Source organism: Oryx dammah, unplaced genomic scaffold (assembly GCF_014754425.2).
Source record: "Oryx dammah isolate SB20612 unplaced genomic scaffold, SCBI_Odam_1.1 HiC_scaffold_11229, whole genome shotgun sequence".
Lineage (NCBI taxonomy): Eukaryota > Metazoa > Chordata > Mammalia > Artiodactyla > Bovidae > Oryx > Oryx dammah.
This window is the reverse complement of record NW_024080622.1, coordinates 5,628,380-5,698,991: the sequence shown is the minus strand read 5'-3', so window position 1 is coordinate 5,698,991 and position 70,612 is coordinate 5,628,380. Positions and strand designations below refer to the sequence as shown.

The 70,612-nt window shown below is 51.6% G+C and overlaps 1 protein-coding gene across 2 annotated transcripts; it reads left to right on the top strand.

The window, feature by feature from the left end:
* Positions 1-17,134: 17,134 nt before the first annotated feature.
* Positions 17,135-46,697, top strand: LOC120861179 (cytohesin-4). 2 transcript variants are annotated; one of them, XM_040236834.1, is made up of 13 exons: positions 17,135-17,197; positions 26,653-26,735; positions 28,631-28,695; positions 29,954-30,020; positions 31,516-31,634; positions 33,379-33,459; positions 35,032-35,144; positions 37,176-37,324; positions 42,230-42,341; positions 43,734-43,810; positions 44,275-44,346; positions 44,873-45,027; positions 46,256-46,697. In XM_040236834.1, exons 1-13 carry the CDS (start codon positions 17,179-17,181, stop codon positions 46,326-46,328), a joined length of 1,185 nt encoding a protein of 394 aa, XP_040092768.1. In that variant the 5' UTR covers positions 17,135-17,178; the 3' UTR covers positions 46,329-46,697. The 2 variants fall into 2 exon arrangements, with proteins under 2 accessions (XP_040092768.1, XP_040092767.1); XM_040236833.1 differs by lacking the exon at positions 17,135-17,197 and adding an exon at positions 18,399-20,350.
* Positions 46,698-70,612: the final 23,915 nt, after the last annotated feature.

Genomic DNA, 70,612 nt, shown 5'->3' with positions numbered 1-70,612 from the left:
TGGGTCCTCCTCCAACTTCCTTCTCTCCCGACTCACAGACCTGGAGTCAGCTGTGTGGTCACGCCCACCCCCTTCACTTGCTAGAGAGCCGTGAGCACGTGGCCAGTGATGTGAGAGCCAAAAAACACTCCTAAATATCTGGGAGGCTGAGGCCACTGGGCCAGGTTTCCCTTTTCATCATCTGTCCCTCTCCTCTCCTCTAGGATGCTGCTCTGTTCTTTCTGCAGCATCTCCAACTGCTTTCCCACATCCACCCCTTCCCACACCGAGCCTCCCATCCTAGAGAGGAACAGTCCTGGGGCTTTGCCTGTGTTCCCCCAAGCTTCTACCCACCTATCCAAGCCATCTCTTGGCCTTACTTCTTAGGAAACCCCTCACCCACTGCAATCTGGTTTTTCTGTGGCCCAACTGTAGCAAGACCAGACCCCAGACATCAATACACAAAGATGAGGTGTCCAGGGACTAGGCCTAGAAGGGCTGGAGACAAGGGACCCCAGCGAGCCAAAGACACACTTGGGAGCTAAATCTACATACTCAGGTTCTTCCACAGCACTGTACTTCTGGAGATTGGCCTGCATCTGTGTATTAGGCCATGTTCTTCAAAGGCACCAATGGAGCTCCAAAACAGATTGCCCCTCACCACCCCTCCATTGAAACTGCTCTCTCAAAGGTCATTTGGGACTTCCAGATTCCTAGACCCAAGGGTCACTTCTTGATCCTGTATCAGTCATATTTTCGTGCAGGAACTAAAACCACCCTAGTTATCTTCAGTAGAGAGGGATTTAAGGTGGAGAATTGGGTGCTTTAAAAAAATCACAGGACGTACTCTGTGAGTGGGTGGGCCTCCAGGAACGACTCCTTGAACACCGCAGAACTGACCAAGGGGAGCTGCAGCCAAGGCCACGAGCAGGACAGAAAAGCACAGTGAGGGGAGGGTAAGAGAAGGCAAGTGAGCTCACCCAGGACTCCATCACAGGCTCTATTCTCCCAGCCTGTCTGCATCACTCAGCTGCACTCCCTGCCCTTTTAAGCATACTTGCTTCGCATTTACTTGGCTTCCTTTGCCCGAGCCCCAGGTGTCTACAGACTCCACTCTGTTGCAGGTAACAGAAACCCAGCAGCAGGGGCTTGGTCAGGTCAGTTAGTCGGTCAGTTCAGTCGCTCAGTGGTGTCTGACTCTTTGCGGCCCCATGGACCGCAGCACAGGCCTCCCTGTCAATCAACTCCCGGAGTTTACTCAAACTCATGTCCATTGAGTCGGTGATGCCATCCAACCATCTCATCCTCTGTCATCCCCTTCTCCTCCTGCCTTCAGTCTTTCCCAGCATCAGGGTCTTTTCAAATGAGTCAGTTTGATCAGGTAGGGGGCCTTATCGCCTATTCAGCAAAACGTCAGGAAGAGGCCGCCCAGGCCTGAAGCAGCAGTCCTGCGATGCCGTGGGGAGCCTCGGCTCTGCTGGTGTCTTGGTCCCATCATCCTTAGCGCTTGTCATGTATCTTCAGCTTGTTGCTGTGTATCTGCCAGATGGTGGCCACACACTCACCCCTCTACCCTAGCCTCACAGTCACATCCCAAGCAGCAAGAAGGCAGAAGGGCAAAGGACCCCAAATGCATTCTCTTAATGAGAATTTCCTTTTACTCAAAAAGGAGCACCTTTCCCCAGGGACTTCCTTATTGGTCGTAAAATGTCACAGGGCCACCCTTGGCTCGGAAATAATAATTTAGCTTTCCAGACTCTGTCGCAGAGGAAGGAAAGGAGAAGATGGATTGGGAATAGTGTTGAGTGAGACAATTTTTAATGTTTGCCATAGCCAGAAAGGGAATTATTAATGGTTGTCCAGGCTTCAGGCAAGGATGGATCCAGAAGCTCATATTGTCATTCTTGGGGCCGGCCTTAGTCGTGTCTGACTCTTTTCAACCCTTTGGTCTGTAGCCTGTCAGTTTCCTCTCTCCATGGGATTTTCCAGGCAGGAATGCTGGAGTGAGCATTTCTGCCTCCAGGGGATCCTCCCGACCCAGGGATTGAACCCACATCTTCTGTGTCTCCTGCACTGGCAGGCAGGTTCTTTACCACTGCATCCCCTGGGAGCCCTTGTAAGACCTCATCCGGACTCGATCTTTCTTGCTCTGCATCTCCCCACTCACCATCCTCTGCTGTGGCTTAATTCTCAGCCTCCTTCTGGTGGTACAGGAAGGCTCCAGATTTGCGTCATCTACCCAGCTAGAAATGACACCTGAAAGTTTTGTTTTCCTCCTTGTTCTGCCAGAAGTCCCAGGACTGAATCTCACTGGCCCTACTTCAGTCATGGGACTACTGCTGAACCAGTCACCACAGCCAGGGGATGGAATATTATTAGCTGCACCTGGGTCAGGCCTTCTCCACTTGCCTCCTGGAGCTACGGATGAGGTCAGCCTCATAAATCACCTGGACTGAACGTGGAGGGGTGCTGGTCCCAAAAGAAAGCTAAGACCCTCTCTGGTTAAGGAAGAGCAGATGCCAGGTAAACATGAACAGCTGATGTCTCTAAATCCTGCCCTCGACTTCCCTGACCTCTCTCCTGCAGGCCTTCTGCCTGTCTAACCTCATTCTCATCTCTGGGCCCTTCATCCAGCTTGGAACCTTTAGCACAGTGCTCCACAGGGATCTGATCTCAGTCCTTCACTCACTCCAAAGCCCCCATGACCTCATGCAGTTCCGTGACCCTGTGGTCATCTGCATGGTGATGATGCCCAGACGCACACAGCAAGCTAGATCTCGTTGTGGAGTTCCAGATGTGTCAACCCACGATACTATGTCATGTATAAACACATATAATATACACATACGTTTGTAATATGTAAATACCACAAACGCACATAACATAAAAATCACTGTCTTAACAGTCTTGAAGTGTACAGTTCCATGGTATTAAATGCACTCATAATGTGCATCCAGCTACCCCGCATAGCTCTTTTCACCTTGTAAAACTGAAACTCTGTCCCCATTAAACAGTGACTCCCCGCCCCCTCCCCCCAACCCCTGGCAACCGCTGTCCTACTTTCTGTCTCTGTGATCTTGACTACTCAAAGGACCTCATATAAGTGGAATCATATAGTATTTGTCCCTTTGGGACTTTTTTCACTTAGCATAATGTCCTCACATTCCATGTTGCGTGGATGGAGCTTGCAGACATTCTTCATTTTGCAGAATTACTTCAAAAAATTCTTCATTTTGCAGAATTTCCTCTTTAAGGCTGAATCATATTCCATCACGTGTATAGACCACATTTTGCTTATCCATGCAACCATCAATGGCTACTTGGGTTCTTCCACATTTCAGCTATTGTGAATAATGCTGCCACAAACGTGGTATCTTTGAGGCTCTGTTTTCAATCCTTGGGGTCTATACACAGAAGTGGAATTTCTGGATCAAATGGTAATTCCATTTTTAATTTCTTGAGGAACAACCCTGTCGTTTTCTACAGCAATTGTACCATTTTACATTCCCACCAACAGTGCACAAGGGATCCAATTTCTCCACATCTTAACCAACACTTGTTGTTTCCTGTTTGTCTGCTTTTGTAAAACAATATTCATCCTAATGGATACGAGATTGTGTCTCACTGTAGTTCTACATTTCTCTGATGATCAGTGATGTTGAGCATCTTTTTATGTGTTTATTGACCATTTGTATATCTTCTTTGGAAAAAATGTGTGTTCAAGTCATTTGCCCATTTTTTAATTGGGCTGTATGTTTATCTGTTGTTGAGTTTTAGAAGTTCTGTATATATTGTGTATACTAATCCCTTATCCTAAAGGAAATCAACCCTGAATATTCATTGGAAGGACTGATGCCGAAGCTGAAGTTCCAATACTTGGGCCACCTAATGAGAAGAGATAGCTCATTGGAAAAGACCCTGATGCTGGAAAAGATTGAAGGAAGGAGAAGGGGACAACAGAGGATAAAATGGTTGGATGGCATCACTGACTCAACGGACATGAGTTTGAGCAAACTCCAGGAGATGGTGAAGGACAGGGAAGCCTGGTGCGCTGCAGTCCATGGGGTCACAGAATCAGACTTGACTTAGCAACTGAACAACAATAATACTTTTATCAGATATGTGATTTGCAAATATTTTCTCCCATTCCCTGGGTTTCATTTTTACTCTGTTGATAGTGTATTTTTGCACTAATTTTTAAAATTTTCATGAACTCCAATTTATGTATTTTTTCTTTTGTCACCTGTGCCTTTGATGTCTTATCCAAGGAAGCATTGCCAAATCCAATGTCATGAAATTTTTGTTCTATGTTTTCTTTAAAGAAGTTTCTTGTTTTATGTCTTACATTTAGGCCTTTGATCCATTTTGAGTTAATGTTTATAGATTGTATTAGGTAAGGGACCAGCTTCATTCTCCTGCATGTGGATATCCAGTTTTCCCAGCACCTGTTGTTGAAAATAATACTTTTCTCCATTGAACAGTCTTGTCATCTTTGTTGAAAATCATTTGTGTCTGTTTACTTTTAATCTATCTTATCAAGTCCTTTAAAAAAAAAAAAACTGTCAGAGCAACCTTTCTAAACTGTAAATTAGCGGTAGGCTTGGCTCCCAGCTCTTCACATCAGGTTGTGTGATCCACAGGGTACTCAGCCTCACTCATCTATGAAACAAGATCACAATAGCTGTCTCAAAGGGATGTGGTGAGGAGCTCTGGAGACAAAAGACATGAACACCCCTCTACAGTGTCTGGCACAAGAGAGGTTTCCTACCAAGGGTGGGTCCTTCCTGATCTATTATCAGTCTGGTAAGATAAGAAATATATGCTGCGTTCTGGCATGCAAAACCTCCCACAGTCTAGCAGCCATTTTTCTTTGAAAGCTCATCTCCCTGCCCCCTACTAAAGCCACAAGCACAGATTCTTTCACCTAACAGCCTGCGCTCCGACCCACAGATGTGCCTAGAGGTCACCTGCTCAGCCTCACCTCTGTGGTCCGCATATGCTGTTCCCACCACTCGATTCCCCTCCTTCTTCTGCCTTCTCTCCTCCAAGCCAGTTCACATAACCTCCCCTCTGGTCCCTTCACTGGTTATCTGCACCCAGAATCCATTAATGACCTGCATACCTGTTCCAAGAACTCATCAAGTGCCCATAGAACCATCAGAGAATGGAGTGCCCTATCTGACTGGCTGTCCAGGGCATGGCTGGACCTCACTCTGTCTTGAGCAGAGGCAGTGACATGAAAAGACAGATGTGGTTGTTGTGGGATCTCACATCCCTACCACTCACAGACCCTGGGACCCTGGACAATACACTTCACCCTGGGGACCTCAGTTTCTCATCTGTAAAATGAGGATAATCATAACTATTTTACGGAATGTTTGTGAACATCAAGGATCAATGGATTGTTTAATGATGTATTCAAGTATTACAGGAATGATTTTTAAATGTAAAACTCTATCAAATGGGACCTGTAGATGTTGAATGGACACATAGATCACCCAGGATGGGAAGCCAGGATGCAAATGCAGGCCATCTAAATGGAGAATGCAAGTTCTCAACCACCCTGGCAGATGGACAGATGGTAAAGGGATGGATGAAAGAAAGGATGGTGGATGATGGACGGAGGCCGGGAGGGTGGGCCAGTCATTGGATGGAGTCAAGAGGCCGCCTGTGAGGCCTTTCCTGCTGAAGTCCAGCCTCCCCCCACTTACCCCCACTACCCCCTAAAAGGGGCTGGACTAGGGTGAGACACTTTGAGGCAGTCATCTCTGGTGCTAAAGGGAAGCCAAAGTCACTGATCAAGATAAATTTAGGTGATAGCTTTGGAAATCAAGTGCCAAAAAGTCGTGGTGAACAGAATATCAAAGTAATGTTAATTTTGTACCTTTGAAATAAAGATTAAATCTCATCCAGCAGTTGTATGACCTCATCTGCCTCCCTTGGTCCTGACCTTACCTACCACCCCAACACCTCCTTACCCCTCACCCATTTCCCCCAAGACATCATTTCACCACCACCCCCATCCCCACCCTGAGCCAGCATGGAGAGTCAGGGAGGGAAGTGATGGAGAATGAAAAAGAAGGCAGATTTGGGCCACCGCTGCCACGTTATTCCCAGCGCGCAACCCTGACCCCCACACAGACCCCTCAGAGGAGCTCCAGGCCATGGCGTCTCTGAGTGGTATCCCCTCAGTCACCACAGGGTGGAGCCCGTGGGCCGGTTTTGGTCTCAGAGGAACCCAAGGAAGAGGGAAGGGAAGAGGGTGGTCAGAACCTCCTGGGTTCCCCATGGCTGGGTGTTGGCTGCTTTTTGTGGATTCTTTCATGAAATTCCTCTCACCTTCCCTCGTGGGAGGTGCTGACATGATCCCAGGTTTTAGAGAGAAGGAAAAAAGAGGCCCAGGAAGGGAAAGTGGGCCACAGCTGGTGGGGACCTGGCCGTGTCTGCCAGGCTCCAACCACTTACTGGGAGCCCAGAGCCCTTGAGCCTCGAAGAGCACACTCTGGGTTGGTCTTGGGTGGGCAAACGGGCCCATTCTATAGAGTTGGAGACTGAGGCTGATGTGACAAAGGCTTTAGTTCCTGTCACACAGCCAAGGGGGACAGAGGAAGCAGGGGAAGCTTGACTGCCTGGCATCATCCCATGCCTTCCACCCCCCGCCCAGAGTGACCTCCAGCCGTGAGGCCCCTTGTCCTGGCCTGCAGACCCAGGCCCAGACAGAAAGTTCTAGCAGGTGGGGGTCAGAAGTCTTTGTCCATCCCTACTCAGTGATGACTTTAGCCAATTCACAGGCCCCATCTGTCCCAGGACCATCTCAGGGCCCTGTGGGCCTGGGGTCACTTGAAGAAACCAGATGGGGCCTCCTCTCAGCACTCCCAACAGCCTGGTGACCCGGACAGCAGAGTCTGAGGGGCAACCAAGGCAATCGGACAGGAGATAAAGAATAAAAAGCCCCGCCACCATTTTTTCCTCTATAACCATAAGGGGCCTTTGAGCAGAACATTCTGGGATTTCAGGATTGCAGGCCCATTGCCATCACAAACTGATCTATAGCACCATCCCTGGACATGAGTCCTATGGCCCAGCCTGGCCTAGGGGCCTGGCTTCCTGATGACTGAAGGTTCTGGTTACCAGAGCTGCCATGATCACATGGGGATGAGCAACCTCAGAGAGAAATAATGGCTCTCATTTCATCCCAGGGCCCCACTGGGAGCATTACCATCTCTGAAACCACGGTTAGCAGATGGAGAAGAGTTGCTGGCTGGCCACCTGCCTTTTGGTTAGAAGGGACTTTACAGTTGTAAAACAGAAGGTTGGGGATCAAAAAGTCCTGAGAACAGATTTCGTCAAACCCTGACACTCACCCCAGCCATTTATTCGTTCAACAAATACTTAACATCACCATGTTCCTCAGGCTAATGAGTTAGAACCAGCCCCTTAGAGTTTATGATCCAGCAATGAAAGCAAATATTATTGTCCTGAAGGCAAAAGGGAGCCAACTAAGTGTTCTGAAGCACAAGAGTGACGTGACCAGATTTATGTCTTAGAAAAATCAGTCTGAGTGCTATGAGGGCAAAGGGTCAGGGTAAGAGTGGGGCAAGGCTTGAGGCCAAAGGACCTACTTGGCCTGTCACAAGAGGAAGGACAATGATGGCCCGAATAGGGAGGTGGCAGTGAGGAGGCAGGACTCCTGAACAGGGAGTCCATGGCTCTGAGAGTCGTTCCAGACACCAGGCTCTAGGGAACATTGATTGTCCAGGCAGGGAGGAGGGAAGAGAAGGGGTCAAAATTGACACTTGATCCCACCTGAGTGACTGGGGGTGAGGTGGGAGCAGGGAAGCAGTGTTGCCCTTTGCTGAGCTGGAAAACATGCAAGGAGCCAGTTTTGAGACCCACTGAGCTGAGAAAGCACCCAAATGGAGCTGTCAGGTGGAAAACTGGAAATGTAGGTCAGGAGTCAGAACAGAGCACTGGACGGAATGTCGGTGTGGGGGTGCAGGCCTTGAACAATAAAGCAAAGGTTGCTAGCCTGCTACACGCCACTGCGCCCGTGTCTGCAGGGCCCAATGTGTTGACTGACGTGAGGAAGAGTGGCAGCTGGTGTTTTCCAAAGAGGGCACCACCAGTCTCCCACCCACATATCCTCTCCCAGTGTGACCCTGTGTCTGTGGTGGAAGTGACACGGAGAGACTTCCAGGGCCAGCTCATAAAAGGCGACTGTTTCCACCTGGCTCTTCCATGGGCCACACCCCTTGGCTCCCAAAGCTGCTGGCTACCCTGGAACAGAGAGCAAGAGAGAGATGCCAAGGAGTTCTAGATGTTCAAGCCCACAGACCTGTCACCAAACATGTAAGACAGAGAGTCGTCAGATATCCCAGGACCAGTCTTGGGCTGACCCAGTTGAGACCAACTGGGGTTGAGACCAGCTGTCCCCATTGAGCCCTGCCTACATTACAGATGTGTGAGCAAAATCAATGTCATTTACATCCACCAGGAAGTTTTGGAGTGATTTGTTACACAGCAGAGCAGACTGGCACTTCATAAATATGTATGAACAAACACTTCAGGACACGTGGAGAAAGAGAGCCTGCAGAGGAGACTGAGAGATGGTCAGGAGGTCAGAAGGAATCAGAGAGTGTGAGTGAGTGGCCCAAGGATACACAGCAGGCTGGTGGCCAAAACTTTAAGTTTGGTCTCCCCTGACCACTACACCTGGGTTTTGCCTGAGATTTTTATTCCATCTTCTTCCCTTTCTTTCATGTTGAGAATCTATATCTCCCAGACTCCCATGTATACAAAAATCTAGGAATATGAAAGTAGAAACTCAGGTTCAGGAGAAAAGAAGAAGGCAAATATGGCAAATGATGTTAAAACTGAGCTTCAGATTTGCCTGAGTTTCCTGGCAGCTGGAGTGAAAAGGGAAACAGGGTAAGTTACTCAGTTCTCCTTACTGGAAAGGCGGAAACAGACGAGTTCCCCGGTGAGTTGCATTTTTCTAACACCCTGCTAGAAGAAAGCTCTGTGTACTCTTGATGTAAGGACCACTGAGTGACATCATGCCTTCAACAGCAAACACAGAAGTGGTTTCCTTATTTCCTGTACTTAACCACTTTGCTAAAGACTGACCCCAGAGCTCTGAAGCCCGGAATATATCTTGACATCATTTCAGAGAGGAGGACAACGTCTCCCTTGCTGAGGTCTCAAGCATCTGAGCATATGTTGATTTTTCTAAATTTTCATTTATTTTTGGCTCTGCCGGGTCTTCATTGCTGCTCGCGGGATTTCTCTAGCTGCAGCAAGCAGCGGCTCCTCTCCAGTTGTGGTGTGCGGGCTTCTCATTGAGCTGAATTCTCTTGCTGCAGAGCTCGGGCCCAGTAGATGTGGTGCACAGGGTTATTTCCCCCATGGCATGTGGGATCTTCCCAGACCAAGGATTGCAGATAAGGGGACTGGGGGAACCCTCGAGGACATGTGTAAACTGAATATTTTATTAAAGCTCTATAATGAGACTTTTGAGCAAAAAATGAGACGGTGGTAGACCGAGGCTGACTCAAATTTACATTCTGAAGTACTGGGTTTCCATCTTTTGAAGACTGACAGAAACTTATTTTGGAGGAGCAGCCTCCAAAATAAGTAGAACTGATATCCCAGGGAGATGACCCAACCTCAACCAGAGTAACCCAAAAGTCAGAACCAAACTCTGGGCTGAATCCCTGCCTGCTGGTGGTGACCAGGGGGCGAGATGGGGGTGAGGCATCTCTGAACCGGTTTCCTAGTCTACAGAGCAGGGAGCTGAGGGGCCTGGGGGACTCTTCTGGCCGCCCTCTCAGCTGCCCTCCACTCTGGTACATCCCCTCCTCCTTCCTGGGACCCTTTTCAGTCACAAACACCCTGGGTCCCTAGCCTGGCTCAAGTAAAGTCACTCCCTTTCTTTAAAGTGCCCTCCTCCGCCCACCAGCAGACCCTACTCTCACTCTTTCCTCTCCAACAGCCCTGCACTGCCTCCACTTCCTCAGCTCCCCTGCCTGCTGCCCTTGCCTGGCCACTTCCCACTCCAGCCACCCAGCCGTAATGCAATGGACACTCAGGGACCTTCGACTCTGCCCCCTGACTCTGCTGGGGCACCCTCATCTCAGGGTCTCTGACCACACCCAGGTTTCCTTCTGTCTCTCCAGCTGCTCCTCTTCCATCCCCATGGTGACCTCTCCCTCCAAGGCCCCACAGCAACACGTTGGTTCCTACTAACAGCCCCTCCCTGGCTGGGAGAGCCCACCAACTACCTAGCTGCTGCAGACACCAGGGGCTCCATTTACCAGGATCCCTGGCATCCAGGTGTGAGCATGGGTCTGCCCTGGCCACATGGGATGAACAGAGCCCTGGTGGGCACAGTCAAGTAAATATGAGATGCCTGGAGCTGCTGCAGCCACCTGGTGATCACGAGGGAGGGAGGACATGGGGATACATGGCCTCTGGCTTGTCTCAGACCTCAGCCCCATCCCACCCCACGATGCAGCCACCCAGGCCCACTGGAGACTTTCTGCTTCTTCCCTGTCCCCAGTCCAGTGAACTTGGGAGAAAGGAGGCACCTGGGTCACCTTCTGCCTGTGGGTTATACACACAGTGCCCTTGATTTGTGCACATGTGTGTTCCTGTACACAGCAGAAACTTCTGTCTCCAAACTACTGCAGCCCAAAATGAGAAATCAGAGAAAATTATGAAGGATTGGAAAGGGGAAGTGGGTGTCAGGGAACCGCCAAGTGGAGGGCAGAGGCCTGGGAAGAGGAAGAGGGGCAGGGGAGGCGCAGAGCTCAGGCAAAACCAGATCCAGGCCTGAATTCATCCCAAGCCCCACCCTCCCTTTTACCTCAAGCTTCCAAGCCTTGGCTTGTGCTGTTTCTTCACCTTCTCTGAAGCACAGACCCTCGCTTAAACTTCCAGAGGATTCTTTCCTTCCTTGTACACATACCAAAACTCCAGACCAGCATCCCTGCTCTGGGAAGCCCTCACTGAGTGGTGTGGCAGTGATTGGTCCAGGGATGGGCACGTGACCTAGGCCTAGCCAATGAAAGTCATTCCTTGAGAATCTTTTCAGGTATGTCCTCTTTCTGAACTCAAAGGTGACTTGATATGAACCTGGAGCTTTCAGTGGGCAGATTGGCTGCCCCACGGAGAAAACCCATGAGACAGAAAGAGCTAAGACAGACAGAAAATGAGGGAAAGACAGAGAGAGAACAAGGATATTTTGAATTTCTGGCCCAAAGCCAATCCCATCCCTGACTCTCCAGGAACTGAGTCAGTATATTCCAGTTGAATCCAGACTGAGTTATTCTTACTTACAAACAAAAGATGGTTGAATTCTGCATTATCCTCACTCTTTTTAATGACTCACACTGATCCATCATCTGGGCACAAAATAATTTATTAAGCGTTTAGTCCCTGATTTGCCTTTTGGCTCATCCCTGATTCCCCGATTATCAGTGATACTGGGAGGAGCTTCTGTGAGCTCGCTCACCCGTTTGCACATATGTGCAGTTATCTCACTAGAGCCAGTTTCTAGATGTGACCTTGAATGTGAAAGTGTGCCTCACTGCCCATACACCTATCCACCCAACCCTGTCTTTGGCTGAGCCATGGACCCTCCTACAAGTCTACTTCCTCTGTCCCTCTGTCCTACAGGCGCCCAGGAAGTCTGGTGGTCAAATCCAGATGAGGAGTGACAGGTCTGGTGGAAATCAGGCTTGTTTGGTGAGCCCATGGACTTCGAGAGCCCTGCTTGCTGCTCAGGTCTCACAGGGCTGACGCCCAGCAGCCCCCAAATGCAGGACTGCCCCACCCACCAGACCAATGCTATCTCCAGCTACAAGTCATGAGAAAAATGAGAAATCAGAGAACATTGTGAAGGGGAGGGACTTTAGAGATGACTCATCCCAGATACTCACCCTACCCACCGCATCCCACCCAGTCCAGCTGACTTAACCACATGCCCCATGAGGGCCAAGATTTTTGTCTCTCATGTGCCAGTGCCCAAAACAGCACACAGCACATAGCAAGTCCTCAAGAAACACCAACTGAACGAGTGGACAAATGGATGGACGGGTTGGGTGGGTGGGGGGGTGGATGAATGGATGGATGGATAGATGGGTGGGTGGATGATTGGGTGGATCGGTGGGTAGATGAATGGATGGATGAATGGGTGGATGGGTGGATGGATGAAGGGATATATGGATGGATGGATGGAGGGTGGGTAGATGGGTGTGTAGGTGGGTGGATGGATGGGTGGGTGGTGCATCGGTGGGAGGATGGAACACTCTAACTGTGCAGCATAAAGGGTTTCAAGGGTAGGTTCTGCCCCTTCCTCAGTCTAAGTCCCCTCCCTCTTCAGGTCTCGGTTACCTTATATGTAAAATGAGACCATTGAATTAAACCACCTCTAAGCTCCTTCCAGGTCTCTTTCCCTGAGGCAACTGTGTTCAGATGAGGAATTCTGAGTGTTGTGGCAAACGAAGGTGTTATCCACATAGTTTTGCTACAATTTGATTCAAGTGCTTTTTGTCTTTTCCCTAAGGTGTGGACAGGATGCTGAATTTCTTTTTAAATGTTCAAAATGATGCTCGCATAAATTCAGAGTGGCAATGAAGTCAGCACAGGGCTTGAATCTGAGTTTTGCTTCTTCCTGGCTGCCTGACCTTGGACAATTGACTTAACCTCTCTGAGCTCAGTTTCCCCCTGTATAAAATAGGAATTGTAACATACTTCATTGAGATGTAAAAAGGATTAAATGAGGTGATATGCACTCAGCACATCACCTGACAGGTAGTGAGCCCTCCAGAAATGGTTGTGGTGGTTGTTTGGGGATTGCTGTGTGTTATCCCATAACCAACTATGAACCTTCACCTAGTGTACATGAAGGAAACAGAGGCTTCTAACATCAGGTCAGAAAGAACTTCAGGAACAGCCTTTTAAGGGGAGCCCTTCTCATCTTCACTCTTCTTCCTAATCTCAAATTCAAGCATAACAGCTAGAGATCATGCGGCCACTTTGGACCATGAGGAAACCTCAAGGACAGAAGCAGTAAGTTAGAAGGAGGCTTCATCACTGATTACCAGGCTTTCATGAGGGTAGTCCTGTATTACCTACCTTGGGCTTCTTCCTCGTAAGAGATATATACCTCTGCTGCTGCTGCTGCTGCTAAGTCGCTTCAGTCGTGTCCAACTCTGTGCAACCCCATAGACGGCAGCCCACCAGGCTCCCCCGTCCCTGGGATTCTCCAGGCAAGAACACTGGAGTGGGTTGCCACTTCCTTCTCCAATGCATGAAAGTGAAAAGTGAAAGTGAAGTCTTTCAGTCATGTCCGACTCTTAGTGACCCCATGGTCTGCAGCCCACCAGGTTCCTCCGTCCATGGGATTTTCCAGGCAAGAGTACTGGAGTGGGCTGCCATTGCTATACCTCTAGTTTCTTTAAACCACTGTTATTTGGGTTTTCTGTTTCATGTAAACAAACTTGGTCTTATCTGTCCCCATTTTGCAGATGGCTAAAAACAAGGCTCAAAGCAAGGGAGAAGTTCACACAAGTGGCAGATGTTGAGTCGGGGTTTGAATCCAGGTCTCCATAGTTCCCCTACTGTTGACTCTACCAAACCCTTTGCCACTCATAGTAAGAGTACCTGAGCTGCAAGAGACATGGGTTCAATCCCTGTGTCAGGAAGATTCCCCTGGAGTAGGGAATGGCACCCCACTCCAGTATTCTAGGCTGAGAAATCCCGTGGACTGAGGAGCCTGAGAGTCGGACGTGACGGAGCAACGTGACGGAGCAAATGAGCACACACACTCCGCCACTTCCCCTTTTGTAGCCGTATATTTGTTTTCTGTGTCTATGAGTCTTTCTTCTGTTTTGTAAATGAGTCCATTTGTAGCAATTTTTTTTTTAGATTCCACATATAAGTGATTGCACATGGCATTAGTCTTTCTCTGATTTACTCCACATAGTATGATAATCTCTAGGTCCATCCATATTGCTATAAATGGCATTATTTCATTCTTTTTATGGCTGAGTAATATTCCTCTGTGTGTGTGTGTGTGACATCTTCTTTATCCATTCATCTGTTGATGGACACTTGGGTTGTTTCGATGCCTTAACTACTGTAATAATACAAGCGAGTCTTTTAAAGGATAACATTTTCAGACCCACTGTTAACACTTTTTTGCACAGACAATGGTACCTTTCTCCCCATTTCTCTTTTTGAAGTGACCCAGGAAATTTTTTTTTGTGCCTGAGGCCCAGATTTGTTGAGAAAGTTCTAATTTATCATGAATATAAATTCAATAAGTTTCCTAAGAGACAACCTTGAGTTAGGCAAGAACCAGTGGGCAAGGGGTGGTGGCATGGGGGCAGGTTTGAAGAGTCCTGAGAGTTCTAGACCAGTAGTGAATAGGCCCAGCCACTGGTCCTGAGCTGGCCATTCACTCAAATTCCAACTTGGCCACGCATCTCCCAGAAAGGAGCCCCAGTTTTCTCTTTTCCGCATGTCTCCATCCTCAACAGGCCACCCAGGGTAGCTGGGCCACAGGGCTTCCTAAAACCTTGCCTCGAAAATCATGTAATATCACTTTTGCCTCATTCTAGTGGTTGAAGAAAGACATAGCCCAGCCTAGATTCAAGGGGAAGAGAAGCAGATACCACCTCTTAGCGGGAAGAATGGCAGTGTCACAATGCAAAGGGTGTGGAGAGAGCAAACGGGGGGGATCTCAGCCAGCTTTTGCGTCAGCCAGCCCGTCTCAACTGTGTGCCCGTCACTCACTCATACATACATCCATTCATTGTATACATGACCACCTACCAGACTCCCAGCACTTCCCAGACATGGAATACAGAGGGGACCTTGTCTTCATGGGGCTTCAAGATTGATGGGGAAACAGACAAGCAAGCCAACATGCGCCACAAAGTTACAAGGAATGAGTGTTTACAGATCTTTATTTACACCATACTTTTTTCTGATAAAGGATTGAATCAGCCTATCCAAAAAGGCACAAGCAATAAAATTATGCATTTTAACCCCCAAAGAAAACTGAAACCAAAAGGAGAAAGAAGATAGTGTTTACTGAGTAGCCAAGTACCTCACACATATTCTCTCCCTCCATCTTTTTCACAAGCTTGAGGAAAGGATTCAGTTCAGTTCAGTTCAGTCGCTCAGTTGTGTCCGACTCTTTGCGACCCCATGAATCGCAGCACGCCAGGCCTCCCTGTCCATCACCAACTCCCGGAGTTCACTCAGAGTCACGTCCATCGAGTCCATGATGCCATCCAGCCATCTCATCCTCGGTCGTCCCCTTCTTCTCCTGCCCCCCATCCCTCCCAGCATCAGAGTCTTTTCCAACGAGTCAACTCTTCACATGAGGTCGCCAAAGTACTGGAGCTTCAGCTTTAGCATCATTCCTTCCAAAGAAATCCCAGGGTTGATCTCCTTCAGAATGGACTGGTTGGATCTCCTTGCAGTCCAAGGGACTCTCAAGAGTCTTCTCCAACACCACAGTTCAAAAGCATCAATTCTTCGGTGCTCAGCCTTCTTCACAGTCCAACTCTCACATCCATACATGACCACAGGAAAAACCATAGCCTTGACTAGACGGTCCTTAGTCGGCAAAGTGATGTCTCTGCTTTTGAAAAGGATTATTATACCCCTTTTATAGTTAAGTAAACTGAGGTTCATGGCAGATAAATGACTCACTCAAGTTCACACGGGTCCTGAATGGCAGGGGTGAGTCTCACTGCTGAGTCTGGCCTCAAAGTCTGTGTGTGACAACAGAGCAGCTGTAAAAGAGCTTTGGATTTGATGGAGCTTCCTAGCAGCCTGGGGGAAAAGGGAAACTGAACATATTACCCAGTTCAGTTCAGTCGCTCAGTCCTGTCCGACTCTTTGTGATCCCATGAATAGCAGCATGCCAGGCCTCCCTGTCCATCGCCAACTCCCAGAATTCACCCAAACTCATGTCCATCGAGTCAGTGATGCCATCCAGCCATCTCATTCTCTGTCATCCCCTTCTCCTCCTGCCCCCAATCCCTCCCAGCATCAGAATCTTTACCAATGAGTCAACTCTTCGCATGAGGTGGCCAAAGTACTGGAGTTTCAGCTTTAGCATCAGTCCTTCCAAAGAACACCCAGGACTGATCTCCTTCAGAATGGACTGGTTGGATCTCCTTGCAGTCCAAGGGACTCTCAAGAGTCTTCTCCAACACCACAGTTCAAAAGCATCAATTCTTCAGTGCTCAGCTTTCTTCACAGTCCAACTCTCACATCCATACATGACCACTGGAAAAAACGATAGCCTTGACTAGATGGACATCTGTTGGCAAAGTAATGTCTCTGCTTTTGAATATGCTATCTAGGTTGGTCATAACTTTCCTTCCAAGGAGTAAGCGTCTTTTAATTTCATGGCTGCATATTGCCCAGTGGATACCTAGATGAGAAAAAACCAGGTATTTCATTGAGGGGAGGCAAAGTCCTGCTTAGCACTGACTTAATTTTTCTCTGCTCAAGGAAGAGTTGGTGAAAGAGGGTTTATGGGGTGGAATTGATGGGGCTCAGCTTGGACCATCTAAGTTGGATGATCCTTTTTAAAAGCAATTATGTATGTATTTGGCTGTGCTAGGTCTTAGTTGCTGCTCACAGGAGTTTGTTCTTCATTGCAGCATGCAGAATCTTTAGTTGCAGCACGTGGGATCTAGCTCCCTGGCCAGGGATTGAACCTGGGCCCCCTGCATTGGGACTGGGAATCTTAGCCACTGGACCATGAGGGCAACCCCCTGCATGGCCCTTAAGTTTATAGGCAGGGAGGTTCTGTCCTCCAATAATCATCTTCATCTGTGTATGTGTGTTTCTCTGTGTCACTATCTTTCTCTTTTTACCCACCCTCTCATCCCTCTTTCTGCCTCCTTTGCTTCTATTCCTCCCTTGCCTACACTCGAAATGCAAAGAATCCCCACCACTCAAACTCTGCTGGTTTTAGGAAGTGCTGCTACGGCAAGAGCCTGCGCACCAGGCCCCAGCAAGACAGGACTTCCTCCCCAGGCTGTGCTGGGCGGGGCGAACGGGAAGGGGCCTGGTGTGTCTGAGGTGACACAGCCCTGCCTAAGCAGCCCGAGTGGCAGCGGGGTCAGCGGGCTGTGGGAGCGCAGGCCACTCTCCCCCGGGGGCTCCAGAATGGACTTGTGCCACCCAGGTAAGCACCTGGGCCGACCTGGCTGGGTCTCACTTTCCTATTCTGTAGAATGGGGGTAATAGTGCCTGCCTCACAGGAAGCAGCTTGTATAAATAGATATAACACAGGTGGGACATGCAGAAGCAGGCAACAGACGTTGATGAGCTCAGGCTAGGGGCCACGTTGTGTTGCAAGTACTGGGAGTCCAGCAAACCAAGCAGGCATGGCACCTGCCCTAATGAGCTTACACTCCAGAGGAGACAGACAGTGAATATATGAATGTGCTGTCAGATGGTGACAAGCAGGATGAAGAACAGTAAAGTGAGATAAGGAAGATGGGAGAGGGTGGCCAAGAAGGCCTCAAGAGGAGGCACTGTTTGAGCAGAGACTTGTAGCAGAGAAGGGAGTGATCCATGTGAGTTTCTGGGGAAAGAACATTCCAGGCAAAGGAATCATCAGTGCAAAGACCCTGAGGTGGGACTGAGAAAGGTGGTTTGTGTTGAAGATGATGATGTTGGTGAGGATGATAACTGTCTGGGTGACATAATAACCCTGCAGCCCGTTTGGCCTCTGGTGGGTGATGATGGCCTTTGGGGAGGCTGAGGACACCAGCTTTGCCAGTGAAGGGACTGGCAGGGTTGAGCAGCAAGGGCTGTGGCTGAGAGTCTGCCTGGTAAGCAGGCAAGGAGGCTGAGCAGCTGGCATGAGAGCAGGACCAGGCTGTGTTGCATTGTGTATCTGTGATGCAGAAAGGACTGGGACTAAACCTCTGCGCCCTGCATCTCAGAATGTTCCAGCATGGCCTGGAGCTCCAGAAGACATAGGCTGCCTGGAGCTGTCCAGTTCCCCAGGTCCAGATGACATGAACCCTGTTAGCAACAGAACCCTTTCTTCAAACAAAACCTAAGACAGAGCATTCTGACCCCGCCCACTAGGCCTCCCCTTGCCCCAAGTGTTCTGGGGAACAGAGAGAACCACTGATCTGTTTCAACAGCCCTCATTTACTTGTGTGCTCAGTTGCTAAGTCATGTCTGACTTTTTTGTGACCCCATGGACTGTAGTCCGTCAGGCTCCTCTCTGTCCATGGGATTTTCCCAGGCAAGAATACTGGAGTGGGCTGCCATTTCCTCCTCCAGGGGATCTTCCCAACCCAGGGACTGAACCCATGTCTCCTGAGTCTCCTGCATTGACAGGTGGGTTCTCTACCCCTGAGCCACCTGGGAAGCCCTCATTTACAAATGGAACCAAAGGAGGGACACAGTCTTGCTGAGGCAGACTCAGTCCGCTCCTCCCAGCTGCCTGTTCAGCACTCTCACCACAGCCCCTGTGCTTCTCCTGGGGGCTTTTGGGGCCCGGTGGCTCATGGAGTGTATGTCTTCAGTGAACACATCTTAGTGGCAACTAGGGGGCAAGAGGAGCCCCAGGAGGAGCAGAGCCAGGCTCAAGGTCACTCAGCAGCTGCGAGGGTGATGGGAGACAGTGAAGTAATTCCTGCCCCCCAACTACCTGTCTTTGCACCATTATTCCTGAGGTCTTCAGACACAAAAATCTTTAGGATGGTTTGTCTCCACCATGCAAGGAGGTTGTCCTCAGGAGACTGAAGCTCACAGAGGTGAACTGGAGGACAGGATGGAATTGCTCAAAGTCAGGCAGCCAATAAGTGGCAGAATAGGGACAAGATCTGAGAGGAGCGAGAGCCCCAGTTTAGCCTGGGCTGTGGGGGAGGGATGGGAGGGGCAGGGCCTCCCAGGGAGGCCAAGAGGTGAGTCTCTGCTTCAGGCTGGTCCTGGAAGGAAAGGGATCCAGCGGAGTCATGGCAGGCAGTCTCTTGGGAGATCTGAGGATTCCATTGATCAGTTCGCCTATTCATTCATTCATACAATAAGCAGTCCTCTGGTGTGCAGGTCCTGGGCTGTGCGATGCTGGAGACAGCAATGACCAGGCCACAAACCCAGCCCCGAGGGAGCTGCTGGTCTGGCATGTGGGGCAGGGGAAGAAAAATCCTGCAGGATGGTGACCCAGGGCAGATGTGCAGAGGGGCACAGACCTGCAGCCTGGGAGGGAGACACTTTCCACCCAGGGCAAGGGTGATCTGGGAGGACTTCCTGGAGGAAATGAAGGGAAGGAAGGTCATTTCTCTGCTACCTAGACTGGGTCTTTATTGGAGATCCTTCACAGCCTGGTGACTTTCCCTCTCTGAGCTCAGGTGTGTCATCTCTAAGTGGACACCATCATCCCAGCAAGACCTAGGGAAGCGACCTGGTTCAGATCCCACCTCTGCACCAACCTGCCAGTGGTCACAATGGGCCTCTTCCTTCTGTGGGTTTCAGTTTCCCCACTCAGTGGATGGGATGGTGGTGAAGGGGCTGCCTCCCCACCTCCAGCTGTGGGTGTTTGATACCCGCAGGTCCCCTCCCCCGGGTCTGCTGAAACGCTGAGCGGTCTGGGCAACAAAGCCCCGGTGTGACCAAAGGCAGCCGTGGGGCTGGTGCAGCAAGACTGCAGGTTAAAAATAGAGGCAGCTGGGCTGGGGGAGGAAGCCACACGATGCGATGGGAGCACAGGGCCTCAGGGGCTGGGGCGAGTGTAGCTCTGCTGGCCGCCCCCCACCCCAGATCCCCTTGGATTCAAGGCCCGCGGATCGCACCCCCTCCTGCCCTAGAAAGGGGAAGCGGGTCCAGCTGTCCTGGAAGTGGGGCTATGAGCAGATTTCTAAAAATATGCTGGGAAAGAGGAAGGACAAAGGGGAAGTAGAGAGGAGCTGGGGAGCTGGCTGGGGCGGCACCAGGGCACACTGAGCCAGCCTGGGCCTGGGGCACAAGAGGCGGGGCGGGGGTGGGGGGACAGCCCAGCTTGGTGAAGGGGAGTCGTTGGCGAAGGCGGCCTTCCAGAGGTGTGGATTTACAGCCCAGTGAAGGGTAAACAGATCTCATGGCAGCGGCAGTTGTTACTAATATTTTAATATTCTTGTGGTTTTTTTTTTATCGTTATTGTCACTATTTTTATTATTATTAAAAATCCATCTCCCACAAGCCGCGCCAGTGCCTGAAACTTCTTCATCACCTGAAGTGGAGTCAGCAGTGACCCCTCTCATTCTGCGCCCTTGCCACCCTTTCTGAACCTCAGTGCCCTCTGCTCTGAAATGGGGAGAAATCTCCACTTTTAAGCAAACAGGTGAAGCGTCGGAAAGCCCCTGTCCACCACGTGAGGAAAGCAGCAGGCTCGGGGCGGTCTGCACTGTTTCGGGGTTGGAGGGGCGTTAGATGTACTTGGCCAGCCGCCAGCTGTTTGGGTCAGGACCTGACAGAAGGGGACGGTGGCCTGAGAGGGTTCAGGAACACACCTGCCAAACCATGAAAGGAGCTAGATGAATAAAAAGGCAAGACTTCCTGGCGGTCCAGTAGTTAAGACTCTGCACTTCCAAAGCAGGTAGCATGGGTTCGATCCCTGGTCAGGGAACTGAGATCCCGCATGCCATGCGGCCAAAAAATTTAAATCATTAAAATAAAATTGAGCCTTAAAAGAAACATTTTTTTTAATAAATAACCTCTCACTACCCCCTTGTCATTCCACTCTCCCAGGTGGAAAAAAATACCACTTTCCCCAGCTCTATGATGTTGGCCTCGTTTTATTTTTTTACCCAGAAAGAGAAGGGGGCTCAGACTGTGGACATCACCCTGCACCTTGTCTTCATCCTCCTTGGTGGTCAGCAGTTCTGGGTCAGAAGATCCACACTTAGCGTCTCGTGGGGGTTTTGACGATCTGTATAGAGATGCCTGGCTGCAGAAGATGGGTGTCAAAATGGGTATTAAAGCTGTGGCCTCAGAGCCCCAGATGGGCTGGGGTGTGAGCCACAACTCTGCCACCTTCCAGCTGTGTTCCCTTGGGCAGGTCACTTAACCTCTCTGAGCCCCCAGTGCCTCATCTATAGAATGAGATTTAGAAATACCCGGCTCCAGAGTCGGGGTCAGGATCAAACAAGATAATGGATGGCAAGAGCCTGGAGTGCCCAGGGCCTGCAACACAGTAGGTGCTCAACCAACATGTCTTTCCTTTGCCAGCAACTTGGCTTGTTTGTGAAGCAAGATCCCAGATTTGCTGCGGGGATAGAGGGGGTTGGTGGTGCACAGATGGAGGGCCCCAGAGGAGATGGAGAGAATGAGTAGGAGCTGCTAGGCAGGGAGGAGAATGAAGGGTATTCCTGAACCAAGGAACAGAATGTGCAAAGACCTGTGGAGGGAAAGAGCAGCCGGGAGGCCCTCAGGCCAAGGGCAGGGGTGGGTGCAGTGCGAGATGAGCGTCGGCCAGGTAAGACTTGGGGGTCTTCTTTTTAATATTGATTTATTTGGCTGTGCCAGGTATTAGTTGCTACATGAGGGATGTTTAGCTGCAGCATGCGAACTCTTAGTTGCAGCATGTGGGATCTAGTTCCCTGACCAGGGATCAAACCTGGGCCCCTTGCATTGGGAGTGCAGAGTCTTAGCCCCTGGACAATGGGATGTCATGGGAGACTGGATGGGAGGGACAGAGTGGAGGCAGGGAGGGTTCAGGAGGCTCTAAGTTATCTGGAGAGAGTAGCCCAGGGTCTGGGTGAAGGTGGAGGCTGTGTAAACGGAAAGAAGATAAACAGGGCTTGGTGATGAAGGACACATGAGGCTGAGAGTGAGGTGTGTGTCAAGGTGCTTCCTGGGGTTCTGGCCAGGGTATCTGAGAGGCCATTCCTACAGCTTCAGAACTCAGGAAGAAGGCCAGGTTGAGGGGACATTCTAGGCGTTCTGCTTTAGTTGCAGTGACAAACGAGCTGATGGTCAGGACACAAGAGGGGTGGAAGGGTCTGAAGCTCAGGGCAAGGAGTTGGAGCTGAGGGTATGGGTGTGATTCCTTGGCCCAGGAGGAGAGGGGTTAATAATGAGACCCCACAGGAAGAGAGGAGAAGTCAGCCTGGGCCCCAGGCATGGGATCTCCATGGCTCATCCTTGACCATCTACCTTGGGGAGCATCCACAGGAACATGGAATTCCTTCCTGGCTTCTATCCGGCAAGCAGCCAGTCAGGAATTTACTTGGCCTCCACCAGCAGGTGTACCCTGGGTGAGAAACAGGCCTTCAGGACAAACCCCTGCCAACAGGAAAACAATGAAAAGCAAATAAACACAAAAGTTGGATCTTTCACTCCAACTAGAGTGACTGGGTTTTTCCACTGTGGAACTCAGCCTCCCTCCACTCCTGACGGAAGAGTTCCAGGTCCCAGTCTCTAGCACTGCCTCCCCTGCTATGGCTCCGCTCCAGTCTCCATGAAGATGGCCCCTCACTCTGTCCATCCCTGCATATTTCCAAAGGCATGCAGAATCTACCTCTCCTGGGATGGAGGCTTAGGTGTGGGAAAACTAGGGTTCTGATGCCAGCACTGCCACTTCCTGGCTGTGTGACCCAGAGCAAGTCACTTCACCTCTCTGAGTCTCAGTGTCTTAAACTGAGAAAGATCCATTTAAAGGTTAATGAGACGTTTGGTTTGTCCCTTGGTATAAGTGCTACCTCCCCTCACCTCCACTCCACTCCCACTTGGAAACCAGGATCTCTAGACCTCATAGTTGCAGGGAGAGAAAGGAAATCTCCCAAGGCAGTCACTAGAAGGATGGTACCACTCCTGGTTCCTGAATCCCAGTAGATTACCTCTTGGGAACAAAGCACCATCTAATGGTCGTTGATTTAAGGTGTGTAGTACATCTTCAAGGATGGTGCCCCATCCAAGCGGTTTAACACCTCCAACTGACAGCTCAGCTGCATCTTCAACAGGCTGCTCTGTCGCTCCATCAGGCCAGCATCTTCCAGTGGTGAAATGTGTGAGAGGACCATTGAGTCCTTAGGCCGCATGCTCCTCCCACACCTTCTTCAGTGTAAAGAGGGCTCCTTGGTCCAGTGGGATGTTTTGCTATTTTCTGGGTCAGCAGATTGAGCCCTTGGATAGTGGTGCTGGCCCAGGCTCTGTGGGCAGGAAAAGCCACCATAAGCAGAATGAGGGATCCAATTTAATAGATTTGCTGCCAAGTTGCTGGCTGCTCTTGTTGAAAAATAGTGGGTCTCTGTTGCTGGCAGGTCTGATATGAAATAGCAGCAGTAGCCTGGGGACCCTGGATGAGTGAGTCCGCACAGGGCCTCCAAAGAGGCCACATGGCTGCTTCATCCATGTACCATGGTACCAGCATTGGGCTATCCAGGCAGAGACTGGCTGATGTCAACTGGCTGAGTCATTCTCTCTGCCTGGTGATTTAGTGACTCCCCTGTGGTGGCTGTTTCCTGGGGAACATCAGTGTGTTTACAAAAATCTTCACACTCTGCCCACTGCCATAGGGCCACCCGCTTGCCTCTTCCCCAGGCCTTTTTGTTCTCAGTCTTCTTTCTTTCTGACCAGTCAAGGCACCTTCTTCTACTCATGAATGCAGGTATATTCTCACTTCACACTGCTTCTCTTTCCACATGAAGTAAATGCCTTTCCCAAAGCTCTGCCTATTGGAAGGACTTCTCACCATTGTCCTTCTGGAACATCTTGAGCAGGGTTGTAGTTCAATAGCTATTCGGTTTTACTTGTAACCAAACCCTGAGCCATCCATCCCAGAACTAAGTACAGCCTTTTCCTCCGTTGTCATAAGGACACAAGGGACCCATCCGTGAAGACACAGTATGAGCTGAGGGACCTGGTGTAACAGCAGTGGATGACATGGGGGTCTGGGTCAGCTGTCCCTCGGGCTTCCTGGATCCTTCTGTCTCTAAGGATTGCTGTTGGGCTCACTTGACTTTATCACTTGGTGGGTCAGACAGACCTATCTGGCTGCTTGATGAGGGGATCATTACCATATATTCTTGATACAATGTTGCAGAAGCCTTCCTTCTCTGGGCTTGGCCTCTCCTTCAGTCAATAGGGCTTGGGTCTAAAAACTGTCTTGGGCCTTGACTTTTTATATAGTGATTGCCCAATGGGAGCAGTGTGTCCTTGGGTGAGGCAGCTCCATTTGGGCTGAGGTAAGTTCTGAGGAGGGACTCAGCTGCGAGTCCTCAGCAGGTCACACACGCCCACACCAGCCACTGGGGGAGTGGGTGCCTTGGTCCTGCAAGGGAGAACTAGGAGGCACAACGTGGCATCCATTATATGTGTGTTGTACCCTTACCATATGCCACATACTCACAGAGTGTTTGGCAAAAGTCAGCATTTTCAATCCTGACAACCTCCCTCTAGGTTGTGGTTCATGTTTCAGAGACAAGAACACTGTGTTAGCTGTTTCATGTTTGGCTGATGGAACAAAAAGGCTCAGAATAACAGAGAGTGAGACATCCTCAAAACCTCTCTCTCATTGAAAAATGACTCTTCTCCATATGGATGCCTGGAGCCCAGATTCCTTCTAGCCCGATGCCCTGCCATCTCAATACCCAGCTGACATCTCAAAATCCAAGATAGCCTCTCAGTCGACAGAAGGGGGATGCAGGGAAAGGGACCCCTTGATATTCTCTCTGCTTTTATTTGGAAGAGATCGTGTCTGTACTCACAAAACCTTTAAGAAATGTGATCAGGCGCTTCCCGAAGCGAAGCCTTGAGAGTCGAGAGGATTTGGATGAGCAGACAAGAAGAGGCATCCTAGGGTGGAGGAGCTATAGAGGCCAAGGTGGGGAAGTAAGACTGTTAGACCACTTGAGGGCAGGCTGCACTGGTGGGCTCTTGTTGAGAATGGTGGGGAACAAGGCTGGCTGGAGAGGCCTGGGAGACTGTGGAGGCCCCAGGATCAGGACGAGGACTTTCTCCTCTAAGGAATCAAGATTCCATAGAGATTTTGACCAGGAGAGTATTATGGGACAGAAAGCACAGCAGAGTGAATAGCAGTGGGTCAGCTGACCCAGGCAGGGAAACGGTCATAGCGCCTTGCCCAGGACACTGGAGCACCCTCGTCTCCTTCCATTCATTTCCGGGTGAATTGTAGTCGTCCCCAGCCAAGTCCCACCCTGGCAGCAACTTGCCCCTTTGGAACCCTGGCCAGCCCCCCTCACCTCTCTGAGCTTGAGTGAAATGTCCCCCCAAATCCAGTTTCCTCATCTTTATAGTAAGGATATCAGGACCACCCTACTAAAGGCTCATTACCAGCCTCTCCTGAAGGTAGTTGTGGCCATGTGACAACATGTGGCCAATGGGATGTCAGGGAAAATGATTGCCACTTCCTGGTCACACAAATACATGAATAGATGAGAGATACATGATCCAATGAAGGAATGAAGTTACGGTGAAGGATGAATGCCCCTGGCAAGTATGGATGCCCAGGCACTGAGTACTTGCTGTGTCAGCCTCTTTTTAGGTACGGTGTGTGTGCTCAGTCAGGTCCAGTGTTTTGTGGCCTCACTCCAGTCCTCCTGCCTGGAAAACCCCATGGACGGAGGAGCCTGGTGGGCTGCAGTCTATGGGGTCGTGAAGAGTCGGACACGACTGAGAGACTTCACTTTCACTTTCACTTTCATGCATTGGAGAAGGAAATGGCAACCCACTCCAGTGTTCCTGCCTGGAGAATCCCAGGGACGGGGGAGCCTGGTAGGCTGCCGTCTCTGGGGTCGCACAGAGTTGGACACGACTGAAGCGACTTAGCAGCAGCAGCAGCAGCAGCAGCATGGACTATGGCCCACCAGATTCCTCTGCCTGTGGAATGTTCCAGGCAGGACTGGAGTGGGGTGTCATTTCCTCCTCCAAGGGATCTTGCCGATCTGGGAATCGAAACCTCATCTTCTGGGCTTTCTGCATTGGCCGGTGGACTCTTTCCTTTTTTTTTTTTAATGTATTTATTTTTTGGCTATGCTGAGTCTTGGTTGCTGTGCAGGCTTTTCACTGGTTGTGGTGAGCGAGGGCTGCTCTCTATGGTGGTGCTCAGGCTCCTCACTGCAGTAGCATCTCTTGTTGTGGAGCACGGGCTCTAGGGTGCAGGCTCAGTAGCTGAGACACACAGACCTAGTTGTTCCGTGGCATGTGAGATCTTCCCAGATCAAGGATTGGACGCATGTCTCCTGCAATGACAAGTGGATTCTTCGCTACCAGCGCCACCTAGGAAGCCCCTTCCTAGATGCTGAGGATATAGCAATGAGCAAAATAACTGAAGCGCCTGCTCTCATGGGGTTGAGTGGAATGAGTAGAACACAAACGACACAAGCGAACAGATGGCTGAGCGAGTCTGAGCGAGTCTGTACCCAGAGGGGCAAAAGAAACAAAAAGCTGGTGGAAGGCGAGGGTGGGGCAAGAACTGCTTTAGACAGAGCAGTCAGGGAAGGCCTCGCGGAGGAGGCGGCGTCTCAGCCAAGGCCTGAGTGAAGAGGGCAAGCAAGTCATGGGTTTCTGGAGGGAGGAGAGCCCGGGGGAAATGAGAGATAGCCAAGTGGCTAAGGATGGAGCTGAGGGATGGAGGGGAGGGCTGGGAATGAGCCAGGGAACCCCTAGCTCTTCTCTCTCCAGACCCAGGGGAGCTGAGCAGCGGAGAGGCGGAGGAGCTGCAGAAGATCAAATGGCACCGGAAACAGCTTCTGGAGGATATCCAGGTGTGTTCACACTCAGCTCACAATACACACGCTTTTGTCCACACTCATGTTCATGCCCTCGAACCACACCCACACATGAGCAAACACTCTTACTCACTCCTGACCCAGCCAGGACCAAGAGCAGGCCTAGATTCCAGCCCACTCAGAGCCTGGGCCTTGGCCCTTAGGAGTGGGAAGGACAGAATTCCCAAGGGGACTCCCCACTCCTGGCTCAGCTTCCAGGGCCTAGAGAGAACCACAAGAGCAAGTCAGAGAAAGGGAGCAATTGATTAAGCACCTACTATGTGCAGAACCCCACCTTCGTGGCCTCTATCTGGTCTCATCCCCACCCTGGGCCTCAGCTTCCACCCTCCTAACATGTAGACCATTTAGTCAAGATAATGCCAATATCTGCCTAGCACTTTGCCACCTCATCAGCTCTCAGACATTAGCTCATCTGATTCCCAGAAACCTTCTGAGATAGGCGCTGCTTCTGCTCCTGGAATGAGCCATGCAGCTCAGTCCTGCCCCTGGGCCTTTGCACTCACAGTTCCCTCTGTCTGAGACTCTCCAAGCCCTCCTTAGAGCTCCTCCTTCTCCTAGTTCATTCTTGGCTCAAATGTCTTTCCTCTTAGGGGCTGCCCTGTCCACCCTGGCTGTAGTTGCTGGAACCCCACCCTCCACCCCACCACACATATACCTAGCATTCCAGAGAAAGACAGGATCATTCCCTCAGCAAGTACCTACCACCTGACAGGCTCTTTCTAGACCACTGCTCTGATCATGTTCTGTGTAGTCATTTCAATTGTCCCAAGATCCCAACCCCATTGGACCATGAGCTCCATGTAAGGGGAGCCTGGGTCTGTTTCCCACCACTGCATCCCCAGCCCAATGGTAAGAGCATAGTAGGTGTTCAATTAATAATTTTGCATGAACCCACCCCTCATTTTATTTGTGGAGAATTCACTCAGTGACTGGGCCAAGATCACATGGACAGGAGCTGACTGGGCTTAAAAGCTCTAGGTTCTACGCTGCCCCTAGGTCCCAGGACAAACCCCTAGGAACCACCCCCCCTTCCAAGGTCTTGGTGGAGGAGAGGGAGGGCTGGGGTGCCTTCAGGGGCTCTTGCCAGGTGTGCATGCTGCTGCCCTGCAGAGGGATGCTGGACAAGCTGCCACCTCTCCCCATCTACCCAGTGGTGGTTGTTGGCAGAGTTAAGGGGTCTCCTGGAGACATGTTGGACACATGATCTCACCACTCTGGGCCTCAGCGTCCTCTTCTGTAAATTCTGCTGGAATTGCAAAGTCCCCGAGAAGAGAGCCTAGGCTGTCTTGTACCATAGTGCACCCAGAGAATCTGGCTTGTAGTGGTCACAGAGTCTAGGGTAGGGTAACTGGATGGAGGGAGGGAAACCAGAGAGGAGTTGGGCCTTGATCACAGGGCAGGAATTTGTCCTTCCTGATGCAGAGGTAGTAGGGAGCCATGGACAGAGTTTGAGCAGAAGAAGGGCTGGCACCAAGCTGTGCTTCAGAAAAACGGCAGCTGGGTGGAGGAGGGCTTGTGCAGAAGGTTTGACTCAGGGCAGGACACCTTACAGCGGCAGAGACAAGAGATGGGAAGACTGGAAATAGAGTGCAGACTGGGGACTCCCTCACCCTGAGACAGGAGCCCTGGGAGAATTAGACACAAACAGAGGCAGTAGGGTTGGCTTGGGATTTTGAAGATAAGAGACATCTGGAAGAGGGGTCTTCCTGGGGAGGGACCCTTAGTGACAGCTCAAGACAGAGGTCTGGGACTCATGCCCAGGGTGGGAGTGATTGTGTTGGGGGTGGTGATGCAGAGGGCTGTGAAGCCCATTTTGTCCTGGCCTCCACCCCTTAACTCTCCCTCTTTGTAATGCCCCTGCCAATCCACAGAAGCTGAAGGATGAGATCGCAGATGTGTTTGCCCAAATCGACTGCTTCGAGACAGCAGAGGAGAGGTGAGGGGCCAGCCGGGGACCCAGGGAAGCTGCCACAGTGGTTTCTCGAGGATATCGCATGTCAGGAGTGAGAGTGAATGAGCCCAGGCCCTGGTGAAACTGGGGATCAGACCCCCAGAGGGGAGGCTTCGGGGTGAAATAGGAACACAGCAGCTCTGACAGTCCATCCTCTGGTCTGGTCTGGTCCTTGCTTCCAGACTGCCCTCTCTCTTCAGTATCAATCCCCGTTCTCCTGCCTCCTCCACCCCAAGTCTCTCCCAGCCCACCTGACCCCACCCCTGACCAATCACTGGCCAGGAGTATCCTGGGAAAGGTCAGGGAGGAGGAAAACTCAGCCCCGAGGATGAGGATTAGGAAGCCAAAGGCCTTATGGGAACAAAAGCCACGCCTGTGGTCAGGCCGAAGCTGGTCCACCCCACCCCACCCATGGGTGTCATCCACTCCGCCCCTTCTGTGGGAAGATGCCCTCTGGCTCTGAAACCTGAGGTTGGTCCTCTCCCTTCTCTAGGCTTCAGTTCCCCACTTGTGCAATGAGAAGGTTGGTCCATACATAACCCCTAGGGCCCCAGGGCACTGTCTCAGAAGATCCCCACCCTGCCCCTGCCAGCCTCAGTTCTCTGATGCCTCTGATCTCCACCTTCCAAGCAGAACACACACATGCACACACACATGTACACTGATGCACACACACGCACGTGCACGGCCCCCATATCTCTAGATCCCCTGCTCCAGCCCCAACAATGACAATAACATATTTACGCAGCTCCTACCACCCATTGTTTTCAATGCTTTAACCTCTCAGCAGTGCTTGGGGTGCCGGAGGTGGAGTCACCCCCCATTTTACAGAAGAGGAAACTGAGTCCCAGAGAGATGAAGTGACTCCCCCTGAGTGGGATTTGCACCAGAAGTCTGGCTCCAGAGCTTATGCTCTCCTCACCCTCCCCCACCCTACCCACCAGCCTCCTTGTTACGTTGCTTCCACTCCAAGCCCTTCTAAATCCTCTCCCCGGGAGCATCTCTGGCTCCCGAGGTCCCAGCTTTAGAGCTGGTTAAAATGCTGGGGCTGAGCCCCTTGGAAATTGGGTTTCCTGGCTCTGGAAGGGGTCCAGACCCTGCATTTCTCACGTTCTCCCAGGTGACTCTGACCCCACTTGGAGGTCCTTAAGGAATACTGGCTCTAGCCAAGGAAAGCGTCCTTGGGGATTGGAGGGGTGCCCTGGGTCCAGGGGCGTCCAGGCTGATGTCTTTCCATCTACAGCCGCATGGCCCAGAGGGAGAAAGAGCTGTGCATCGGCCGCAAGAAATTCAACATGGACCCCATGAAGGTGGGCAGTGCGGGGGCTCGGGTTGGGGGGCCAAGGGAACTGCACGCTGGGCATCTCCACAGTCTCGCCTTCTTCCCCTCAACTGACACAATCACCTACTTTCCAGAGGAGGAAACTGAGGCCCTGCTGGGCTCAGCATTTTGTCCAGTGCCCCACGCCATCAGGGCTGGAGGCTCCCCCAGCCCACAGCCAAGTAGCCCCGGGGCTTGAGGTGGGAGCCAGGAGGATGATGGGGGCGCTGCGATGTCTATGAACTTGGGGTCCCGTGACTCTGGGCCCCTGTCTCCCACTCTGTGAGTAGGACTTTGGTTGGTTGGGCCTTTGGACTCTGGGGCTCAGTCTCTGGAAGTGTCTTTTAGTTGCTCAGCTTAGGCAGCCTGTCCTGAGATGCTGGCATAGAGCCCTGACAGCTCAGATCTCAGCTATGGTCTAACCCCCACCCCCACTGGTCTCAGCAACCCCAGCCCCCAACCTCTCACCCAGCTAGGTGGCAGCTGGGCTCCTTTCCTGCAGGAACCGACACAGGAGGAAGCCACAGCTGACACACGGAAGTGGGGTCAGGGCAGCCACGGGGTCCCTGGAAATTTACTGCTCTGGTTTAGAAGGCTGCCTTTTGTGCATCACAGATCTCCCGTGTTCCCAGACACAGAAATGAAGCCCTGCTCCCATCCACATGAACCACACAGACCACACATATACACACACTCACATTCCTTCCTGACTGCCCCTCATGGAGAGGCCTCTGAGGGGTCCTCTGGGCCATCTGCCTGTCACACAGAGCCTTCCACAGTCTATCCCCACTCTTCCAAGCAGCCTCTTCTCCAAAAGAAACAGGGATGCAAAGGCATCATCACAGAAAACCAGAGCCCAACCCCTCCAACTCCTAAAATTAGAATGACAGACTTTGAGTGCCTGGGTTGTGAGGTGAGATGTTTTGATATTGTCAAATCTGAAAAGTGGGGCAAGGCACACTCCCATTTTCACGTAGAAAGGGGAGGAAAGGCACTGCCAGGGAAAGTGTCTACCTCCGAACCATAGCAATTTCCTCTCCTTTTGATTGAGCTGGGATTTTTTCTAATTTTTATACAATGGACATAGATTACTCGTGAGAAAAAAATGAAACACTATTTTAAAATAATACAAATATTAAGGGGACAAAAGGAATAGCTGAATCATTCAATCTTAAAATTGTAAATTCATCGAATCATCAAAGCATATGATCAGAGAGTGGCAGACTGAGGGGGACCTGGGGGAGCAGCTGGCATGAACCTGGTTCCTGGCAGGAACCCATGTCTGTTTGCACACCTCTGCTGATGGGGAACTCATCACCTTACAAAGGCAACTTCAATTAAGGAGGGTCACAAATTCCCAGAACAAGCTGTGCCAATGCTAGAATTCCAGGCCCCAGGGCTCTGCCACAGGCACTCCCTCTCTCCCCCTTCCCAGGCCGGCTGCTGGGTGGGGGCTGCTTACAGGCTCTGTGTACCACCCCCAGGGCATCCAGTATCTCATTGAGCACAAGCTGCTGACCCCCGACGTCCAGGACATCGCCCAGTTCTTGTACAAGGGCGAGGGCCTCAACAAGACAGCCATCGGCACCTACTTGGGGGAGAGGTAAGGAGGGTGGGGCCTTAGGAAGGCAGGGAATGAGGATGTGCAGCTGTGCACAGCTATGTGTGAGGGGTGGGTTGTGTGTGCAGGTAGCTAAGGAATGAAGCATGTTAGGAAGGTCGTAACTCCTGAGGCTTGAGCAGGTTAAGCCATCACTCTCCTTCCAGACCTTGAACCAAAGCATGTCTGCCTTCATTCCTTCCTTCATTCACTTAGAAAACAAGCAGATATTTTTAATATCTACTGTGTTTCCTGCATAGCTCAGTTGGTAAAGCATCTGCAATGCGGGACACCTGGGTTCAATTCCTGGGTCGGGAAGTTCCCCTGGAGAAGAAAACGGCAACCCACTCCAGTATTTTTGCCTGGAGAATCCCATGGACAGAGGAGCCTGGTAGGCTACAGTTCACGGGATTGCAAGAGTCGGACACGACTTAGGGCTATCTTTACTCGGCTTATAGGTGCACCAGGCAGTGTTCTAAGCCCTGGATTTACACCAGTGAACAAGACAAAACTACAAGACAAGCCCCCCTCCTGACTGGGGTCGAGGAGTGGGGATAAATTGGGAGTATGGGATTAACAGATGCAATACCATACATAGCAGATTAACAACAAAGAATTACTGTGTGGCACAGAGAACTATATTCAATATCTTGTAGTAAACTACAATGGAAAAGAATTGAAAATAAAGAATATATATATATATATATACAAATCATTTTGCTGTACACCTGAAAATAACACAGTTATAAATCAACTATACGTCAATTAAAAGGAAAAAAAACTTCTGCCAGCAGGGAAGGTACATTCTAATGGGGAAGACAGGCAACAAAATATGTAAAGTAAGTTAGAAAAAATTAAAAGGTGTTTGGACTACAAACAAGCAAGAAAGGGAGATGAGAAAGTTCTGGGAACCGTGCTTCAAAGGCTGTGACTTTAAATAGTGTGGACACAAAGGGTCCCACAGAGAAGGTGACCTTTGGCTGAAATTTAGAGGAGGTAAGCAGTGTGGCTCTGGGGGAATGGCATTTTGGGTAGAGGAAACAGCACATGAAAAGGCCCTGGGGCAGAAGCCAGCTGCAGGACCAACAAGCCATTGACACAGGAGCAGAGGGATGGAGCGTGGGAGGAAGTAGTTGGCGACAGGTGGGGACCCCTGAGAGGGCCCTGGGCCAAGGGGTACTCTGAGCGGATCCCTCTGGCCGCTGGGGGAGGGCATAGACTGTAGGGGGCAGGTGTGGAGCTGGGCCAGCAAGCCAGCTCCCCCGCTCCCAAGCACCTCAGAGAACACTCTCCTTCTCCTAAGCAAGCTGGGAATGCAGCTGGCAAGAAGGGCAGGGCTTTCTGATTTCAGATCTGAGAAGACAGAGGAAGTGGGGGTGGACATGGTTCTCTCCATTTTACAGATGAGAATACTGGGGCTTGGGGAGGTCTGGTGGTTTGTGAGGGGTCACCCAGACAGGAAGTGACTCAGGACAGGCCACTCCGAAGCCAGAGCCCCCCTCCTGACTGAGGTCAGTGCTGGTAAGCCAGGAGCGTGTGGGGGGGTCTGCTGTGAGTGGGAGGACATGGGTGTGCAGATAGCGGTGGGAGGATGGTGATGCAGGTCAGACGTGTGAACAGACCAGAGGGTGGCTGGATTCAGAAGGAGGATGTCTCTCCCCTCCTCAGCCTCCCCCACCTCAACCCCCTCTAGAAGGGGGTACAGATGCTCAAATGTGTCCCACCCTCCCTTCTGTCTCCTCTCCAGAGACCCCATCAACCTGCAGGTCCTCCAGGCCTTTGTAGATTGCCATGAGTTTGCTAACCTCAACCTCGTCCAGGCCCTCAGGTGAGTGGTCCAGGGGGCAGGGGCCTGACTCCCAAGGGGCTGGAGGGGTGTTGGGGGCACCATCATCCACATGGCTAACAACACAAAGCATCAAGAGTGAGAATTAATTAATGAGGGAATTCCCTGGGGATCCAGTGGTTCATACTCAGTTCTTTCACTGCTGAGGGCTTGAGTTCAATCCCTGGTCAGGGAACTAAGATCCTGCAAGCTGTGCAGTGCAGCCAAAAAATTGTTTTTAATAAATAAATAGAAGCAATTGATGACAGTATCCCCAAAGAGAGCTGAGGTTAGATGAGATAACAGGCATGGACTGCCTGTATCAGCACCTGGCTTGTTACTACTACTACTACTAATTATTATATTACATCATTATTATAATAATATTTAATCATTTTAATCACTATTACTATTATTATGACTGCTATTCCCACTGCTTTTTAAATTAGTGCTTATTTTATTTATTTTATTAATATAGCTTAGTGTGTACTACATTTATTATTACTTATTATTTTCTAATTAGGATAATATTTTTGCTACTCAGTTTTACAATGATGGGAGGCATTAATATATATGGGTAAGGAGCACAAACTCTGGAGCTAGACTGCACAGTTCATACCCTATATCTGCTACTCACCCCTGGGGAAAGTCACCAAAAAAAACAACAACAACATACCTCTCTGTGCCTCAGTTTCTTTATCTGTAAAATGGGGTTAATAACAATACCAACCTCATAGAACTATGTAAGAAAGTGCTTAGAATTGATCCATAGTAAGGGCTTAGTAAGTCTTGCTGCTGCAGATGATGTCTGGAAAACCATTTCCTGAGTAGGGGCATTTGATCTGGGTTTTGACAGATGATTAGGAGTTTGCAAGGGAGAGAAGGAAAAAAATCACCATTATCTAAGCAATGTGGCCTTCCCTCCAACTCTCATGCTTTTTAAAGTAGAGGGGTAGGTTGGGAGTCTCCAAAATTCATTTGTTCATTTATTCATTTCTGCCTTCTCTCACTCACTTAAGCCTTTACTAAGCAGGCACTGGCTCAGTAAACACAGACCCAGTGTTCAAGGCTCAGCGGGAGATGTGAGAGGAGCAGGCATGGCCCTTGACCTTGGCGAATCCAGGTGGAAGATGTGCATATCATTCAGTTCCAAGAAAAGGAAGCTCAGCCAAGGAAAGACAACCTCCCTGGGGTCCCACGGATCCCAGGGCCCAGTGGCCAGGTGGAGAGAGGCCTTAGAACCTGAGAATCTGCATTGGTCCCCTCATGGTCTGGGGTGGACTGGCCCACAAATCTGGGCCGCAGATGGGCAGAGAAGAGTGTCCACTAAGCTCCTGTATTCTAGAAGAAAAGGCATTTCTTGGTGCCCTCCTGCAGCCTTGGTGCTCACAGCACAGATTCCACTGACCCTTCCCGTGAGTCTAGATGTCAGGTGCAGAGTCTCCCATTTACAGGATAAAGAGACTAAGCATGAGCGAGGAGAGTGGTTTCTTGAAGGGGAGGAATGGGGGCCCTCTTGCCCCCCTCCGAGAGTCCTCCACTTCCACTGCCCGTGGCTCTGTTCCCTGCCCCCAGACAATTCCTGTGGAGCTTCCGGCTGCCAGGCGAGGCCCAGAAGATCGACCGCATGATGGAGACCTTCGCCTCCCGATACTGCCTCTGCAACCCCGGCGTCTTCCAGTCCACAGGTGCCTATGTGGGAGGGGACCTTGCCAGGTGTGAATTTACCTCCTGAGGCACCAGGTCTCTCCCAAGCACCCAGACCCTGGGAGCCAGATCCTGTCATCAACCCTCACTGAGCACCATATCCATGCCAGACCCTCTGCTGGGTGTGTGTCAGGCAGCGCTGCCTACATACACATCTCCCAAGGGTATGATCCTTGGGAGACAAGGCAGGAAATAATGGCATGGGGTGCTAAGGTATCAGTGTCTCATCTGAGGGTGAGGATGGGGGATTCAGCATGTCCAGGCTGGCTTCCCTGAGAACCTGATTTCTGAATGGGGTTTTAAGGATGAATAGGAGTTCTTCAGGAGGTCAAGGGGAGAAAGGGCCTTTGGGAAAGGGGTTCTAGTTTGAACAAAGGTACAGAAGCATGAAACAGACTGGGCAGGATGCAGGGGGCCAGGGTGGATAAGAAGGATATCAGCAAAAATCGGTCCTCCACACTTCCCAACAGGGTGGGAGAGAATTGATGGCAGGCTTGTCTTGGCCTCTTCTCTGGATCTGAAGGTGGCATAGCAATAACAAAGTCCAAGTACTAAGCACTCCCCAGATGCTAAGTGCTTTATCTATGCAAGTCATGTAATCCTTACATCGACTCTACGAGACCAGCAGTGTTCTCATCCTTCCAGATACCGACTCAGAGAAGTGAAAGGGGCTGCTCAGCAGTGCGTCCATGGACAAGTCCTACAGAGCATTTGCCCACCTTGTGGTTATACATAAATTAGGGATTTGCTTGCTTATTATCTATCAGCCCCACAATTTTAAACAACCCACAAGGGTGGGGACCATTCAGATTTTTTCACCAGTGAATCCCCATTCTGTAGCATTTATTAGTTACTCAATAAAAATTTTAGGAAGGAAGGAATTTTAATCACTGTTGAACTATCTAATCTTGTGTCCTGGGACATGTAACTTACTCTCCCTGTGCCTCAGTTTCCTAATCTGTAAAATGGGTGGGGGCAGTAACAGTGCCTCATTAGTGTTGTCAGGGAATGTAAAGAGCTTAGCATAGGGCAAGCACCATCAACATTAGAGCCACTGTTATCAGAGGTAAAATCACTAATGAACATGAAGCTTTTTCAAAGTTAAACCTTCTAAAATATTGCAGGGGCTTCCCATGTGGCACTAGTGGTAAAGAACCTGCCTACCAATGCAGGTTAGACATAAGAGATGCAGATTCTATCCCTGGGTCAGGAAGATCCCCTGGAGAAGGGCATGGCAACCCACTCCAGTATTCTTGCCTGGAGAATCCCAAGGACAGAGGAGTCTGGCGGCCTACAGTCCATGGGGTCACAAAGAGTCAGACACAACTAAAGCGACTTAACACACCTCATATTGCAGATGGGGAAGCTGAGGCTCTGGGAACTCAAGTACCTTTCAAGGTCAACCGGAGAGCTGGGGTCACAGCTGAACTTCCCTGGCTCTGGACTCAGGGCTTTAAAACATCACAGAGTAGCGATCATCTCCCTCCCAGACGCTCGCTCAGCCCAGCCTGGCTCCTGAGCACAAACACGTGAAAGTCTGAATAATAGAACAGGAGCTCGGCTCTGGGAACCCCACAATGCCAGCAAGATTACCAAGCAGCACGTGACCAAGCCCTGAACAGGGTAGCAAACAATGAGCATCCTCTGAGTTCCAAGGAGGCAGAGAACAGAGTGGGCAGGGGGGCAGGCAGGGCTCCGCGGGGATGGGGGCTGGAGCAGGAGGGTTTAAATGGGTAGAAAGGGGAGAAGAGGGCGTGCTAGGCAGGGGGCCCAGCAGGAGCAGAAGTGCCGGGTGTGAGGCACACAGGGGCTCGGGCAACTGACAGTTGAAGCTTGTTTGCAGCAGGGAGCTCCGGAAGAGTGGGAGGTGAGGCTAGGACTTGAATGCCAAGCCGGGAGGACAGGGTGCACCTTCAGGGCATTGAGACAGCCAACTCTCCGCCCCTGAGGGGTTAGGGCGGAGGAGGGGGCGTGGCCAGGGCCAGGACTCTGACCGCTGTCGCGTCCCGCAGACACCTGCTACGTCCTGTCCTTCTCCATCATCATGCTCAACACCAGCCTCCACAACCCCAACGTCCGAGACCGGCCGCCCTTCGAGCGCTTTGTGTCCATGAACCGTGGCATCAACGACGGCAGTGACCTGCCTGAGGAGCAGCTGCGGGTAAGAGGGGCGTGGCCCCGCCCAGCAGGTCTCCAGGCATCCAGGAGAAGCCTGCCTTTGGGCGCATGACCCAAGAGGGGCTCATCTAAGAGAGAGCTCTCCAGGAGGGGGCCCTCCCAGGTCAATAACTGTCTTGAGATGTGCTAAGTTGCTTCAGCCGTGTCTGACTCTTTTGCAACACTATGGACTGTTGCCAGCCAGGCTCCTCTGTCCAGGGGATGGACAGTCACAAAAGAGGTTGGTCCTGAAATGGGCTTTCACAAGCAATCCCATCTTAAGAAGGAGGTCCAAGACTGAACACCCAGGAGGTCTGCCCAGACCTCAGCCTTTGGGGAGCTCTAGACACCCATCACTCACACCTTCCTCGAAAGGGTGCCTCACACCACCTAGTCTATTTCTTGGAATCTCAGAGTCTTAGACTCTCAGTGGGTCAGAGCAGAAAATTCCCAGTCTCTGCTCAAACCCCTCCCTCTTTCAGAGAGGAAGAAACAGGTCTTCCATAGGCTATACATCAGCTCGAGAGTTGAGCGGAACCCAGGCTTCCTACCCCATCCCAAACAGCCCCCACCCCTGCTACACTGCACCAGGCTCTGGCCTGGCATGGGGCACCCAGGGATGATTCAACCCAAGTTCAGGGTCTGGTGAGAAGATAAAACACATGTGAATTCCAGCCCTGTCTGATTCATGTTATGCTGACCATAGGAACCTATCTATGGAGACCCAGTGGACAATATTATCAGTCTCCCAGAGGCAGGGAAAGGGTGCCATCCTGGAAGACTTCACAGAAGAGGTGACTTTTGAACTGGCCTTGATGGTTGAGTGGGAGTTTGCCCAGAGGAGAAGCAGGGAAAGGACATTCCAGAAAGAGGAAGTGGCCAGCACTTGGCCTGGTAGGGAAAGGGAGGGGCATCTGGAGTAGCCATCTGGGTACATACAGACAGTGATGGGCACCAAGGAGGGGCCAGAGCATCCAGGGCTTTGAACAACAGCCTCCAGAGTTTGCTTGCTTCCTATGGGCAGCGTGGAGCTGGGAACTATCTTAGAAAGACGGGAGTGAGATTCAAAGCCTGACTCAGCAAAAATGAACGGACAATTCATTTCTAGGATTAGAGGTGCCCAGAACTCTACAGAGTTTCAGTGCCCTCCGGGTCAGAGTCTGGCAGGAGGGGAGGAGACTATGTGAACCCCACCCTGGCAGCTTAGCACCCTGTGTATGTCCTGCAGCAGAAGTCTGGTGGGGGTGGGGGAGAGCCTGGATCTGGAATGATTCTGGTGCTCTTCAGTGTTTGAAAACAGCCATGCCTTTAGCCCTTCACCCTCCTTGATCCCCAGAGAAAATTTATTTTGAATGAGGGCATGATATAAAATGAGGGCTTGAGAGTAGATTAGAGCTCAGGTCAAGTCCCATCTACCCCACCCCCACCCCCCCCGCCCCCGTTGTTCACCTCCTGGATGACCTTGAGTAATGACTCACCCTCTCGGGGCCACCATTTATTTCCTCAACCAGGAGAATGGGAATAATGACGCCTGCGTCACAGAGCTGCTGTGAGTAGTAATTTTTAAAAACGTAAAGGGCATAGCCCATGCCAGGTACGTCGCACAAGCTGTAAATGGTAGCTTACGTCGCTATTAAGAATCATTAATAATTATTTAAAATCCGCAGCCCTTAGTAAACCGCCTGAAATGTGAAAGGCTTTTGAAAACTCATCTCATTGTGGTACTTGGAGCAGGAAGCTGGGCACACCTGGTCTGGCAGGTAACGAGTTAACAGCCCGCCAGCACCAGTCCTGTTGGATCCCCCAGGTGCCACTTTTTTTGCTTCTGTCCCAGGAGAGCCTCCTTCAGCAGCTCCCTCCTTAGGCATTTTTCCCAATTCAAGTCTTTTGTTAATAACAATGCGCTGCATTTGTATAGAGCTTGTAACTTTCTTCTCATAGGGCTTTTGGGTCTATTATCTCAATTTAGCTTCAAACTCTGCCTGGGAGGTCTGGAAAGGGTTTATTATCCTCCTTGGCAGCCAAGAGGCAGGGAAAAGAACAGAGCGTTGGAGTCACAGCCACATCCAAGTGCTAGCGCCTCCATTTTCTAGTTGTGTGACTTTAGGTAAGAGTCTTGACCTCTCTGAGCTCCCAGCTTATGGGATTAGTGTAGACATGTAAGGTATTTAGCACAACACCTATGTCTCTGGGCTGGCTAATTAATCCAGAAGCTTTCAGGGCACAAAGTGAACCACACTGGCCTAGTCTTTGCTCTTCAAGGCTTTTACAGAAAGCTGCTGTGGACTGTGGGGTCTTCTTGCTTTCTTCTGGGGCTTCATCTTCCCCACATGTAAAGCAAGGACTCAGCTTTAAGTATCTTTAAGTATGTTTGTGGCTTTGCGGAAGGATATATAACATTTTTAAGTGACCTGATTTATGAAATTAAATTGACCCAGACACATCACCTAAAGAGAGGTCACTCTGTGACCATGAGGGTACGCAGGTGGGAAAGGCTTTGGAGAGGTGCATGATGGGAGCAGGGGCTCAGCAGGTTGAGCAAGTCTTGTCCTGGCCATCCTGATGGGGACAGGACAGAGTGCCTAAAAGACTCAGGGCAAAGGCACAGGGTGTGGACCCAGAGGACAGGAGAGCAAATCCCAGCTCCGCCTTTATGGCTGAGTGTCCTTGAGTGTGAGCCTCAGTTTCTCCATCTGCAAAGTGAGCTGATGACACTGACCTTACATTGTTCTCCTGAGAAGCAGACAAAGCACCTCAAGTGCCTGGCTCCACTCACCATGACAGGGCTGCCCAGAGAGGGAACTGGGGTGGAGAAGGGAAAGAAGGAGAGGGGATAGAAGGAGAGCTCATCCACCCTCTGGTGTCACAGGTGGAGAAACCAAGGTCCAACAGAGGAAACAGTTAGTTCAGGGCATCTTCTGCTGTGGGTAGGGCCAGACCGCCTGGGTTCTTGTCCAAGCATCTCCATCAGAAATGACTGTATATTGGGCTCCTTAAGTTCTCCTGATGACCGCAGGCATCAGGTACCATCCCCCCGCCCCTGCCAGTTTACAGCAAAGGAAAGTGAGCTCCAATAGAGGTAGCTGGCCAGGAGGGCTCAGTTTGTCAGGAGTCCAGGTTCAAACCCATGTCTATCTGAGCCTTTCCCTCTGCAGAGACCAGAAAGCAAGATTTGGCAATGCAGATTTTGACTTGTTTCCCAGCTTCCAGTTTCTTCCTTGGCTGGAGGAATTCTCAACTCATGTCAATGAAAAGATGGGGGACTGATGGTCAGCTTAGGTTTGGCTAGATCTGGGTACTTCATTGAGGTCAGGGCTCAATCTGGTCTCTCCATCTCTGAGCAACCTCCTCTTCCAAGTTGGCTTCCCTCTTAAACAGGCTTTCCCCCAAGTTCCCCAGAGAGGACCTGGGCAACTCCAGGCTTCCATCTTGCTTAACAGTTTAGAGTCTCAGAATGAAGGCTTATTGGCTGGTGTGGGTCACAAGTCCCTCTCTGAATCAGTCACTGTGACCAGTATGATGAAATGCTCTAATTAGCCAGATGGGAGTCATTCACTGTCTCCTGGAGCCATGAGGGAGTGCTGAGTGGACAGTGTCAAACCCCTGAGCAACCTGGACAGAAAGTAAGGGGGTGATTCTCCAGAGGAGAACGGAGGGGTGGGGAAGGATGGACACAAGGCCAGCACAACCACTGGTGAGTGGCTGTTGTCTTTCTGACCGCGTCTACCCAGCCAGGAGAAGACAGCTTGATTTGGTGGTGGCGGGTACAAGGGTGTTTTCTTACAGCAGGTAGGGGGAGCCTGGTTTTACAAGGTACAGGAAATGTGGGTGAACAGAGCTTCTTTCCTCGTGGGGGCAGAATGTGTAGGCTGTAGAAGGCCCTCAGAAGCTGCCAGGGGGCTCCCCGTAGGTGTCGTGAAGAATGAGGACCTGTTTGTCCCCCTGTTTGCCCCCTTGGGCCTTCAGAATATTTGTATGGGCTGCCAGCTTTGCTGACAGAGAACAGGCCTTAGAGAACAGAACTCCTTCAACCAGCCGGCGCTACTAGGGAAACCTCAGGGCCAGGCTGGGCCAGAATGGGAGGGGCAGCAGGGCTTCCTGGCTGCTCTAGGAATGTGGGGGCTCCAAAAAGGGAAAGTGGTCCCTGCCCTTCCCCACTCACCCTACCTCAGCCAGCTGAGTCCTCTCCATCAAACCCAGGAAAACCTGCTACAGGCCAGCACCCTCCTCCCCTACTCTCTTAGCCTACCACCACCCCTAAGCTCCTGGATCAGAAAAGACATTTAAAAACCAGCAAACACCATTTCTAAAACTTTGGGGAATCGAACAGTACTTGTGAAATTTTTCATTTAACATTTCGAGGAAACCATCTGAACAGCAGCACATACAAGCACAACAGAAGGAAATGATTTCATTATGTCGATGATGGAGACCCAGCATTGTGCCTGGTTTTAATCAGCAGAATTAGACAATTTAGAATGTTTTTCCCAAACAGTTGGAAATCTGGGCAGGTTGTCCATGGAAAGCAGTGTCCCACAGCAGGGGGTTCAAAACACAGAGGGATGATCATTGCCAACATCTACAACTCTCCCACAGGGAATTCTCAGCCCTGGTTTGCATACCTCTGGTGACAGAGAACTCATTGTCCTATAAAGTTGCTTCTTCCATATTTCAGCAGCTCTAACAGCTAGAAAGTCCTTCACAGAGAACTGAAATCTGCTTTCTGGGAAATTCCCATTCCCCCAGAAGAGATCTCTGGTCTCTGCCTAGGAGAGGGGCCTGTAAGAGACTAGATCAGCATCCCACTTTGAGGCACACAGAGTCAGTGACCTGCTCGAGGCCACATAGGCCAGACCCAGGCCCTGGGTGAACGTCACAGTGGATCTTTCCCTCCCTTCTCTTGGGGCAGAACCTTTTTGACAGCATCAAGAGCGAGCCCTTCTCCATTCCCGAGGACGATGGCAATGACCTCACCCACACCTTCTTCAAACCCGACCGCGAGGGCTGGCTGCTCAAACTGGGTGAGACGTACACTCCTGCACTCTGGGGCACGTGCACTGATGTGCCTGCAACACTCACGCAACACGGCTGACACACGCACCCATTGGACCTGAAGCCTCGGGTGGTGGCATTGAGAGTCTCCTGAGCCCCAGGGCAGCCGTCTGCTTGCCCCAACCCTCCCTCCGTCTGTCCTGGGGATGAGGGGACAGAGGGGGAGGGAACAATGAGCAGGAAGGGAGATAGCAAGCTGACAGATTCATAGATAAGCCCTTCAACCGCAGATCTTTCTTTCTGAAGTGATTCTGAGGAAGCCCAGGCCCAGTGAGGTTAAGGGACCAGCCCAAGCCACATAGCCAGCCAGTGGCAGAATTCGGTGGGCAGATGGCTGGCTGTCCCTGAAAGACGGGAGGGCGGGAGTGTGAGAGGATGTGGCTTGGGGAACCTCTCCTCAACAGGACTGGGGGCAGGGAGGGCCTTAGGCCTGCAGAGGGGAGCTGTGGTGGGTGCCTCAGCAGCAGCCGCTGCAAGTTCTAGCAGCGGAACTGTAGGACCTGGCCATCTGAGCCTGCCACCCTCACACATGCTGGGCACCTCTGGGCAGGGGCAGCCAGCCAGGCACAGAGGCTTTCCAAGTCAGGGGAGGACAGACGCCGTACGTGGGAGCAGGGCCCTGGCCTACGGGCCCACTCAGACCCTCCATCTCTCCAAGCCCACCTCCCAGTCCATCCACCTGCAGACTGCAGCCTCCTTTTCTAGCCCAGCTGACAGTTCTCAGCCCCAGGGCAGCTCTTAGTCACAGGTCCCAGCTCCTCCATCCATCCTTGGCCTCAGTTTCCACAGCTGTGAAATGGTAACAGTCATCCCTGGGAGGATTAAACATGTGGGGAAATGACCATGCACTTGGGCTCTGGGGCTCAGACACTGGGGTTCAAATCCCAGCTCTGCTACCAGACCTTGAGCAGATGATGTACCCTCTCTGCCCTGCAATCTCCTCATCTGTAAAACAGGGTTAATAATGGTCCCCTCCTCATAGGTAGTCATAGGGATTAATAAGTGAGTGTTTCTTGAATCCTCTCGAACACTGCCTGGCAAATGAAAGGCTTAGCATAACACCAGGCAAGGAGCCGGCCAAGGGATGAACAGAGTGGTGGGGGCAGGAGGAAAGTACAGGAATGGCCAGCCTGCCCCTGGGGCCGGACTAGGGAGGAGCTCTGGGGCAGCCTGGAGGTGATGGAACCCCTCAGGTTTTAAGTGGGGGAGAGATAGATAAGGGGGAGGTGTGGCAAGCTAGGGGGCAGGGGGCTAGGGTGGGGGCCCAGAGGTGGGCATCAGAGGCCCAGCTCTTCCGTGGAAAGAAGTGTGGGAGCCCAGGGCAGAGGAGGGTTAACTGACTCCATCACTGGCTCTTGCAGGTGGCCGCGTGAAGACCTGGAAACGACGCTGGTTCATCCTGACGGACAGCTGCCTCTATTACTTCGAGTTCACCACTGTGAGCCTTACTCTACCCTGTCCCTCTCTTCAAACCCTTTCCAGATTCTCACTAAGCAGTCCATCGCAGAGCTGGGGCCTCTTTGAGATCATTTGGTCTTCCTCCACACCCATCTTACAGATGGGGGAAACAGCTACAAAGAGGGGAAGAGGCTGGGCCAAGGTGCAAGGCAGAGCTGGGGCTTAAAGTCGGGCCTCCTAACTCCCAGCCAGGGCTCTTCCCATGCTGCTCCCTTGCCCTCTCCAGGGCTGATCAGAGTCTGGGGAAGATGGGCACACTCCTCTTTGGGGTCTGGGGTGCCGCTGAGTTCAGACAGAGGAGCTTGGCAGGCTATAGTCCACAGGGTCACAAAGAGTTGAAGGCGACTTAGTGTCTAAACAACAACAAAACTTCCAAGTTCACTCCCTGCCCTTGACTCGAGACTCCCTTTGCTGATCCTGGTCTTTCTTCTTATTCTCCTGCAGGACAAGGAGCCCCGGGGAATCATACCCCTTGAGAATCTCTCAGTGCAGAAGGTGGATGACCCCAAGAAGCCAGTAGGTGTCAGCGAGGTGGCCTCAGGCCAGAGCAGCTGTAGGAATTTCCAAAACAGAGTGCAGGGAGAGGGCGGCTGTGCTGGGCTCTCCAGGAGGCGAGGCCATGTCCGTGACACCTTCCAGTAGCTCAGGCTTGCCTCAGCCTCCCTTTTAGGGACTGGGATCCTGGCGTGAAGAGGCATCAAGAGGGCCTGGCCACACTGTCTCTCAGAGCCTGGCCCGTGATACTGGCTCTGGGAACTTCAATAAGTTTCTGTTCCTTTCTGAGCCTCCATTTTCCCATCTGTCAACTGGGATTTTAAGAGGAATCATGGATTTAGGTCAAGTCAGGCACATAGTAAGTTCTAAACATAAGGAGCTGCCCGTTCTCCTCTCACAGGAGGGCCTGGCAGTCAGGTGTGTCCTGCTGCTTTTCTAGACGCTGGTCTTGCCCAAGTGTCTAGGCCTCTCTGAGCCTCCCTGAGAGCCACACAGCTGCCCTTTCCTCCCACCCCTGCCCTGCCCTCACCTGGCCACTTCCCCACAGTTCTGCCTGGAGCTCTGCAACCCCAGCTGCCGGGGCCAGAAGATAAAGGCCTGCAAGACTGACGGCGATGGTAAAGTGGTGGAGGGCAAGCACGAGTCTTACCGGATCTCAGCCTCCAGCGCTGAGGAGCGGGACCAATGGATTGAAGCCATTCGGTAACGGGTGGCTGGGCTGGTGGGGAGGGGTCTCTGGTTACCTTTCAGAAGTCCCTGCTCCTCTCAGGGTCCTGTTTCCTTGCCTGTAAAAAGGGCTAACTCCAGAACTTCCTTCCTGTTTCTGGCATGCAAATCCCTTCCACCATGTTCTGTGACCATCCTCTCTAGGCCAGGCCCAGAACACAGAGGAGCAAGGCACAGAATTCATAGGGATGGTGGAGGGTCATAGGAGATATTACGAGTAAAGCTCTTTGCCCAGTGCCTGTTAGCATCAGGATCCTAAGTGGTCCTGGAAAGGCCTGGTACAGGTAGGGAGGAGGACTTTCTAGGTGGAAGGAGCAATGCAGGCCAAAACAAAAGCGCAAGTCAGGCATAGGGATGCCTGGACATCTTCCTGGATAGTTGGTCCTGGGCAGCATGGGACCAGGCAATGCCGGGCAGTGCAGGGGTAGAGCTATGTGGGGACCAGGCAGCGTGGGGGCTGAGCCATGGGAAATGAGGCTGCAAAGGATGGCGAGGCCTTAGTGGCCATGGCAGAGAGCTCAGGTTTCTCCTGGGTGGGCTGGAGAGCCATAGACAGGTGTGATCAGGGGAGAAAGACCACCATGCAGGGGCTGGGATTCGACAGGTGTGATGGGCAGTGGAGGGACAGGAGGAGGGAAGCCAGGTGAGGGGCAGGATAACACCTTGACTCTGAGTCTATGGGGAGATACCAGTGAGGGTGAGTCCTCTTAGACAGAGGGAGACACGGAAGTGGTCAATGGGCAGGGGACCAGGTATGTCCCACAGACTTGTAGGGTCTTTTCCCTTCGGTCTTGCAGCAGCCCTGTGAGGCTGCCAGGTCAAACCCACTCTCACCTTCATTTTACAAATGAGGACTGAGGTCCAGAGAGGGAAAGGACTTGCCCAGGGCTACACAGCCAGAGGAGCAGAGCTAGAACTGGCAAGCAGGTCTGCTGGTTCCACCTGGGCTCTTGTCACCTCCTTCCAAGTCTGACAGGGCCTGGGGAGGCGTCCAAAGATATGTGGGGGCAGAATTCCCGAGGCTCTCAGCCCTGCCTGTGGCACACCCTGGCTAGGTCCTTGTTGGGGTCATCAGGCTTTACCTCTGCAGTGGGGCAGGCCAACCCTGCCCTGGGAGAAGCACACCCTTGTTACAAGCCCTGGGAGATGAGATCCCTTTGCCAGCCCATCCAGCCCTGAAATCTTTTCACTACCCTCACTCCAGAGCCAGCATCACTCGTGTCCCCTTCTACGACCTGGTTTCTGCTCGGAAGAAGAAGATCGCCAGCAAGCAGTGAGCTTCCTTGGAGGTGGTGCCCAGTGTCCTGCGAGCCCCATGACCTGTGGTACCTGGAGACCCACTCCCACCCCAGGGCCCGCACACATCCTCCCTCAACCCCCTTCACTTCGACCTGACAGCGGGGGCGGGGGTGGGGGAGGCAGGGCTCAAGAGCCGGAGTAGGTGGGAACCACCAAGGTCTCAGAGCCTGATCGTGAGGCTGCTGGCCCTGGCCATCCAGGAAAGGCCCCACCCTTGCCCCAAGTCCACTACAGGAAGGGGTAAGGAAAGCGGCCATAGCCTGGCACCCTGCCCTCTCTCTGGGCCTCAGTTTCCTCTTTTGTTAGAAGTCTCCTTGCCCTCTGAAATGCCATCAGCCTTCAAAGCAGGAGGGGCCTGAGTGCTTCCTACCCTCCACATGGCGACGCCTCCTCCTTCTGCTCAGGGGGTTCTCAGCCAGCCCCTCCCCATCCTCAGTAGGAGCTTGGCCCTCCCTGCCCAAGGGACACAGGAGACACATCTCAGATCCATGGATATGACCTCTGGGAGACCCAAGAGCACTGGACTAGGAGCCTGGACATCACAGTCTCAGTCCTAGCTTTGTCTCAACTTGCTGTGTGCCCTCGGCTGAGTCACACTCCTTCTCTGGTTCCTGGAAAACTGTGGTGCTTGGCTAGGAATGGCCCAGCCCTTCTGGTTCTGTGCACTCCACCCCTCAACCTGCCAGCAATGGCCCCTCTCAGACTGCTTCCTGTCTGTGGAAGTATAGGAATGTGCTGGGTTTCCCAAGGAGCTTCTGGCTGGAGATGTCTACACCTGTTTACTGAGCTGGAAGGGGCTCTGGACTGAAGACTGCTAGAAGGCAGAGAGCAGAGTGGACCCATCCTCAAGGATGTTCATTTTAGAGAAGGGACAGGTGGGACTCCTCAAGCAAATGGCAGAGACATGCAGACATACTCAAGCAGACATACTCAAGCAGAAATGGTGGTACAACCAAGAAACCAAGAAGAGAGCTTTGTGATCTGTGGTTACCAGGAGGGCTGCCTGGAGGCAGCAGCCATGCCATGAGTAATGTACACCCTTGTAGCAGAGTCCCTGCCACAGTTTCCCTGCTGGACCACTGCCCAGGGCTCCTGAGGTGATGAGCAGCTGCCCCAGATGGGTCCTAGCATCCTGAGACTCTCTGGCATAGCACCATCAAGCGTGAAGCTGGCTTCACTACCCACAGGCAGGCAGTTCCGTCTCCAGGGAGGCCCTAGCCTGGAGGAGCATTCCACAGACAGGTTTCTTCTCAGTAGCAGGACTTACCCTGCCACACAGGCCCTGGGGGAGTCCCTAGAGGGAAGTTCCCTTGCAGGAAAACAGGATATGGGGTTACCTCGGCTCGACTGTCAGCCTGCGTAGGTGAGCCGGACAGGGTGAATTCCCCCAGGAAGGGGAAGCAACCTTTCTTCCCCCACCTCACAACACACACACTCTCTGTGGGGTCAGGACAGAGTAGCTGCCTTGCAAGTGCTGAGGCCACTGTCTCTGGAGGTGTGCAAGCACCTCATAATGATACTGCACTGAGGTGGATCTGTTTGGGTGTGACAGGAAGAAGATTTACAGGACCTTTGAAGTCTTCCACAGGCCCCGTGGCAGCATGGGAGCTGAGTGCCACATCTGCTGCCTTTTTTGGCCCTGAAGGGGCAGCCAGGCGTCAGGGGCTCTGAGGTCCTCTCCCGCCACTGGCTGTGCAATCTTAGTCCGCTCTCTTCCCCTCTCCGGTCCTCGGCTTCCTCCCCTGTCACTGAGAGGGTGGAATGGGGGATTTTCTGGGCATGAGTGGCTGTTCTGGGAATCACTCAGAATAGAGAATAAAGCTCATGAGTCAACTCGTGGGTGGGGCTCTGTCCTCTCCATGACCACATCTGCCATCCTTGAGGCCAGCGTAGACCCTTCACCCTCATCCCTTTCCCAGCTGGATACCAGGAGGGCCAGATGGGGAAGAGTGGGCACTCAGCAGACCCTGGACCCTCATACTCTGGCCACTGGGGGCTGCCACCTGGACAGAAATCTCCAGGAGCTAAATTTGAAGCAAGGGTCCCTCTAAGCAGGGGCAAGAGTGCACTGGTTCTGCCAAGGCCAGGGGAAAGCAAAAGAACTTCTCAATAGGCCATGCTGTCTGAAGACAGAAAGGATGCTGCTCAGCAGATAAGTAGTGAGTTCCCTGTCCAAGAAGGGATACAAGTACAGATTGGATCCAATGATCACTTGGGGAGTCACAGAGGGTCTTGAATTTGTTACTTTTCATTCACACTTTCCACAATCTTATATTAAGTGCCTTGTTTCAAGCACTGGTAGAACAAGACAAAAGCCATGCCTGCATGGGGATGACGTTCTGGTGGTCCCGAGTTCTAGGCAGCCCCTTCAGATGTGTAGGCCACTGAGATGGCCCCCACACCTTAATCCAGCCCCTTGTCTGAAATGCCACCATTGCGTCACTCTTTGAAGATCTTAAGGCGTTGAACTTATCAACTTTCATTCGGCCCAGGTTTTTGAATCACCTACTATGTGCCAGGCTCCACACACAGAACCAAGGATCCAAAGATGATCAAGGCAAAGCCCTTGCCCTCGAAAGGAACTCAAGTCTGGTGGGGAAAGACAGCCCATTTCAACTCATGCTGTTACACAAAGTGGAGCACATGGGCCGGTGGAGGGCTGAGCTGGGCAGCCAGGCAATCCTGGGGCCTTCTCGAAGGAGCCGTACTTGAGTGTCGGCAGCTAGGTGGGAGAGACACTGCGGTGAGCTCACTTCAGCTCTGCCCCTCCCCATCGCACACATCCTGACTGCGAATTCCTCACAGGCCAGATTGTCACTGCTCGGTGCCTGGCACACAGGATGCGTGAGAATTCTTTGACTGAAGTCAACTGAGAAGACTCTCTGGGCCTCAGCAGTAACTAGTGCAAGTATCTAGAGGCGCAGGGAGCTGTGGGAACGGTGAGGCGGCTAGGTGGGGGCGTGGCTAGAGAGGTGGGCGGGGCCACATAGCAATCTGGTCCAGCTCTGCCTTGCTGGCCCGGGACTCACCAGCTCCGGTGGGCTCTGCCCTCCTTCCCGGCCTTCTGCCACTCCTCGCTCTGGGCAGCAGGGGGCTCCCACCGCTCGTGGATGAGAGGTTCCACGACGCAGCCAGCCGGGAGCTGAACTGGCTGCCCCTTGTAGGAATGAGGCCTCAGCCCAGAGTACAGCCTTGACGTCGGCCTCCTGGAGAAGAATGCACCCGGTCGACAAAGGCCTGTGGGCTCCAGCAGCCCCAGAGACCTGAGGGCACAGATGCCCATCGGCCTCCCCCCTCCCTTCTTGTGGGGCACAGTCACCCTGCTCAGTCTAGGAGTCGGGATACCCCGGCTCTCTGGCTTTCTGATTGTGTGACCCTAAACTAGTAGCTTGCCCTCTCTAGATGTGATCTTCCTTCCTGAAGGGTTCAGACAGGTGAGTTTCTGGACATAAACCTTTAACGGGGACTTCCCTATACGTGTCAGACATGGGTACCAGGTGGCCCCTGCCCTGAGATGAAGTGAGGCTGATGTGTGTGGTGGGGTTGGGTGGCAAGTGAGAAGGTGCCACAAAAGCCCCTTACTGTGATAGGCCACAGGGGGCAGTAGTGAGGCAATCCGGGGTGCCGGGGGTGGGGGGGGTGGGCGGGTGGGGGGGGGGGGGATGGGTTCAAAGCCCAACTCTACCCTGCGTCTTAAGCAAGTTTCCTAGGCATTTTGAGCCTCAGATTGCCCATCTATAAAATGAAAATAATAGACTATATGCAAAATACTTAGAACAGTGTTGAGTACCTACTCAAGATTAAGTGCCATTATTATTATTGTCGCTTCAAGGCAAACTATATACATGCTTTGGTGAAGATACAAAACAGGCTGGACCATTGGAGGAGGAACTATTCATGCAGAGGTCGAGGGGGTTGTAGATCTGGGAAAGCTTCTTGGCAGAGGTGCCCATGAAAGATAAAATAACTGGAGGCCTGGGTTTTCTAGCCAGGAGGAGCCAAAACAAGGATGCTTATTCTGGGACTCCCTTGAGTGTCCTAGAACAAGCCCCCAAAGCAAGAAGGTGAAAGGTTGAGGGGCTAAGCTGTGTGCCCCAAATGTAGTCCCTTGCATCTCCAAGGCTATTTTACCCTTTGTCATGAAACTGACTGGGGATCCAGTAACATGGCTGCTGAATGAGGCCAGCATAGAAAGAGAGAGAACAAGCTTGGCACAGGATGGCCTGAGGTGGAGTAGGAGTGGGCAAGGAGGACCCCTGCCCAGTGCCTGGAAGAGTAGAGCTAGTCCTGGGGCCCTGCGCCCAGATGCCTGGGGCCAGGAAATGGGGAGGGGGCGGGCAGCCAGGAGTCGAGTGGCAGGTGTGAGAGACCTAGAGAAATTGATTTATTAGAGACTATGAAAGGAGCTAAATATGTTTGCCAGCTCAGCGATGACTCAGGCTTTCCCCAGGGGTCCACAAAGTGTGAGCATCAAGGAATCAAAGTCAGGCCTCCTCCCACCCAGGCTCTGCCAGCCTGGAGCCTGTCCTTTGCAATGGAAGGACCACCCAGAGTGCCCTGAGAGCATGGTCCTCAGGGGGCAGCAGAGACCTCACCCCTCCAGCCAGCATCCCCTGCCTGCCCCCTTACCAGCCAAACTTCTCCAGAATGGCTGAAGAATGAAGCTTCAAAGTGAGACATATCTGGGTCAAAGACCTGGCCTGGCCTGGCCCCAAATTGCTGCGTGATCTTAGACAAGTGACTGACCCTCTCTGGTCCCACATTCACCAGGAAGGACAGATCCCCACCAAGTCAGGGCCCTTCCTCCATCTCCCTGTCTGGCAGTGTCATTCCTACCCAATTTGGCTTCTTCCAGACAGCTGTGAACACAGCCGTCTCTGCCTAAAATCTACCAAACTTCCCTCCAGGAGACAAGCCAGATTCCACAGGGCCTCATTTCCAGAGAACTCGCTCTTCCGGTGCCGGGTTCCTGGCTGGTGCTGGGCTCTGGGAGAAACAAGAATGAATCAGAGTCAGAGGCTGGAGGCAGGGCAGACAAAAGAGGAAGGAATGGTCTCCTCGTGGGGCAAAGGGCTGGGGGGCTGCAGTAAGGGGGTGGAAAGGGGACCTGGGAGGACCAAAGGAAGAGGGCTGTCAGGGGAACAAAGGGTCAGTTGAGGGGGCACTGCAGGGACTGCTGGGGGAAAGGCGTGGATCCCCTGCACAGCAGTGAGCATGGATGGGGCAGACCAGGCGCAGTGAACTGTTCATCCAGCATGGAGGGGCCTGCGCCTGGAACAGAGGAACTAGGGAGCCAAACAGAAGCAGGGACGAGACTGGCCAAGGAGCAGTTAGCACCAGGGGCTGGGGAAGGGGTCACAGCAGGAGACAGGGGAACTAGAGGTTGTTTCCAGGTGGTCCCTCTGGCTGCTAGTAGGGACGGATTAAGGAGGTACATGAAGGCAGGGGCATGGGATGCTGGGGGAAATGACTAAGGGACAGCATGGAACCAAGACCATCTGACCTGAGACCTATGCAGATTTTAGTCATCAAATTACCAACCAAAATGGGGCCCCTTCTGAGAGTGCTGGAATGCCAGATGAGAGTGGATGCTGGGACAACAGTAGCAAACGAGGACTGTCCCCGGTCCCCAAGACATATGATCACCCTGGATACTGAACATATCTACTAGGTACCAGCAAGGAAGTGGGGACATACAAGGTGGACCAATGGGCTGGAAGGAACATGACCCAGGGTTGCTTAATCATGGAGAAGCAAAGGCAGCTATTTCATCTAGAGCAGATGGGGCTCTACCACCACCTAATTCCAAGGAACACTTTCCCTTATGAGTCTTCCCAAGTCCTGTCCCAAAGGGGTGTCATATGGAAGGATCATGAATGCAAGCCTGCATTTGTATACCAGACGCCCTCTGCAGAAATTTGAAGCCACTGTTGTATGAGAGTGGAGTCTTTCTTGCAAGACTGAGAATGGGGACTCTGACAGAACTGCCACAGGTGCCAGGGGCTGCACATCCCATCCTTCCCAGCCCAGCTGAAGACCCCCTCCTGCAGAAAGTTGTCCCCGACTACTCCAGCCTTTAGGGCTCCTTCAAGATTCCCAGAAGTTTCAGAACACAGGCCCCCTAGCCCCAGGACCTACTAAGGGGACTCAGTACCTACTTCTGTCTCAATCTTAAATATTCACAGTTGTGGCTTTTGGAGAGCTGGCTTCATGGTCTGGTTCTTCCAGGTTCAACGGAGGGTATAAGATTTGATTCTGCTGCTGGACTCCGAGGCTCACAAGCCCCTTCTCCCCATCTCTCTACTTCTACACAGAGAGCCTCCAGCTTCATTCACAAATGCCTTGGCCTGTAAAACCATCTTTCTTCTTCATGAGGAAACTGAGGCTCACAGAGGTCAAAGGGCATGTGCTAAGGGGTCACCCACCATTGAGGCTCCATGAGAAAGACAGAAGCAGAAAGTACCAGTATTTATTGAGCATCCTTCATCTCATCTGATCTCGTAGCTCACAGGGTAGACAGGATTATTTCCATTTAACTGATAAGAATGTGGAAGCTCAGTGAGTCTGTGACTTGCCCAGAATAACATGGCCAGGAAGCAGCATCTGATCGGATTGTTTTTGTTGAGCTGTTGAGGCCGGGAGGACCCAGGAACCTGCAGGGAGCTTCCAGCAGAAGTAGAGGATTAACTCTGTGACCTTTACAGTCCCCTTGATTCTTTGAAACTAACGCTTAACTTTCTTCTCTTCCTGCCGCCTCCAAAAGATCTTCATTTAATAAACAAGAGCCCAGAAAGGACCTAGCTTTGACCCAAGGAAATTATGTTTTGAATAAAATGTCTCCTATGAAAAAGGAATAAAACACGCTCATTGGAGAAAATTGGGAAATGCAATGGTCAAGAAGAAAAAAGCTTAGATCAAGAATTCTTCAACCTGATATCATAAACGTTTCAGATTATTTCTAACACACTTATACACTTTATGTGTCACATCTCTGCAGTGCTTCTGCTGCATAGAAAAGTTTGTAAAATCCTTAACACGACAGAAGCAATATTTCCCCAGTTGTATCAGTCAGCTCAGGCTAGGTTATGCTGTAATAACAAATAACCCCTAAACCTCAGCACCTTCACACATAAGAGTTTATGCCTTGCTCACACTGTATGCTTAGTGGGGGCTGGACAGGGGCCTCTGTTTATCACAGTCACTCAGGGACCCAGACTGGGGAGGTGCCATCCTAACACGGTCCATCCAGAGTACTCTCTGGACATGGTATCACTTCTACATCACTTTGGCCTACATTTCATTGGCCAAAGCAAATCACACAGCCACTTAACTTCAAGGAGCCAGTGAGTTACCCTCTACCACCAGCCTACCAAGAAAGGAGAACAGAAATACTTGAATTGCAGCACTAATGCCCATTATAATTAGGATGACCAATTGTCCTCATTTGTCAGGACCAAGGGCTTTCCTGGAATGCAGGACTCTCAGAACCATAACTGAAAAAGTCCAGGGCAAACCAGGATAAGCTGTTCACCCTCCCTATACCGTGTTACATATTCTTTACAAACTCATTTCTCAATGACTGCACAACAGTCCATCTAGTAGATGAGTCATGGTTTTTCTCCCTAATCCCCTATTGTTGGAGACTTAGATTGTTTCCAGTTTTACACGTTTATAAATCCACTGTCTTAATAGCTTCATGAATAAAATCTTGTTCATATAGCTTCTCAGAAGTGCAATTACTGGCCATTTTTCAGGCTCAGAATACTCACTGTCCCTCCATATTTCAAAAGAGTTTGGAACAACATGACTTGCCTTCTACAGCAGAAGCAAGGTCCACTCCTGAATACTCACCCGGAGCCCTGGGCAATCGTTCTCCAAACTTTGCAGCAGAATCCCCTGGAGGGCTTGTTAAGGAGGGCTTGTTAAAACAAACTGCTGGGCCCCACCCCCAGGGTTTCTGATTCAGTAGTTCTGCTGCTGCTGCTGCTGCTGCTAAGTCGCTTCAGTCGTGTATTTCTAGCAAGTTCCCAGGTGATAATGGGGGTCTGAGGCCACACTTTGAGAACCATTGTCCTAGTGGTTCAGTGTCCCTGCTTTGTAATCTGACAGGTGATGCTACTCAGCTACGCACCATCTGTAATTGGGAAAATTGTGTAACTGATCTCTCTCAGCTCAGTTTCCTCATCTGTGAATTGGAGCCATCGTGAGGATGAGCACAAGCAACATTTTGAGAGGTTTTAAAAGCATATTAGGGACTTCTGTGGTGGGTCCAGTGGTCAAGACTACAAGCTCCCAATGCAGGAGGCATGGGTTTGATCCCTGGTTGGGGAACAAAGATCCTGCATGCCACTCCACGAGGCCAAAAGAAAAAAAAAAAAAGCTGTTAAAGATGGTTATAGTTTTCAGCAATAGATTGAGTAACTTCATGTTTAAAAATATTTGTTAACTTGAACAGAATTGCAGTTGTTAAAGTCTTCGTGCCTTTTATGTCTTGAGTGGGAATGGATTTTTTTCCCATGCAGTGATGTAGCATTTGTATTTCCTTTTGAATGTGAATTATCAGCTCCTGTCCTTTGCCCACTTACCCTCAGGTTTCTCTGTCTTTCCTCATGGTCTGCCCTAGCTCATTATAGACCAAAGATAACAGACGGACCCCATGGCTGAGCTTGTTTGCTACAAAAAATTCTCCAGGGTTGCTGCTTGCTTTTCTACTGAGGTCATTTTTCTGGTCATTTTACAGAGTGGCCAAATCCATTTGACTTTTCCGTTTTTATTTCCTCTATCACTTTTAAGCTGAAATTGTCTCCCTTCCCCTGAATGTGAAAAATACAAAGGAACTGGATTGTGAATGATGGAATCTGGTGCACACTGACAGCTGGGGGTGGAGTGGGGAGTGAGAAGAGGGTACCCTCCTGGCCCATCTCAAGCCCTCTGGTTTATGCCTCTGGGCATATTCAGAAATCCAGGGCTTCTCAGTAACACCCACCACCGGGCACCCTCAGTTATGCCCCAGACATAGCCATGTTGTCTGTCTGCCCAACTTCCCCCCTCCCCCACCCCCTAGAGAGGCACTGGACAGTTCAGGTTTGGATGGAGCCACTGAAAACTGTAAACTGCCCATAGGCCTTCGACAGCTTCGGGTTCAGATCTCTCAAGTGTTTGCCCTGTAAGCTTCACCTAAGTCTCTATTTTCTCACCTTTAAAACGGTATTGATAATACCTGAAATTGATGGTAAATTTCAAATAGATCACCAGCCACGGCGTGCTTAGCACACTGCTGGGTGCAAAGAAAGCACTCAAGTAAATGGGACTCCTGCTGCCCAATTCTGTTTCCAGGGCGGGGGCATGAGCCCCACAGCTTTTCCTCTGTGTGGACTGAAAATACCCAGCACTGCGAGCCCCAAGTCCCCAGGTCTCCGCAGAAATGAACTTCAGTGCCTCGAAGCAATCGAGCGCCCAGGCTTCCAAGCGCGACCCTAGACTCTCAGCCCATCAGCCCTGCCCGCGCCCCTGGGCTCCCGGGCTCGGATAGGCCGGGCTGGTGCCGGGAGAGCAGAGGCAGCTGCGCGCCCACCCCTATCTCCCCCGGGCGGCAGAGCTGGTCTCGGGAGCCCAGCCGCCGGCAGATGAGCCTCGCGCGCCTCCTGCTCCCGCGCCACCGCCACCAGGCGCGCTGCTGGGGCCTGATTTCCATAATAATCAGCCACAGATCTTCCGAAAAGGCCTGGAGCGGCAGCCGCCGCCCACCAGGGATGCTCCGGATGGCGGCCCCCCCCACAAACATACCCCCTCCCCGACTCCCCGCCCAGGAGGGAGCCTCATTTTTAAAAGCTTACAAGAAACCGTGCGCGCGGGAGGCAACTGCGAGACACCAGGAACGTCACTCTCTCCATTAAAGGGGGTGGAGGTGGGGGGCAGCAGAGAGGACTTCGAGGTAGTGTAGACCAGCCCCAGGGACAGGAGCAGAGGTGGGAAACTGGGGAGCCAAGGGCGGAGGCAAATCTTCACTGAGGCCTCAGAGAGCCTCTGAGAGTGGGTTCTCTGCTGCGGCTGCTGCTAAGTCATTTCAGTCGTGTCCGACTCTGTGCAACCCCACAGACGGCAGCCCACCAGGCTCCCCTGTCCATGGGATTTTCCAGGCAAGAGTACTGGAGTGGGGTGCCATTGCCTTCTCCGGGGTTCTCTGCTAAGACCCACTTTACAGATGGGGAGACTGAGGCCTGGAGAGGTTTCAGGTCTTCCCCTTGATGAGTGGCTGAGCAAGGACCTGCTTCGGGGCTGGGGGATCCAAAGCTCGAGACCTAGCCTGTGGCCACCTCCAGAGCAGGGTGCATGTACGCTTCCCAAGATGAGCCGACCTTGGAGACAGACTGCACAGAGCCCACAGGAGGAATGCCGAGGTCCTGCACTGCACCTGGAGCTGATCTGGTCTGGAAGTTCACGGGCTTGCCGAACTGAATTGAACCTCAGCTCTATCACCTACCAAGCAGGGGTAAGCAAACTGCAGCCTGCCAGCCAAATCCTGTCCACCACCAGGAACCAAGCATAATATTTACATATTTTAATATTTTTAAAAATCAAAAGAAGAATAAGATTTCCTGACACGTGAAAATTATACGAACTCCAAATTTCAATGTTCATATATACAGTGTTATTCAGTTCAGTTCAGTTCAGTCACTCAGTCGTGTCCGGCTCTTTGCAACCCCATGAATCGCAACACGCCAGGCCTCCCTGTCCATCACCAACTCCCGGAGTTCACTCAGACTCACATCCATCAAGTCAGTGATGCCATCCAGCCATCTCATCTTCTGTCGTCCCCTTCTCCTCCTGCCCCCAATCCCTCCCAGCATCAGAGTCTTTTCCAATGAGTCAAGTCTTCAGGTGAGGTGGCCAGAGTACTGGAGTTTCAGCTTTAGCATCATTCCTTCCAAAGAAATCCCAGGGCTGACCTCCTTCAGAATGGACTGGTTGGATCTCCTTGCAGTCCAAGGGACTCTCAAGAGTCTTTTCCAACACCACAGTTCAGAAGCATCAATTCTTCAGTGCTCAGCTTTCTTCACAGTCCAACTCTCACATCCATACATGACTACTGGGAAAACCATAGCCTTAACTAGATGGACCTTTGTTGACAAAGTAATGTCTCTGCTTTTCAATGTGCTATCTAGGTTGGTCATAACTTTTCTTCCAAGGAGTAAGCATCTTTTAATTTCATGGCTGCAGTCACCATCTGCAGTGATTTTGGAGCCCAGAAAAATAAAGTCTGACACTGTTTCCAGTGTTTCCCCACCTATTTCCCATGAAGTGATGGGACCAAGTGCCATGATCTTCATTTTCTGAATGTTGAGCTTTAAGCCAAATTTTTCACTCTCCTCTTTCACTTTCATCAAGAGGCTTTTTAGTTCCTCTTCACTTTCTGCCATAAGGGTGGTGTCATTTGCATATCTGAGGTTATTGATATTTCTCCCGGCAATCTTGAGCCCAGCTTGTGTTTCTTTCAGCCCAGCGTTTCTCACGATGTACTCTGCATATAAGTTAAATAAACAGGGTGACAATATACAGCCTTGATGTACTCCTTTTCTTATTTGGAACCAGTCTGTTGTTCCATGTCCAGTTCTAACTGTTGCTTCCTGACCTGCATATAGGTTTCTCAAGAGGCAGGTCAGGTGGTCTGGTATTCCCATCTCTTTCAGAATTTTCCACAGTTTATTGTGATCCACACAGTCAAAGGCTTTGGCATAGTCAATAAAGCAGATGTAGATGTTTTTCTGGAACTCTCTTGCTTTTTCGATGATCCAGCAGATGTTGGCAATTTGATCTCTGGTTCCTCTGCCTATTCTAAAACCAGCTTGAACATCTGGAAGTTCACAGTGTTATTTGAACAGAGCTATCCTCATTAATATTGACCACTGAAATCATTGCTTTCCACTACCATGGCACAGTTGAATCGTTCTGATGGAGAGACATGGCCCATCAGGTCAAAAATATTTACAACCTCACCCTTTCCAGGAAAAGTTTGCCCATCCTTGTACTAATGGGACAAGTGATGAAGTCTCTGAGCCTCAGTTTCCTTGTCTGAACAAATGAGGACAACATTAAATGAGGATTAAATGAAAAGACATCATTAAATGCAAGGCATCAGGCAATTAGCTCCTTTCTAGGCCCAGCTTAGAAATATTGGTTTAGCCAAAAAGTTTGTACTTTCAGAATTTTCCATAACATGAAAAACCTGAACGAACTTTCTGGCCAACCCAATATCTTTCATTTTCTTCTAGCCCCTCCCATCCTAAATCTCAGCTACTTGAATGAAGTGAAAGTCGCACAGTTATGTCCAACTCTTTGCAACCCCATGAACTATACAGTCCATGGAATTCTCCAGACCAGAGTACTGGAGTGGGTAGCCTTTCCCTTCTCCAGGGATCTTCCCAACCCAGGGATCAAACCCAGGTCTCTCGCATTGCAGGCAGATTCTTTACCAGCTGAGCCACAAGGGAAGCCCAAGACTTCTGGAGTGGGTAGCCTATCCCTTCTCCAGAGGATCTTCCTGACTCAGGAATAGAACCAGGATCTCCTGCATTGCAGGCGGATTCTTTACTTGCTGAGCTACCAGGTCAATGCACCTTCAACTCAAAGTGTTATCCACCCACTGTCTAACCTTGCTTGCCCTCTTTCCATTCTTACCAACTGAGCCCCCAGCCCTCATCCAATCAGTGATCAAGCCTGACTGGCTTCCTCTCAGCTCCCAGCACAGTCCCTGGCTCACAGTAGACACTCAGCAAACACAGTCTAGTTAAATGGATGGGCAATCTTTCCCTTTTTTCCATTCCCTCTGTTCTGACCTCCATCATCTCCTGCCAGGTCTCCCTGACCCCTTCACGCTCTCTCTGGTGTCACACCTCCCCCTGGCTCCTCACTGCTCCCTCTATTCAAGCCATGCTCCCAGTGCAACATACAAGGTGCTGAGTTACTGGCCTTGTTCCTTACCTCCAGTCCAATGGGCCTGGCATCCTCTAGTAGACCCTTCCCCAAGACTCAGTTCAGTCCCAAACTCCTCCTGGAAACTTCAGATCTTTCACCCACTTCCATGGCCTCAGTTTACAAAACTACTCGGGCACCAGTGGGATTTCAGTGCCATTATGAATATGCATGAACATGAATGCATGAATATGCATGCTCCTCGTGAGCCCTTGAGTCCCCTGAGGTCCGAGACTGCGACTGGCATTTCTGTATCATCAGTCCAAGCAAAAGCATGGCCCAGAGAAAGTTCTTAGTAAAATTTTTAGTAAATGCAACAATGAAGGCAGGAAGGAATTAAGACATATGGGATCTTACCCTTCCCTTGCTCAGCAACTTTCAGTGGCTCCCCAGTTCTCCTCTATAAAGGCCAGGCACCCAGCCTAGTCTTTAAGTCTTCAAGCCTTATAGGCAGTGACTCTGATCACACACCCTGATGAGGGGTGGGAAAGGGGGTGGGGGAAGCGGGCAGGAACAGAACTGGATCCCCCAGGTCTGTCTTCCCTAAGCAGCCCCAGTCTGCAAGCATTTGCCGTGCACTTCCTGCTCCCTGTACATCCTCTTGACTCACGCCCATTTGTGCCTATGGGAGCCCAGGCTTCAGGGACGCAGAGGCACCTGAAGTAGGGAAGCCAACTCCCGTCACATTGCCCAGATCCCACAGCAAAAGACAGTGAGCAGGAGGCCTTGGGTCCAGGGTGAATCTTGCCTTTACTATGAGGACATCGCTTCACCTCTTGCAATAAAATGGAGAATAACCTTTGCCATGTAGGGTTGCTGGAAGGTTAGACATGTTGTGGTTTAAAGATTCTGGCACACAGTAGGTGTTCAATAAACAGCAGCTCTTCCAGGCCTGGTGAGAGCTTTTCTGCCCAAGAAAAGGCTTGGGGAGCAGACCTAGAGCTCCCCTCAGTCTGCAGACCCAACCTTTCTCTTCCCCTCTCTCCTTCACCCCCGACAGCGCCTGCAGCCAGCAACTGATGCTGCCGTGGACAGAATGACAATGAGGCCAAGGCCTAAGCAAGCCCATCTGGGAACTCAAGGCTCAAGGATGAAGATGAGGCAGGGACAGGCAGGGGTAGGAGAGGGGCAGCCAGTGGGGGAGAAGTTCTGGATGAAGGTGAGGCAGAGGCTGCATAGGAGAGGGCAGGGCAGAGCAGGGCAAGGCAAGGCAGGGGTTGCCAGAAGTACGGGATGGGGCTGGGATGAGGCAGGCCTGGGATAGGAACCAGAATGGCTGGAGCAGGGTTGGGCTCACTGGAGAGAAGACGCTGGAACAGGGGTCCAAACAAAAATGACACCACACCCATGGGGCAGACTGTGAGAGAGTCAGGGGTCCTCCCAGGTCAGGAGTGAGAAGAAAGTAGTTTGAGAAAGAGTTGGAGGAAAAAGGAATCTAAAAGGCGAGTGTGAGCAGGGAGAGGACAGGAGGGAGCTGCAACACTTGAGTCCTGGGGATAGCCCCACTTGTGCCAACTTCCTCCCTTGCCAGGTGGGGCCAGTGCAGCCAGAGAAGGCCAAGGACTCACCTAACCACCCCAACTCCCCTCCCCCACCCCAAAGAGGAAGCTGAATAGAGATCAGCTTATCTCCAGACTGAGAGAGGAGGCAGAGGGAGTGGGTGGGGCTGAAATAGTGGGCAGGGTGGGACCAGTACAGACTGCTGGGGCTAAGAAACCAGAGAGACCACGGCCATGCCTCTCAGCTAATGCAAGCCCACATCACAGAAGGATGGTCTGATTCCTGCCACCTGCCCTGCTCATCCCACCTCCTCACTTTTGCTTAAGTCAGTGCCCCACCCCCCACCCCCTGCAAACCCCTGCCCCAGGGGTGCCTTTATCTCCTTCACTCCAAACACTTCATCCCCTCCAGTCTCAACTCACCATCCCCTGTCCATTCACCTTGACTCTTCAGGCCCTCAGACAGTGCAGCCCTGATCTCCCTCAACAATGCCTTTCTCTCCCTCACATGTTGGTCCCCCATAAATGTGCTTTAGTCCTCACAAACAGTTTGAGATTCGGCCTGGCCAGGATCAAGTCCCAGCAGCTTCATTTTCTAACTGAATTTGTATTTTGTATTGGAAGCACAGCTGATTTACAATGTTGTGTTGGCTTCAGGTGTTTAGCAAAGTGATCCAGTTATGCATGCGTGCTCAGCTGCTCACTCGTGTCTGACTCTCTGTGACCCCATGGACTGTAGCCCTCCAGGCTCCTCTGTCCATGGAATTTTTCAGTAAAGAATAATGGAGCAGGTTGCCATTTCCTCCTCCAGTGGATCTTCCCGACCCAGGGATCAAACCCCGTCTCCTGCATTGGCAGGTGGATTCTTTTCATTGTGCCGCCTGGGAAGCCCTGATATGCATATATCCATTCTTTTTCAGATTCTTTCCCATATAGTTATTACAGAATATTGAGTAGAGTTCTCTGTGCTATACAGTAGGTCCTTGTTGATTATCTATTTTAGATATAGTAGTATGTATATGTTAATCCCAAACTCCTGGTTTATCCCTACCCTCCACATTTCCCCTTTGCTAACCATAAGCTTGTTTTCTAAGCCTGTGAGTCTGTTTTGAAAATCAGTTCATTTGTATCATTTCTTTAGACTCTACATATAAGTGATATCATATGTTATTTGTCCAGCAGCTTCATTTTTGTATAGTAGCTGCTTCATAAGTACCAGCCCCCCTCCTTTGGACACACACACACCCACACACAGCATGTGATGAGCAGCAGCTCCGGACTGAGCCTAGGTGCCCTTCTGTTCCCAGAGGGTGTCTCCCCTGCCTTGGCCTCTCAGCCCTAGCCTAAACTGTCCAGCTTGGGAGAAAGGCCCATTGCTCATTCCCCTTGAGTTTCTGCAGCTCGGGCAATCAATCGGTCACCATAGCAACCAGCGCTCCAATCAGAAGCAGACACTTCACTGGCTGAGCTAGAACCACCCACTCTCTCACCCACTCAGGCCAGGCTGTGCAGGTCCCTTACCTAGGACTACCTGGGCTCTGGCACAGTCTGGGGACTGCCAGCATCCTCAAGACCCTGAGATCTCCAAAGAAAGTGCATTTTCTTGGGGGTAAAATGTGACAGAATGACCACTCCATCTGACCTCTTGATTTTCACATGCTTGGTTTCCACATGTTCCTGCTGTCAGTGCTCAGAAGAGGCCTGAGAGGTGGGCATCATCAGCACCCTGGACAGACAGGAAAGCTGAGCCCAACTAGAGAGAGAGTGGTGAAACTGGGTATATATTCCCTCCTTAAGACCCTACCTTCAACCCTCTCCTTCCTGGCCAGAATGGGAGTAGGAAAGGGGAAAACAGAGAAACTCTCGGCCCCACTACAGGCAGCACCTGCCTTCCCACTAAATCTGTGCTTGATACTTCCAGTGCCCACTAGTACCAGGCCCACCAGGGATCATTAGCCAAGATCTATGGACTCACCCATCCACACTCGGCTGTGGCCTCCAGCCCCAATCACCCACCTTTCCCATGGTGCCAGCCAGATGGGACAGAGCCTAGACTCTGAGCCAGAAAGGCCCACATTTGACAACTGACTCCTTGTTGTTGAGCCTAAGCAAGCCAGGTAACCTCTCTGAGCCTCAGTTCCTCTGTTGGGAAAGTAGGAATAACTATCCCTGTCTTACAGGGGAGTGGTAGAGTCAAATGAAGTGTGTAGAGACCTCAGCACAAGCCAGAGTATGTAGCTTGTACTCAGTGAGCGGAGAGAAGCCCCTCTCTCCATCCCCAATGCCCCTCTCAGTGCCCAAAACCATCCCTTGGAGCTGACCTAAGGCTCCTCCAGGACACCCTCACTAGGAGAAGGCAGGAGGCAACTGCTGTCATTATTAATAACCAACCCAGGAAAATGTAAGTTACAAAGGAGATTTAGAAAAGGCAGTGCAAATGCAATCAGAAAGAGGCAGGATTCAAACCTAGGTCTGTCCAGTTGAGACTCGAGCCCTCTCTTCTGCAGCCCAGGCTCTCCTGGTCAGTGCAGCTGCAGCCAGAGCCCAGCACCCTGTGCCCCTGCTGCCCAGCTCTCCCCAGTGTTCAGCACTGACTGAGGACCCACAGTATGCTTGGCTCACTAGGTACCCACCATGATTCACAGGGCTACAGAAGCGAAGTCAAGGGGATGCCGAGATGCACTGGGGAATCCAACCTGTTTTAGGGTGATCGGGTAGACTTCTGGGAGTAGCACCACACAGGTTTCTCCTGCTACCCACTGGAGTTTTTGCCCCTCTGCCTAGAAGTTTTCCGTTACCGTGCTCTGTCTTCCAGGACCCAAAAGGTGCTGCCCAGAGAGCCATCTGGCCCACCATCACAAGCCCAGCCGCAAGGGTCAGTTGTCTCAGTCCCACCCAACCTGACTCCAGCTTCCTTCTCCATCCTGCCAGTTGGACTTCAAACCCAAGATTGTCTCTTGTGCCCTTTCCTGAGCACCTACTATGTGCAGACACTGCAAGGGGCATATTTACAAATGTTAGCCCAGCCACTCTGCTGGGCTGTCACCCTCTTGAAGAAGAGGAAATGGAGGCAAAGAGAGGTAAAGTGGATTTCTCAGGGTCACACAGCTGACATAGTCCTGAACTAGGATTTGAACTCAGGTCTGTGAGACTTCAAAGGTCTCTACATCAGTGCAAATAGCTGAAAGAAGACACCAGGACTCCACCTTTTGGATCTGCCTCTATTCCCTGCTCCCCTTCCTAAAGACTCTTGTAGGACAGGATGGAGCAACTTGATTCAAGTTATCATATTTCTGCTTCCCTCTTTCCTCTTCCAGAAAACAAATTGATTCATCAAATTACACCTTTAATCTGTCCTGGGGAAGGTGAGGGATGAGCCTCAGCCTCCCCAGGAGGAAGCATGGCTGATTGTCAGCCCACCCATCCATGTGCTGGGAATGTTTCCCCACGCTCTATCCTCCCATGATTAAACACTAATTGCCACCATGCTCTCAAATTGAGGACTTTAATTTCCCGAAACGAAAAGTACATTTCAATCAGTTCCTCTCTCAAACCATCCGTCCTAAGAGGAGCCAGGACCAGAACACAGGCTCCTCAAGGCCACAGACAGATGAACCTACTTCCTATATGCCTGTCTTCCCCTTCCCCGACCAGTGCCTCATCTGTCCTTCCCAGGTACCACCCAAGCCTGCGTGCATGCTAAGTTGCCTCAGTCATGTCCGACTTTTTGCGACCCCATTGACTATACCCTATCAGGCTCCTCTGTTCATGGGATTCTCCAGGCAAGAATACTGGAATGGGTTGCCATGCCCTCCTCTAGAGGATCTTCCTGACGCAGGGATCAAACCTGTACCTCTTATGTCTCTTCCGTTGGCAAGTGGGTTCTTTACCACTAGCATCACCTGGGTACCACCCAAGAGATTCCTACAATTCTGGGTTCAAAAAAGTGAGGCAGGGCCCCCAGCACTGAGGTCAAAATCAGATGACAGGAGCAAAGGAGCGTCAGCCACAGGCAGGGTGGCGGTTGCTCCCTCCACTCTCACTCCCCCTTAGATGCTTCAACTCAGCCCAAGAGAATGGAATGAAGGCTGGACAGGGGGCCCAGTAGAAGAGACTGGGAGGAGGGCAGAAGACCTCCTTCTCTGGGTCTCAGGGTCTTCATCTGTCCCAGAGAGACTGGGGAGGGGCTGAATCAAGAGCTAGAAGGCTCTTTGGTCTGTGCCTCCTAGGGACCAGGACTCAGCTTGCTGCAAATCCTCTCACACGGGTCCTGAGGTACTAGCACACCAGGTCTGGAAAGGGGTCCAGGAGCTGACTTTTTTTTTTTTTTTTTTAAGTTTTTCAAAAGACACTAATATACTGCTGGAGGATTTGGGTACTGCCAACCGAGGGTAGTCCAGCCCATTCAGTTGACAGATGTGAATGTGGGCCCAGAGAGGAAGAGTGTCTAGCTCATTGTCACCCAGCAAACTAGAGGATTAGACCAGATGACCTAATAACTCTTCCAGTTTAAACACTTCAAATAAAGTGGCAAAGACAGAGTGAAGGGGGCTCAGGTGTGGCACCCACTGCCAGGGAGAGAAAGGGTTGCAAAGGGGTCCAGGGCTGAGAACCCTCGAATTTCCACTCGGAACCATATCCCTTCCCCAGTGTTGGCTGTGATCTTGAGCAAGTCACGCATCCATCCCTAAATGGAGAGGGGTCTGGGGACTCACATGAGGTCTCTCCAAAGACCATTCTGGCTCCAGGGTCCTCCGGTCAGGCCAGCTGGAGTCATCATCACCACCATCATGGTCATCAACCTGGCAGACGTAGTGAGCATTCCCTGAGTCCAGGCACTGAGCTAAGCAATCTGCCTGGCTTGGAGTTGTCTACCCTTCCCACCATCCTAAGAGGGGTTCTCTTGTTCTCTACCCTCTCCCTGTCCACACCAACCCTTAGAGAGCAGCACAATGAGACTCAGAGACGGGTCTTTCACAGCAGAGCAAGCAGGGAGAATCGGTCCTGTAGGGATTCGAACCCAGTGCCAGCCAGTGGCGTCAGCGCTTCAGGCAGTGCAAGGAAGACCGAGCAGGACAGCGCGCACCCGGGGCCCCAGAGTTCATTAGCCGGGCGCCACGCGGGCTTTCGTTCAAGCTCAGCTACTGGAGGATGCCCGCTGCGGCCCTGCCCAGGCGCTCCCGGCACCCAGGGCGGGAGAACCGCTAGGAGGGGAGCGCGGGGTGGGAGGTGGAGCAAGGTCCCCTACCCTCGGGGACCGCCCCTGTGCAAGTGCACTGAGGGAAGAGGAGGGGGGAGTCCTTCAAATTGGGCCAACACACAGAGAAGCCCTGGAACGTCCACTTTCCCCCACACGCTTTCACTCGTTCCCACAGCCGCCCACCCCCCACCCACGCCATACACCCATTTTACAGGTGGTTCGCCCGAGGTCGCGAGCGGGAACGAAGTTGCTCTCCGCCCCATCTCCAGACCTGATCTAGAGCCTACGGATGAGGGGAGGGGGCGAGGACCTGACCCGCACTTATAAGAGGGTTTGGAAGGGGTGTGGGAGGGCCTGCAGAAGGCGCCCGCACCCGCCAGAGCGGAAGCGGCAGGAAACCGAGCCTCTCGGGCCGCAGCGCCGCCGCAGCTTCCTCTCACTCCCGGGCTCGCCTCCGTCAGCCTCCTCCTTCCTGGAGCGCTCCCCTCCTCCTCCAGACTCTCTTTCCGGAAACATGTCCTCTCCCCGCCCCCATCCCCACCCGGCTGGTTTACCGCAGTCTCGGCCCACTTCTGCGTCCTGCTGTGTGACCCTAGATGAGTGTCTTAACCTCTCTGAGCTTTAGTAGTGTCTTCCATTATAGATTTAAGTGGGGAAAAAAAAAAAAAATCAGAAGACCCCAGTGATGAAATGCCATCCTTTAATGGGTTAAAAAGGGGAAAATGTACATGTTTGCTTATCTCTGGGCGGACACCCTGGGAGGAAAGCGAAGTCGCCGGCATAGCTGGCTGTCTGCCTCCAAGGACAGGAGCCTGGCCTTCTGAGGGAAGGGACGAAAACACAGAAACCCAGCATTGCACACATGCATCTTTTAAATATTGATATATAAATGCATTAGCAATTCCAATGAATAGGTTAAATAAAAGGCAAACATTTACAAAATTGAACTTTAGAAATAATACTGGTACCCGGAGGTGTTGTGAGATGTGTGTATGTGTGAAGCAGAGAGACACACGGAAATTTCAATGAACCGTCTCTATTTTGGTTGTCACTGCTGGCTCACTAGCCAGCCCTCTCCTGCTCTCAATTTCTGTTCTTTTCTCCCCCACCTTCTCCTGGCCTCCTGTCGTCTCCCTCCCCTCCTCTTCTTCTCCCCCCAAGCCTTTCGGGTGCAAAGCACCTTGCCTCACACCCCCAGCTTGTCTCAGCTAAGCGCCAGGGACGTTTGACAGTGGAGCCAGGGGGCGAGATAGGGGGCAGAGGCCCCTCCCACCAGCCCGTGGCAGCATCATGGGGACCCCTCAGGCTGCACAGTGCAGAGCCTGGGGCCCCTCGCACTTCCTCTTCTCCTAGGTTCCTCCCCTCCCCAGCCTCCTCCAGCTCTCCTCTTGGCAATACAGGCAAGACTGTACCCAGAAATGGCAACAAGTAATCAGCAGGTGGGCCCAGTCTGAGGTGTGCCGGTGTGGCCTCAACCCACAGCAAGGTGAGGCTGGTCCAGGAACTGGGAACCTTCCAGAATCTCACTAGCAGCACCTCTCAGAGCTCCACTGCAGGGGGGCAAGGGAGAAGGGATCACCCTCGCAGCCCCAGGAAGGCAGGGTGGGGATGGTTGGGGACCCCTAAAAAGACCTTCCTCCCTAGTCTCCCTGTCTCCAGCCTTGCTCTCTCCAGGCCACCTCCTACAATGCAGGTCTTACCCCTTTCATAGATGAAGAGGCTGAGGCTCAGAGAGGTTAAGAGACTTGTTCAAGATCACATAATCTGTGTTTCCTGGGCTCCCATTGCAGTTGGCTTCCAGCTGGATTTGGCCAATGGCTGGGAGCCTGGAGGATGGGAGGAAGGAAGAAGTCTGGGTCTTTCTGCCTACCTGTCTGCCTTGGGCATGGCTGTGTCTCCTCCAAGGCTCCAGCTCCTGCTGGAAATGCTCAGCCTAATCCTAAGGTTCTTGTCATCATTGTTCAGTTGCTAAGTCATGTCTGACTCTTTACAACTCTATGGACTGCAACACACCAGGCTTCCCTGTCCTTCACCGTTTCCTGGAGTTTGCTCAAATTCATGTACATTGAATCAGTGATGCCATCCAATCATCTTATCCTCTGTCACCCCCCTTCTCTTCCTGCCTTCAATCTTTTTCAACATCAAGTTCTTTTCCAATGAGTTGACTTCTCATCAGGTGACCAAAGTATTGGAGCTTCAGCATCAGTCCTTCCAAATGAATATTCAAGGTTGATTTCCTTTAGGATTGACTGATCTGATCTCCTTGCAGTCCATGGGACTCTCAAGAGTCTTCTCCAACACCACAATTGGAAAGCATCAATTCTTGGATGTTCAGCCTTCTTTATGGTGCAACTCTCACATCCATAATGCCCTTAAACTGCAGTGATTCTACCCCTCCTGTGTCCCCCTGGCCTACGGGAATCTCTTCTTGTCATCCTCTAACGCTTCCAGTGACCCTGTGTAAGCAGCCCCCTGTGATGGGTCCTGTGTGTCTAGACCTCAACTCCATTGCATGCACTCTCTGTATGGTTGCCGCTCCGGCCCCTCATGTAGGTTCCCCAGTCTCTCACCAGGTGCCTCTGGGCCCTTTCACAGGCTGTTCCCTCTGCCTAGGACAGTCTTCCTGAAGCTCTTTGCCTCACTGGTCCATCCATCCCTCTGCATAGCATTTGCTTAAGGAAGCCCCCTCTACCTCCCAGTCTTGCTTCTTTTTCCCTCACAAGGCCCCATCTTCTCCTTCAAAGCCCTGGGTGCTCTGTGGCTACACATCACCTGATTGTTTGCTAAATGTTGGGTTTAGCCCCTGGACCACAGGCTCAGGAACTCCTAGTGAGAAGGCATGTTTGCCTTCTGTGGCCATGGCCCCAGTGTTTGTTACTGTTCCTGGGCATAGCCATCCTCAGTCAGTAATTGCTGAATGAATGACTGAATCTATGAAAGGGTCAGTGTATAGTAGGATTTGCAGATGGACACAGGGGCCAGGCCAGATCACCAGAGGCTTTAAGTGTTGGACTACACTAAGAAGGTGAGTGGGACCTGAGGAAAATCTTTCCACCTCCTCTTTTTCTCATCAGATGCCTGACTTGGCTGATGTCCCCAAGCTCACATAAGAGCACAGTAAATGTGTTTCCCAATTCTTAAAAACTCTCCAGCCACCCTGACCCTTTCCAAGCACATACATACAGAGCGTGCGAGGCCCGAGAGGGAGGCTTGGGGGACTGCGTCAGGCAGCGTGGGTCACCCAGAGCCCAGAGCCTTGATCAGTCTCTTCTCTGCTTGGAGCGGCCCCTCAGGCCATGTTGCTCTGCTAGCTGTCCCCTTCTTTACCCTGAGAGCCCCAGGGCGGGGTGATGTTAGCACAGCCCAAGGCAACCCACAGGGTCTGATCACTGGGTTAGTCTCAGGGAAAAGAGACGTTGAGACCTGAAAAGAGACACGGCATGATCCCCATCCAACCCTGGGAGTGATCCAGCCCCTGGCCCCTCCTGAGGAGAGCTGGGTGGCTTCCCTAACTGTGTGAGCACTGTACTTGGAGTCACTCAACCCAGGGATTCTTAGCCCCTCGGGGCCTCAGACCTCATAGTGTCTCTTCCTCCATGAAATGAGGGCATGCCAGGTGAACTGGGACACTGCCAGGGCTGTGAGGGAAAAGAACAGAGGTGGCAGAGAGGACATGGGATGGAGCCCAGCCTGGGAAGTCCCATGGCTCCCTGTGCTTCGGTTTTCTCTTTTGTTAAAAGAGGCCATCTGATTACGCCAAGGGAAATGAGCCAGACCCCAAAGCATAAATATTGGCTAATTCCACTTATATGAAGTATCTCAAATAGGTAAATTCATACAGAAAGAAAGCAGACGGTGGTTACCAGGGACTAGGGGAGAGAAGGAGAATGGGGAGGTGTGTCTCATGGGTAGAATTTCTGTTTGGAAAGTGAGAAAGTTCTGAGGATGGATGCTGGTGATGGCTGTGTAGCACTGTGTATGTCCTTAGTATCACAGAATTGTACACTTTAACAAGATTAAGATGGTAAGTTTCATGTTACATCTTTCTATCACATTTTTAAAAAAATACAAAGTAAATAAAGTGATCAGCCCTTATCCCGCAGGGCTGGCTGGGCCCCTGCTGGGAAAGGGCATGAGATCTGAGTTCTGAGGGGCTGTGTTGAGCCCAGGGCAGTGGAAGAGCTGCCGGGACCTCTCCTCTGCCTTCCTCCTCAGGCCCGAGGCAGGCAGGCCCTGAGCCCAGGGCGAGTGGAGAGCAGGAGCCCGGCGACCCAGAGATGAGCCAGGGAGATCCTGGGTGCTCTACCAGCCAAGCCCATCACCAGGGTGTGTCCTCGTTGTCTGTACCTCTGTTTGCGACTCAGCAAAACTCTGTCCCTTTCCCAGGGAGGCAGGGCATGGGTCATCAGGCCCATTTTCCAGGAGAGAAGACTGAGGCCTGAACAGACTCAGAGATACCCCCACAGTCCAACAACCTGGGCTAGGGTCGGTGGAACCTGCAACCTGACTCCAGAGCCCATCCAGCCTGGTACCTGGAAGTTTTTCTGAAACAGGCACTGCCTGGTATACATCCTGCCCAGACCAGGCCCTC

Bases quoted from the DNA above. Each gene is read 5' to 3' on its own strand.
- LOC120861179 (XM_040236834.1), top strand. The intron at 26,736-28,630 runs GTGTGTTCACAC...GCCAATCCACAG, and splicing joins AGCTTCTGGAGGATATCCAG to AAGCTGAAGGATGAGATCGC. The intron at 42,342-43,733 runs GTGAGACGTACA...TGGCTCTTGCAG, and splicing joins GGGCTGGCTGCTCAAACTGG to GTGGCCGCGTGAAGACCTGG.